Genomic DNA, 72,089 nt, shown 5'->3' with positions numbered 1-72,089 from the left:
GAAGCTCAAGGTAGAAATGGAATGCCTCAGAATGTGGTGAATGCTCAGTCCTCTAAGTGTTCAAAGAAACCATGGATAGCTTTTGCAAAAGAGATTCCTGAAAGAATTCAAGAAAGAGAAGCAAGATGATCTTGCAGCCTTAAAGTTCTGTAAGAACAAAGAGAGTGACTTTTTATGATTTTGTGTCACCAGGTGGTTCTTTTTTGCCATAGACGCTCTACACGTTTTTATCATAATTGCTGTTCTCTTTGAAACCAAGCTTTCCTTTTGACCTCTGCATCTTCCCAGTCACTTAAATCTGAAAATCTGAGTCTAAATAAATACAGATCAATCTCTCGCTCTTTCTCATACATATCCCTCCCTCATCCTCAGCCTGTTGGTTTTTTAAGTTAAAATAGTCTTTTATTCAGTCTTTATTTTTATTAAAGTTATACATGCACATGTAGCAGCAGAACCGGCCCTAAACTGGCCCTATTCTGTTTCTAACAAGATACTGAGTTGCTTTTCAGAGACAACAGAACAAAACTGCAAGTCAGGAAGCTGAAGCATGGGCAGAGGAGAAAATTTTGACTTCAAACAACACCCGGAACCAAAATTTCTACCCCCCACTCTCCCCCAAGAAGGAAACAAAGGACCAGGACATGATCAGAACCTGAACCCTGAAACCCTTTCAGAATTGAAGGTTCTGTTGTCCAGGAAGATCTGACATCCCCTTTACCATACCTTAGCATAAATGGTCAAGTTCCAAAGACCTCCAATAGAAACCTGCCCTGCCAGCATTTCCACATACCAACCCTCCTTTCTGAACTCATACAAGTTTGATGGAACCTCAAATTGAGGGAACAGATTTGAGCCATACCTCCTGTCTCTTTGTCTCTCCACCTTGCAATAAAGTTTTTCTTTCCTCAAAAGCCAGTGCCATAGTATTGGCTTATATGCATGTTGGGCAGCAGGCCCTTTTCTCAGTAATACACAGTTCAAGAGTTAAATTATTTTTTTTGGCTGTGCCATGAGGCTTGCGGGATCTTAGTTTCTGACCAGGGATTGAATCCTGGGCCCCTTGCTGTGGAAGTGCGGAGTCCTAACCACTGGACCACCAGGGAATTCCCTAAGAGGCAGATGATTTTAGACTTGTGAAAACAGCAAGAGAACCTACTCTTCATTTCCTCTGTTTAAACTCTTTTGGCTGTTTCATCTGGTGGGTATATATCATTATACTTCTACATAGCAAGTTCATATTTCTAGCTCTTAATTTTTCAGATTTAGGAGTGATATGTTGACTTCCCATGATAAGGATTTAGTTTTTTCATTACTTTCACCGTCTCTTCTCTCATCTTCTCCCTCATTATATTATAACTTAGGTTAAAAGCATTATTCTGTCTTATGTTATTATGACTATTTGAGTTGAAGCATACAGTACGCACTTTCCTTCCCAACTTTTTATTTTCCCACAGTTAATAATTATGTTTTTTGTGTGTATGTTTTCTTTATTTTCTTTGTACATACTCATCATTAATTCAACCCAAAGCTCTTCTATATTTTTCTCAGTCTCTTCCCAATTCTTTCTTTAGGTGTATCAGTTAATTTATCAATATCATTTTCTTGAAGAAATGCTCTCCTAGAATCTTTTGGTTGTTTTGACATGCTACAGTCTGGACTGGTTGCCTCTACAGCTGGTGCACAGATGACTTTCTGAGATTTCGTGTTCTCTAGTGATCCTTATCCTTCATGGAAAGAGCCCCCTTTTTGCTGTATCCCATGTTTTCATCCTTCTTGGTTGACTCCCTAATTTTGATGGAGTCATTCATTATCTTCCAGAGAAAGGGTGCTTGGAGGTGAAATTTTTTGAGACTTATTTGAAGACTTTGAGAAGAAAATGTTTTTATTCTACTCTCATACTTGATTGTAATGTTTGGCTGGGGGAATTCTGAAACAAATTTTTTCCCCAAAATACTTAATTGTAGGGTTTTCAAGGTTAATGTTAAGAAATTAAAAGCCATTCTGATTCCTGAGACTTTGTATGTGTTTTTCTCCCTCCCACTCTTTGGAAGCTTGTAAGATTTTCTTTTTTCTCTCAGTGTTATGAAATTTCACAATGATGTCTGTATTTGTTGTGCTGGCCTCTTGGATTGGCCTTTAAAATCTCAAAAATGATGACCTTTAGTCTTGGCTGTTTTCTTGAATTATTTCTTTAACAATTTCTTCCCTTCTGTTTTCTGTTTTTTCTTGTTGAAAACTCTACTATTTGGCTGGTGGATCTCCTGGACTATCTCTAATGTTCCTGTCTTCCCACTCATGGTTCTTGTCTGCTTGTCTTTTTGCTCTCCTCTCTGGGAGATTTCCCCATCTTCATTTTCTATACTATCTGCTGAGTTTTTCATCTCTACTATCACATTTTTAATGAGTTTTGCTTTGACTCTCCTTTTCTCTTTTTTTGTTTTAATAGCATTCTGTTTTTATTTCACGGATATATCTCTTTTTATTTCTCTAAGTTTATTAACATCAGTTTTCTTCCCTTTGATCCTTGAAGAGTTCATTTCTTCCAAGTTGTTTTTCTTAATTAATTAGCTAATTAATTAATTTTTGTTTTCTGTCATTCATGATAGGTACTTTTCTCATGTATCTAATAATCCTCATATGTAAGAATAGGAAATTAGACCTGATTAGAAAATCTCAGTGCATGGTTGGTGATTGTCATCTATGGGATGCACCACAGGATGTTCTGGCTGGACATTTTCATTGAAGGACTTCTCATGTCAATATCTGTAGCTTCATTTGGGCTGGTCAGATTCACCAGAAAAGAATCTTTTCGTCTCCTGTTTGGAGGATATTTGTTTGTTCTTACAATTCTGGAAGCCAAAATGGGAAAGAGAATTTGATATCTTAGCGTTGGATATGTAAAGATTAATTTTATACCTTCATGTTCAGTATCATACTCCTATTCTTATTTGTGTCAGAAGTCCTCCATTGTGAAGATCCTCTATTTTACCCCTTTCAGAGAATAAACCTCCTTTTGAAGGGAAGAAGGGCTTTTGGTGATCTGTTTTTCAAATAGACCGCCAACCAGTCCTTTTACTTTCAACTCCATTTCTAGAAGTACCTGGTGCTGCCAATTCCTGAGCCTTTGGGGGATTCCGTATTATAAATAAGCTTGCTTCAATCTACCATTTTACCCAGAAATCTCATTCCTGTTATTACTACCTCAGAAATCTCTCTTTTATCTATACTCTATTCAAGGTCACAGTCAGTATCTCTATTATGTTTTAAATGTATGATAGCAGTAGGTTTTAAAAATAACTTTGTTTTCTGTGGTAATATTAGCGTAGGCTTTTTATTGTCTTACCTTCTTAATCAGTGAGCAGCCTAAATTTCACTTTTACATGTCACCTCCTGCTCGTAAAATGGCAGTGTCTCACTATGTCATTAGGTACCGATTTTTATCCTCCCTTCCAGGCTTTCTGCAACAGAACCATATCTTTCTGGGCAAGTATTCCATTGCACCCTACACTTAACCCAGTAAGTTTGGATTCCTTATGGTCCCTTTCCTGCTTTATGACTGTCTAACTCTGTGTCATTGCTTCTTACTGTTCTTAGAACCTGTAAGTCCCTGCCTACCCTTTTCTGATGATCACAATCTTACTTTTCCCTCACCACTCATTTCCAGCGTTACCTCATTCATGTGATCTTTATCTTAATATTTATTCATTTAATCATACTTTTGTTGAATCAGTATATATTTATTGAGCTCCTACAATGTACCAGGCAAATGCTAGGCTATGAGGATAGAAAGGAAAGCAAAGAAGACATTGTCTTTGCCCTCATGGATCTTATAGTGCAGTGGGAACAGGATAGAAGTAGGAGTTAGATGTTACATAAATAATCGCACAATAAATATATAGTTATAAGTTGTGATGGATATTATGAAAGAAGAGTATGAAGTCTTATGAGAGGAACTAATTGTCTCTGGGAAGTCAGTGAAGGTTTCCATGACTAAGTGATAATTGAGCTGTGAGTGGAGGATGAGGTAGGAGCAGAGCATTCTTGGTAAAGGGAAGAACAAGTGGAAATGTCAGACGGTATGAAGACTAAGGAATGTTCAAGGACTTGAAGGAAGGCCAGAATAGCAGACAGCAAAGAGAGAGTGGGAAAGTGGTAGATGGTGGGTCAAGAGAATTAGGCAGCGGCGAGCTACAATAAAACAAGTCCTTGTAGTCTAAGAGCTACATCAAACAAGGCCTTGTAGTCCAACTTAAGGAATTCGGGCTTTACCGTAAGGGTAATGAAAAGTTTCTGGAGTGGTTTGAGTTGGAGAACTTACGATTAGATTTGTATTTTTACCAAGTCACTCTAATTGCTGCATGCAGAATATATTGGGTGGGTCCAAAATAGAAGCACGGAGACTATTCAGGAGGCAGTTATAATTCATACAAATGGGACATGATGGTAGGTTGAACTCAGTTGATGGCAATGGTGATGGAAAGAATGTTTGAGAGATATTTAGGAGGTAAAATTGACAGGACTTGTTGTTGGACCTTATCAGATGTGGCTGAGAAGGGAGGAGGAAGAATCAGGAAGGATTTTTGAGTTTCATGGCTTGTTCAACAGGGAAAATCTTGGTGCTGTTCACTGAGATGGGGAACAATTTTGTTTTCTTTTAAGACAGTAAAGAACAATGCCAGGCAGGGTGTGCTATCTTGCATGTGTTTCATCTTCCTGCACTAAAATATGAGCTTGCTGAGGAAGGGAATATGCATTAATTATCTCTGTTTTTGCTGCCCCTCCCAACTTGTCCCCAAAGTATTCAGCCCAGTGTTGATACCAGTGGAAGAGAGAAATAATGCTTGACCCTGGTTTGGGGAACTGAAATATGACTGAGAGTTTGCACTTTTTTTTTTTGTGGTACGTGGGCCTCTCACTGCTGTGGCCTCTGCCATTGCGGAGCACAGGCTCCAGATGCGCAGGCTCAGCAGCCATGGCTCACGGGCCCAGCCGCTCCGCAGCATGTGGGATCTTCCCGGACCGGGGCATGAACCCGTGTCCCCTGCATCGGCAGGCGGACTCTCAACCACTGCGCCAACAAGGAAGCCCTGACATATTTTTTAAATGTAATTTTGTTAATATAGAATGACAGAAATATTTTGGTTCATGTGTGATTTCCCCCCCAACATACACAGAAAGTCATCAGGGGAAGACTTTCTCACAATTAAAGAGAAAACTTAGGGAATTCCCTGGCGGAACAGTGGTTAGGACTCTGCGCTTTTACTGTGGGTGGCATGGTTCGATCCCTGGTCGGGAAACTAAGATCCTGCATGCTGCATGGTGCAGCCAAAAAAAAAAAAAAAAAAAAAAAAAAAAAGAGAAAACTTATAGGTATTTAGGTAATACATAAAAGACCCTAAGAAAAAAGTCTTAAATCTTATAAATATTTCTTCCCTGAGTGCAAATCGTAGTTAGTTTAGTCTTCAAGAACTACTACATTTTCTAAAACACAAAGCCCTTTGTTAAATCTGCGAGTGCAGATGAAGAAACTATAAGGACATCACCTTCTGTGTTAAAATTGATTGTTGAAAAGGCTATACACTGGATCAGATTTTTAATTTTGATGAAATTGGTCTCTTAATGATCCCAATCTGAAAGAGAAATACCTAAGATTTAAGGAATAACTATGATATTGAGTGAAATGCTGTTAAACCAGACTGTGAAGGGCCTAAGCTTTTACTCTACTTGCAATCTAATATGTTAACCTGCCACAGGATATATATACCTTATATGTGTGTGTGTATAGTATATGTGTATATATATATGGGTGTGTATAGAAGAACACAAGACCCTTGGGTCAGAGGTGCAGATGGTTTATTACTCACAGCAGAAATAGCCAGAGCAACATCTTGTATCACTTCCCCATCCCCCAGTTCCCCACAGGGAGATGCAAATGAAGGCCAGATACTGCCTGCACATACAGTGGGTTTTCATTACAGGAAACAAATCTTGAATTAGGAGACTGAGCTTTTATCAGAGTTGCTGATGACCTGTCCATCCTCTCCACTGGAGAGCTATTACTCATATCCCTGGAACATATTTAAATGTTCTCAGGGAAGAGAAGGGGGACTTCACTATTCTGGAATATCTCTGGGGAAGGAGGTGTTCTCTATCCTGGATTTGCTAACCAGTCATCCCTGAACAGAGCTTGTCAGTGCCCTTTGCTCAGAAAGCCTGGACTATGTAAGAAAGTAAGGAATCCATGGAGAATTATCTTGTAACAAATGCCAGTGGATATTTAACTGTGGTTAGTATTTGTATTGGATTGATAATTGGTTGTGTTATTGCTCTGCTTACAAAGTTGCACAGGTTTAGCGTGAACTCTTCCAAATGTAATTTTTTCCCATAAACTCTCTAATTTTTAGTGCATAATTTTACAGAAAATAAAGTTTAGCAGGAACACATCATCATAGCAACAGTGTCTATTACCTTCAAATCTGGAAAGAAGATGAAGAGTAGATTTATCTTTTCCCTCCTCTGACTGGAAGTATTGGAATGAGGAGAGAAGAGTAAATGGAAGAAATGTGAGGAAGGGAAGGGTCCAGGATTTCACATCAATTGGAGAGACACTCTAAGACCTAAGAATGTCCATTCACTTAGAGGTAGATTTACAGTGAAGGTAATAAAGTTTAAGCTTCAGATACTCCCATTGTTATAGGTCCTTTCCAATGCCAGAGGATGTGCCCTAGCACAATCATTTCACATTATTTTGTGTTTCTGTAAAATTTTCAAAAGGAACATATTTTAACTGCAATCAGTTAAGAGAGCTGCTTTTCCCGCTCTGGCTTCTCCTTGTGTTGGGTAGCAGTGGAGTGGCCAGTGATTTTTTCTTGTGTATGTGTGAATTAGTTAAGGGAAAATTGAACTGAGGATATAATGAGATTAGATTTAGTGGGATATATTTAAGCAGTTTGCGATATCTATAAATATTTATGTTATTGTTAGCTGGACCAGTGTAGAAATTGCCTTCAGGAATACTTCTACCTTCTGCTGTGTAAGCCCAACTGGAGTCATTTTAAGCAATTACAAAGCCAGAGGCCACATGATATGAGAGTGTCCTATGGTTTAACTGGTACTGGAAATATGGGGCTGCTGCAGGAGAAACAAGATTTGAAAAATTTGGGACCAAAAGCCAGAAGATGTAAAATGCTTCAAATATGGTAGCTTATATATGAAAGAACTTTGATAGAGAATCCCAAATTTGATAATATTCCCCCAAGTTTATATATTACCAAGAATGAGTTTTGAACATAAAAGAAATTCTCAATGATAAAGCTATCAATAATAAAAGAAAATTTTGATAAATATGCTAGCAGAGACTAAATTATTTTTCTAGTGTCTCCACAGAAAATGATTTAAAAAAATTGTCATCATATTAACAGGTGAAAGAAAGACTGTGGCCAAAAAATGTAGGGAAAAAATAGAAGTGTGTAGGCAGTTAATTATTAGCTGTTATAATTCTAAATATTATGATTTTGTGGTATTTTCTATCCTTTTAATACCTACAAAGTTTTGGTTTCTTTTTTCAGTCTAAATAAAAATTCATGTTCATAATTAATTTTGTACCATAACTTTGTATTCTTTTCCTTAAATTGTATAAATTGTATAAATTTTATGTTCCACAAAACCCAGATCTACCCTTGATCCTCTGTGATGTGCTGTCTCATGTCCTTCAATCTCCTTCTCCAAATAGATGGAGTGATCACTTTCAGAAAAGAGAGTGGAGCTCATGTATTCTTCAAGAGACTGTTCATAGCATCAGCTGAGCTCTTTCTTGTCTTTTACTCACCCCACTACCTGTGTGCTGTGACTCAGTCTATGATTAAGCATGAGATATCCAGCTTTGAAGTTACAGCTGAGGGGACAAAAAAAACAGTAACCCACACTATATCAGAGAAAATTTTTTGGGACAAAGCAGCTCAGATTGAATATGAATAGCATGAAAAGAAATGACAATGCAACTATGAAAACAGATTTCAGCAACAGTAAAAGCAAGCATGAACAAAAATAAAAAGGAACAAACAATAAATTCAGTCTGGGAGATACCATGACCCAGAACAAAAGAAAATTCCCCACAGTGCTCTGTGTTATTTAGCAGCTTAATAGAAATGACAGTCATGTACTATCTCAGGGAAGGGATGATAGATACCATAATGAGGATGCTGTGGAGCACATAAGACAAATTGAGGACCAAACCAACACATCACAGAGCCAATAAAGTGATTAGAAACATCAGGAAACAGACTAGCATAGGTGAAAATAAAAATGCTGATGTAGACAAAAGGCTTGAGATAACCATAATGAATGTAGATGAAAAATAATAAGATATTTAAGGAATTAAATGTGAACTAATAGACACAGAGCATAGGCAGAGACATTCAGTCCAGTGCAAGGATGATGGATGACCCTGAAATGCATAATTAAACAAATGGAACTGAAAATGTATTCAGAGACTGATATAATAGAAGAAAAGTTCCATGAAATAAAGAAAGAACTGAATGAATAAATTGGAGAAAGATACTGTGTTCTAGGAAAAAATAATAAAAAGCAATTGACATCTAGACGTAACCTGGTTAGGTTGAACTTCAGGGATAAAGAGAATTCTTAAGATATCAAAGTAGAAAAAGAATATCACATACAAAGAGAAAAATTACATGCTGTCTTCAAGGTTTTTTAGTATAGCAATGAGCACCATATTGAAAAAATAGTGGTCTAATATTACAATATTCAGACAGGTTGTTTTCAAGGGAAAGGAAACATACATTCTCACTAGTGTTTCAAATACTTCAGACAATAAAACACTCATGAACCCTTTCTAGAAACAACTGGATGAGGTTAAAGAAATAGAACAAAACCAAACCACCTGTGGTAGGCAGAATAATATCCCCCTCCCCACCAAGATGCCCACGTCCTTACCCTCAGAACCTGTGAATATATTACCTTATATGGCAAAAGGGACTTTGTAGATGCAAGTAAGTTAAGGATCTTGAGAGGAGGAGACTGCCTTGGATTATCCTGGTGGCCCCAAAGTAATCAGAAGTTTCCTCTTACATGAAAGAGGGAGATAGGAGTGTCAGAATCAGAGAGATACTTGAAGATACTATTCTATTGACTTTGAGGTTGGAGGACCGGGCCATGAGCCAAGGAATGAAGATAGCTTCTAGAAGGTGGAAAAGGCAAGGAGATGGATTCTCTCCTAGAGCCTTCAAAAGGAATGCAGGCCTGCAGACACCTTGATTTTAGCCTAGTGAAATCCATTTTGCACCTCTGATGTACAGAACTGTAAGATAACAAATTTGTGTTGCTTTAAGCTTTGTTCGGTAATTTGTTACAGTAGCAACAGAAAAATAATATACCACCAAGCCAACCAACCAACCAACCAAATAAAGACAAAGAAAGAAAGAAATCTCCCAGAATTTAGGATGGAGCCACCATGGTAAGAGGATATGGCAGTGAACATTATGACTACCTTTGAATATGGAACTAAGACACATTAACTCTAGAAATTATGGTTTCAGGATAGACAATAATTGTATGGTCTGTTGATGGATTAGTTGACATATTAGCTAGAATGTAGTTAGGATACTATAATGAGAAACCTAAAAGTGATTTGGCTTAAATAAAATAGAAATGTTATTTCATTCTCACAAAATTCTGGGTAGACAATTCAGGGCTGGTTTGGTGGCTGAGGGTATTGGGGTCCCAGGCTTCTGCTTTGTTATTCTGCCATCATCAGCTTGTGGCTTTCATCTCATATTCCCACATGGATGCTTCAGCAGCCACCGTCAGGTCTGCGTTCCAGCCTGTGGAAGGGTGGAAAAGGCATCTAGGCAAGGCCAGTTTCCTTCTCTGTCAAGGCTTGGCCCAGAAATTGCGTACATCACTTCTCCAACATTTTGTTACCCAGAATTTGATCGGTTGGCCACACCTACCTGCAAAGGGGACAGGGAAATGTAGTCTTTAGCAGGGATGTTTTATACTCAGCTCAAACTTATATTACAATTGAAAAAAGGGAAAATGGAGATTGGGGAAGAAGAAGCAGTTTTTGCCACACTTGATAATGTAAAAATAATGATATAATCTGAGCCAAAGAGTGAGGAGGGAAACAGGAGGTGTTATGATCTGCTTACCACCCTCACATTTTTATAGTAGGAAGTCAGTTCATTGGAAGCATCTAAAGTTGAAACACATATTGAAATTATTTCAACTTAAAGCTTTTCATAATCACTTTTTGACCTGAGAGAATTTTTTTTGAAATATTTCTTATAGTGGAGAAATATTTAATATTCAGGAATACTTCAATTTTACTTCATTTATTTATTTTTTTGTTAAATAAAATTTAAAATATTTTTTAAAGTTAAAATAGCATGCATATTATGATCTCATTTTAATAAAAGTCAATCAATCTTTCTGCATATAAGAATAGACAGACAACTAGAATAGTATTCTCATAGTGTTAATTATGGCTATTTATAGGTGGTGGGATTTTAGACAATATTTTCTTTCTGTTAGACTTTTCTGTACCACTTTAATTTTTATAATGAGCACACATCATTTTAAACAAAATGATGAAGTCTTTGTTCTTAACGAAGATACAGTCATTACTAATGTGAGGAGGAAGGGATTTTTAAAAATTTTATAAGGAGTATCATGAAATGTCTTTAATTAGTGCAATAAGACAAGCTTGAATTTCTGAAAATCTCTTTAACAACTCTTCTTAACATATTAATTATATTTGCTGTTTTACATATCTCCTTTCAGTTTTCCTGTCATGATTAGCAGTAAACCCCTCAAACTCAAAAGTGAACATTTTTAGATAGCAGTAAAGTGGAGATGTTTTTATTCTAGAAGTTCTTGCGGGACTTCCCTGGTGGTCCAGTGGTTAAGACTCCACTTCCACTTCAGGGAGCGAGGGTTCAATCCCTGGTCTGGGAACTAGGATCCCATATGCTGTGCGGTACAGCCAAAAAAAAAACGCAGAAATTCTTGCATAGGGAAGGAGCTCCAAGAAGCAGAGGGTGTGGTGATAGCTGTGAAAAGAAAAGGACTCAGACTGAATTCTGTGGATTGTAGAAAGAAAGGGACAAATCCATAGATCTACCCTGGAAATGGTAAGAGAAAGTCAACCCTGTTGCCCTCTAAGAGCCACACCCTTACCTCAGAGCTCCTGCTACTCTGAAAATGGTGTTTCCTACATATAACCTTATCTTGGGGTTATTGAGTCATAGCTTATTGGATCAGGAGTGGGCACTTAATCTAGGGCAGGCAGTACTTCAGCTGGCTGTTGACAACCTAGATGATTTGGCTTGAAGATACGATGTGTGCAATTTATGAATTATGCTCACTTCACTGATTGGTTTCACATGAAGCAGACTTAGAGGTGATCAAAGTAGAGGGAGGTCCTCCAGGAGCGATCTGGAGATGTACATCTGGGAAAGAGGAGGGAAAAGGAAGGGAGGAGAGGAAGGGGAAGGGAAGGAAGAGAAGTAAGGAAGCAGGAGTGGGCATAGGGAGCAGTTGAATGGTGATGCAGTCTCAGTGCAGGGCTCAGCAGATACTATAGGGAGTTCTGGACCTGGAGTGACTCTTCAGAGATGTCCTGAATCAGGACAAGAGGACTAGGCCTTTATCCTCTCTAAGTGCCAGCTGCTCAGGAAGGGGACAGTGCCTTGGATGAGGCAACTCTCTTTAGCTGAGGCAATCTGTGTATCTCTGGGGGGGGCTGACGGCTGGGGGCTGTCTGCCAGCAGCACTAGCTGCGGCTAGGGGAAAAATCCCTTTATTTTGGAAGGGGATCTGGGTGACACCTCCCAGTATTTGTCCACTACAGTGCTTTTCACCGTTTTGCTGGCAACCAGAATCTCTGTTTTGGGATTTAAAGTAGGTAATGTGTGCGTTATCATTGTCCATGGAAGAGAGTGAAAGTCATGCTGAAGAAGGGACCAGCAAGGCCATCAAGAGGTGTAGGGAAGTTAATGTCATAAAACAGAAGCTGTGAGGGACTTCCCTGACAGTCCAGTGGTTAAGAGTCCACGCTTCCAATGCAGGGGGTGCGGGTTCGATCCCTGGTCGGGAACTAAGATCCCACCTTCCATGTGGTGTGGCCAAAAGAACAAAAAACAGAAGCTGTGAGCACACAAGGAAGAGCTTGAAGCAAGGCCAGAGAGCACAGAATGGTGTCACCAGCTGGAGTTAGGATGTTTGAACTCCTGTGGCTGAGCCCTTAGAGACACCTCAGCTCCAATGTGGTTCCTGATTTTCTATAGATGAAGTTTTCCTTTAGATATATAGCCCCAAATCTGAAATTCCGTGGTGACCTAAGTATACATAATTCCTTGTAGCTTGATCTACATAAATGCAAGGAACTCAGAACCAGGATATATAGGCCATCCTGTCTTAGGGTTCATTTATCTTTTTCACCATTTCTTAATAATAGGGCCGCAAGTTGTGCAGGATGATGAAAGGTACAGGTTTACATTTAATGGTCTTTTATCACATTGATCTTGTGCCACTTCTGTGTTCCTGACCCATGTCATTTATTCCTACATTACATTGTGTTCTGGAACAAAATATTATCACATTAGGTATTTAGTTAATAAGTACCCTGGAAGTATTTAGTTAAAGAAATGAGATTGAGCATTATTTGTTATTGACCTTCATAATAATATCAATAATATAAACATTTATTGTGTACCTATTACACGTCAGTGACTATACAAAGGGCTTTACATACATTATTTCAATTAACACTCGAATATCATATAATAGGTAAGTTCCCCCTCACCCCCCACCCTTTTTGCAGATGAGGAAACTAATGGTTAGGGGATTAAACGTCTTGTCAGAGGTCACAAGGCTAGTAAGTGGTACAGCCAGGACTTAAATCAGGCAGCTTGCCTCTAGACTATGTACGTAATTATACACTGCTCTATACTATAGATCTAAAGGATTGTAATCCTTATACCCCCAGTACTGGGCTTTTGATGGAGTAATGGGTGGTGGTCTGCCAAGCTCTGTTCTCCTCACCCAGGGACTGCTCTTTCTGAAGTTCAACCCTTTGAGATTCCTTTTTCAGGCTTCTCTCACAGCTGGCCTCTTTTAAGGGGCAGAAATATCACAAGACACCAGACACATGAACTAATTCTCACCAAGATATTGGATTGTTGAAACAGTTTAATTCTGTAAAACCAACCTCAGATACTGGATGTCTGGGAGTCAAGGGTACACTGAAGACAGGAGACCAAGTTGAAGCCACCACAGGCAAATTTCTCTTAGAGGTATTTTCCCTCCCACTGACCCTGTGTAAAGAAAAGCTTGTGCGTAGTATAAACTTTAGAGTGCACAGAAAATAACACCCAGAGTCGTGCAGCAAATGGCAGCTGAATTTTAAAAGCTGAAATACAATCCAAACAAGGTTTATTGTACTTATTTTACTTATTTTGTAAACCAACATATTAAACTCAATAAAACATGGTCAAATACAGTTTGGGGAGAATGGCGGTGTTTCTGAGCTCTGTTTCAACTTCTTACTGTCAGTTTTCTTTCATTGCTTTAAGCGAGAACCTTTAGGTGGTAGCAGCACAGTAGTCTCTTTGTTACCTTGAATGCTAAAGCTTGTGCTGCGTGGTTGCCTAGCAACCCTTGTCTCTTTTGTGAAAAGGTATTTTTGTACTGTACAATGCAAAATTTTGTATTTGTATTTATTGGCGACTTAAAATGAGATTCTTATTTCTGTGTTAGAATACAGCAAATTCCATGTGGGTCCATCAAATCTCTGAGTAGTAATTATGAGACAGTGAAGCCGCATTTGGTGAAACGACAAGCAATAACAGCCCCACAATCATAAAGACATTTCAAAATCCTGCTGGAAAGCATAAAGGACTCAAAGAATGTTCAGTTCTAATGGAACTGCATGTTTCTTATGAAATGTTGCTTTTTTAATATATAAATTATTAGTGCTCTCATGGGCTAAAGGTACTTTTATTGAAGATATTATCCTAAAGTTGCTTATCACTTAAAGCTATAGCAATAAGATGCAAAACAATATAAAACATGTATAGAATATTTTTCATTGTTTTTTTCCAGAATTTATGAACATGATGATTTGCCTTTTTTTTTTTTTTCCTCTCACTGAGGAAACTCTTAGGCTTTCATGTGATTTACATTCTAATTTTCATCTTTGAACTTGTCTTTCCTTGCTCTCTCAAGGGTTCTGAAGGTTGATAACCATAAGGCTCGAGAACTGAACCTCTATAAAGTATTCATGGAAGAAGCCATGGTCTTTTTTTTTTTTTTTTGCGGTATGCGGGCCTCTCACTGTTGTGGAGCACAGGCTCCGGACGCGCAGGCTCAGCGGCCATGGCTCACGGGCCCAGCCGCTCTGCGGCATGTGGGATCCTCCCGGACCGGGGCACGAACCTGCGTCCCCTGCATCGGCAGGCGGACTCTCAACCACTGCGCCACCAGGGAAGCCCCATAGTCTTCTTAAAGTCAGGAGAAATTAGATTCTGATCTGCAGAGATAATCTTATGGCAAATATTTGGCTGCTACAAACATATAAGTTAAGTATGTGTAAATAGTGAAACCCAAATATACAGTTGAAGGGGAGTTTAAGGTCTTCATCCATGCAAAAGGTTCCTAATTAAGTAATGCCAGGATCAAATAGAAGAATATTTTTAGAAATTAATGTGATCCTTTTAGTAACATGGAGTTAGTATTAAACAGTGCTCAGAAGATTTTAAATACTCTTACGTTTGTAAAGACTTTGGTATATGATGGGTTATATAAATAATCAAGTTAAGCAGGTTCCCTAAATGGCCTACCCAAATGTTCTGTGGTGGAGGGGAGAAGCAATGGACCATTCATTTGTTAGTAGCTCCTTTGGAACGATTTCTCATCTGCAATGTGAGAATTTTATTTACTATACCTTCTAAAAGTAAGACAGGATTTGAATAAAGATGTAGAGGGAAATTCTGTTTCTGCAGTCCTGACCCAGAGTTTGCAATGAGCTGGGCTTGCCCTTTAGGGGCTGTCTTACTGGGGGCCAGCCGCAGAAAAGATTCAAGAGGGTACCAGGTAGCAAGAAGGTGGCTAAGTTAACTGATATATTAAAAAGACCTGAAGTTGTTGCTTATTTCATCATCATCTAATCTGGTGATCAACATACCCATGATTTAGGCAAACCGTGAGTGCATGTGTGTGTGTATATGTGACCTCTTGCTTTTCCTTCATTCCCTATTTTCAGGTTTTGAAATTTAAAATTTTTTCTCCCTTAATCCTGCTCTAGATGTTCATTTTGACTAACTCTTACAGGTATGGAAGTGTGTGTGTGTGTGTGTGTGTGTGTGTGTGTGTACGGGCATGGCTAGAGTGAGGCAAGGATGTGAGCTTACTGTGTAATTCGAAGCAGGGTCCATCTGTACTTCCTTTTGAATTGACTTATGGACACAGTATGTCTTTGCAAAATTATATCCGTAGGAAGTGTGGGTGAGGAAGGATCTTTTAAAATATATATTTATTTACTTATTTGGCTGTGCCAGGTCTTAGTTGCGGTGTGCGGGATCTTTTTTCTTTCTTTTTTTTTTTTTAGTTGAGGCATGCAGGATCTTTAGTTGTGGCATGCGAACTCTTAGTTGCGGCATATGGGATCTAGTTCCCCAACCAGAGATCAAACCCAGTCCCCCTGCATTGGGAGCGTGGAGTCTTAGCCACTGTACCACCGGGGAAGTCCCGAGGAAGAGTTTTGAATTTGAGAATTGCCTGATTTTTCTTCCTTCACACTTAAGTAGGGAGAGCCCTGTATGTGGCAAGTCCTATTCATGGAGTCAGTTGTTCTTTTGTATCTGCATCTGTCAGGGAGGAGGAACTGCTCCCTACTTGTTACTAGCAGCTGTGCCGCCTTTTCAGAGCCATGCATGAATAAGCATGGCATTGGAATCCAGTTCCTTTTCCTTTCTGTTCTTGGAGAACAGAAAAGAACTAAGAGTCAGTTGAAATTTCCTGGTCAAATGTGCCTCAATATTAGTTCCTGAATTTCATGAACTCATTGGCTCTTCCATAACTGACAGGTGGACCTCAGACTTTCAAGTCTTTCCACGTTTTATGTATGTCTTAGAGTTCTTAGGGGAGATCTTCCTTGTTCTGCCAAATTGACCCTTTTGTTCCTTTCTGCTACGAGACTAGTCTGTGTCATGCTGTTGCTGTCAAGATACCTGCAATGTGATGAGATGTTACTGCCCTGCCCTGGGACCCTGCCTGTCCAAACTGGTGGTCTCCTGCAGCCACCATGTTGCTTAATAATCCCTTCTGTTGGTTTTGATTCCCCCCCAAGAGTCCAGCTACAAAGTGTCTTGGTCCTAATACTGTTGCACCATCCTGGCAGCTTGCTCAGACCAAAGGAATTGTAGTAGACTGCTGTTTATGTTTATCCAGTTTCTTATACTCTTCATCCTACCATTTATTTCTTTGTGGACCTACCCCCCCCCCCTTCCATGTGGTCTAGTGGGAATGTTTATCACAGTGCTTTGCACACACATGGCCTACAGGTGTCTCCATGATGGAAGCTAGGATGAGCTGACTCAGTCTCCAGGAAATTTGCACCTTGCATAGAGGGACACATTGTTGGAAGGAAGTTGTTATTCCAGTGGTATTGCCTCAAAGAGACTATCTATGAGATTTTGACAGTGGTCCTGGAGCTACTCTGCTTTCTGTCCTTTCTGGCTTTAGGTGGATCAACTTTCCTTCTATGGCTAAGATATCCAGAGTCTGTTTTCATTGCTTAAAACCAATTAACTGTTCCTGATACCACAGGAGAATGTTACCTCTCTGATCACTTAGGGTTAGTTGCAACAGGTTAGTTGGCCTTTAAGGAGTTAGAAGATTTAATGAGATGCCTATTTAAGTTATGACTACAACTTCTGTCTTTCCAGAGGATATGCTGACTTCTTAGGTGAGTGCAGTGGGAGGCTCAGGTAACATCCAAGTGCTATAATCAAGACAACTGCTTCCATCTAACCCCAGGTCCTACTATTGAGACTCTCTTGAACAGTGGTTCTCCACTGAAGGCACAATGTCCAGTGGGTAGTCACCTGAAGATATGTGACTTGAGAAAGTATGTTCAATTCTAGGTCCATCCATGTCTCTACAAATGACCCAATTTCGTTCCTTTTTATGGCTAAGTAATATTCCATTGTATATATGTACCACATCTTCTTTATCCATTCATCTATCGATAGGCATTTAGGTTGCTTCCAAGTCCTGGCTATTGTAAGTAGTGCTGCAGTGAACATTTGGGTGTATGTGTCTTTTTGAATTATGGTTTTCTCTGGGTAATGCCCAGTAGTGGGATTGCTGGGTCATATGGTAGTTCTATTTTTAGTTTTTTAAGGACTCTCCATACTGTTCTCCATAGTGGCTGTATCAATTTACATTCCCACCAACAGTGCAGGAGGGTTCCCTTTTCTCCACATCATCTCCAGCATTTACTGTTTGTAGATATTTTGATGATGGCCATTCTGACTGGTGTGAGGTGATACCTCATTGTGGTTTTGATTTGCATTTCTCTAATGATTAGTGATGTTGCATTCTTTCATGTGCTTGTTGGCAATCTGTATATGTTCTTTGCAGAAATGTCAATTTAGTTCTGCCCATTTTTGGATTGGGTTGTTTGTTTTTTTGATATTGGGCTGCATGAGCTGCTTGTATATTTTGGAGATTAATCCTTTGTCTGTTGATTCGTTTGCAAATATTTTCTCGCACTCTGCGGGTTTTCTTTTTGTCTTGTTTATGGTTTCCTTTGCTGTGCAAAAGCTTTTAAGCTTCATTAGGTCCCATTTGTTTATTTTTGTTTTTATTTTCATTACTCTAGGAGGTGGGTCAAAAAAGGTCTTGCTGTGATTTATGTCATAGAGTGTTCTGCCTATGTTTTCCTCTAAAAGCTTTATAGTGTCTGGTCTTACATTTAGGCCTTTAATCCATTTTGAGTTTATTTTTGTTTATGGTATTAGGGATCGTTCTAATTTCATTCTTTTACATGTAGCTGTCCAGTTTTCCCAGCACCACTTATTGAAGAGACTGCCTTTTCTCCATTGTATATTTTTGCCTCCTTTGCAAGTTGCAGGATACAAAATTAATGCACAGAAATCTCTTGCATTCCTGTACACTAACAACAAAAGATCAGAAAGAGAAATTAAGGAAACAGTCCCATTCACCAATGCAACAAAAAGAATAAAATACCTAGGAATAAACCTACCTAAGGAGGTAAAAGACCTGTACTCAGAAAACTATGAGACACTGATGAAAGAAGTCAAAGATGACACAAACAGAGAGATATACCATGTTCTTGGATTGGAAGAATCAATACTGTGAAAATGACTGTACTACCCAGAACAATCTACAGATTCAGTACAATCCCTGTGAAATTACCAATGACATTTTTCACAGAACTAGAACAAAAAATCTTAAAGTTTGTATGCAGACTCAAAAAACCCCAAATAGCCAAAGCAATCTTGAGAAAGAAAAATAGAACTGGAGGAATCAGGCTCCCTGACATCAGACTGTACTACAAAACTACGTTAATCAAGACAGTATGGTACTGGCACAAAACAGAAATATTGGTCAGTGGAGCATGATAGAAAGCCCAGAGATAAACCCCACACCTATTGTCAACTAATCTATGACAAAGGAGGTGAGAATATCCCCTTAGGTTTTGGTAAGTGTCTGATGCTCTGTCACTCACTGCACTTTTGATTCATTCATTGACCCAAGAAATGTATGGAAGAATTTATCCTAAAAAGCTTTAGGTATCTGGGTTTTTAATTTCTACCTCTTTTACGGATTTCTAATTTTATTGCATTCTGGTCAGAAAATTTGTTTTATTAAAAGTTGTATTGAGGTTTCCTTTAGTACATAACTACATTCTCATTAAAAAAATATTCCCTGGGTCCCCTGAGGGATTACTTTTGTTTTTTTAAGGACTCGTGAAGAATTTATAAAGTTTGATTATAGTATAGACTAGAAAAGCTGAATGATACAATAAACAAGGATAATGACATATTGTTTTCCTCAATCTGTACATATTACTCTGTTGCCTTCTGGCATTTAATGTTGCTGAAAAGTATGAATTTATCCTGATTTTTTTTATTTTGCAGATTCTCTATTTCTGCCTGATTACTTATAGACTTTTTTAAAAAGTGCAATAGCTTCACTTTGTTTCTAATAATGTTACTCATAATTTTTACTTATATGTGTAAATCCTTTCAATCTGCAGATTCCTATCTTCTTTTATTTTAGAAAATGGTTTTCTATTACACTCAATATTTTTCCATTCAGCCTACTCTGCATTTTTCTTTAGGACTACAGTTCAGATGCTAGATGTCTGTTATCTTTATTTCATACCTATCATTTTATCTCTATTCACTTTTACGTGTTTTCCCTTTGCATTCTATCTTCTTCCTCAAGCCAGTCCTCCGCATCACTGACTGTTTTTACTAATAGTGATCTTACTTCCTACTGCCACTAAAGTGGTTTTCATTATGTGATGCTTTTTAAAATTAATCTTATTTTTCCTCTTTATTTTATTTTATTTTATTTTATTTTATTTTATTGTCTACCTCTTCATTGATCTCATGAGTCTCTTCCTTGATGTTCATTTTTGTAAAGTCCATGTCCTCTTTGATTTTCCAAGACCTTGAGAAAATCTTACCTAGAAAAGTTTCCTGTTCTATAAAGAAGTGTTACTTGGAATAACTGTTCTCCCAATGTCTGTTCTTCATCTTCCTTTTGCTTGTTGGAGCTTTTTCTTCTTTCTCTTCCTCTTTTTTTTCCTCCTGTTCTTGTTTTGGTGTAAACTCTGCACAGGTGCAATTGTTTGAAACTTCACATTATTCATTCCCTCTGAATGGGGCAGCTTTCTTTGACCTGTTATTTACTCAAATCATTCTTCTCCTACTTTATTTGGAAACTTAAAAATTATGCCACTGGACTCTGAGGTGGAGAGTTCAACTCTGTTTAATTCTTCATCTGCTTGAGGGACAGAGGGACAAATAAGGAGTCTTAATTCTGGTGTGTTGTTTTCACATTCTTTGCCATTGTATATGATGAATCCTCTGTCCTGGGGTCCAGCTCCCCTTGGTTTCTGTTCATTTTACACTTCAGGGTCAGTGGTTCACTCTGTAGGAGGCTGGGTGAATAGGGATCCGTGGGATTCATTGTTAAGACCTTTTGTTGGTGTAGAGTGACATTTAATTAAGCCAAGCAGAACTTTTGGCTTCTGTTTATTGTTCCTCCTCATCTGCAGATTTTTTCCTTCTTTTTAAATATTATTTTTAAATTTAATTTTTAGTTTATATTGGGGTATAGTTGATTTACAATGTTGTGTTTGTTTCAGGTGTACGGCAGAGTGATTCAGTTATACATATACCTATATCCTTTCTTTTTCAGATTCATTTCCCATATAGGTTATTACAGAATATTGAGTAGAGTTCCCTGTGCTATACAGTATGTCCTTGTTGATTATCTATTGATATTTTATATATAGTAGTGTGTATATGTTAATCCGAAACTCCTAATTTACCCCCCCCACCTTCCCCCTTTGGTAACCATAAGTTTGTTTTTGATGTCTGTGAGTCTGTTTCTGTTTTGTAAATAAGTTCATTTGTATCATCTTTTTAGATTCCACATATAAGTCATGTCATATGATATTTGTCTTTGTGTATCTGACTTACTTCACTTAGTATGATAATCTCTAGGTCCATCATGTTGCTGCAAATGGCATTATTTCATTCTTTTTTTATGGCTAAGTAATATTCCATTGTATATGTGTACCATATCTTCTTTATCCACTCCTCTGTCGATGGACATTTAGGTTGCTTCTGTGTCTCGGCTATTGTAAATAGTGCTGCAATGAAAATTGGGGTGCATGTATCTTTTTGAATTATGGTTTTCTCTGGATATATGCCCAGGAGTGGGGTTGCAGGATCATATGATAGTTCTATTTTTAGTTTTTTAAGGAACTTCCATAGAGTTCTCCATAGTGGTTGTACCAATTAACATTCCCACCAACAGTGTAGGAGAGTTCCCTTTTCTCCACATCATCTCCAGCATTTATTTTTTGTAGACTTTTGGATGATGGCTATTCTGACCGGTGTGAGGTGATACCTCATTGTAGTTTTGATTTGCATTTCTCTAATAATTAATGATGTTAAGCATCTTTTTATGTGTTTTTTGGCCATCTGTATGTCTTTCTTTGGAGAAATGTCTGTTTAGATCTTCTGCCCATTTTTTGATTGGGTCGTTTTTTTGTTTTTGTTTTTTGGTACTGAGCTGTATGAGATGTGTATATATTTTGGAGATTAATCCCTTGTCCACTGATTCATTTGCAAATACTTTCTCCCATTCTGAGGGTTGTCTTTTCATTTTGCTTATGGTTTCCTTTGCTGTGCAAAAACTTTTAAGTTTAATTCAGTCCCATTTGTTTATTTTTGCTTTTATTTTCATTACTCTAGGAGGTGGATCAAAAAAGATATTGCTGTGATTTATGTCAAAGAGTGTTCTGCCTATGTTTTCCTCTAAGAGTTTTATAGTATCTGGTCTAACATTTAGGTCTTTAATCCATTTTGAGTTTATTTTTGTGTATGGTGTTAGAGAATGTTCTAATTTCATTCTTTACTTGTAGCTGTCCAGTTTTGCCAGCACCACTTATTGAAGAGTCTGTCTTTTCTCCACTGTATAGTCTTGCCTCCTTTGTCATAGACTGATTGACCATAGGTTTGTGGGTTTATTTCTGGGCTTTTTATCCTGTTCCATTGATCTATATTTCTGTTTTTGTGCCAGTACCATACAGCTTTGATGACTGTAGCTTTGTAGTATAGTTTGAAGCCAGGTAGCCTGATTCTTCTAGCTCCATTTTTTTTTCCCCTCAGGGTTGCTTTGGCTTCCAGATTTTTTCTTGCATACATAGCTTGCTCAGAAAAAAAAAGTATAAAACAGCCCCACTTCTCTGGCATATAGATATTGCTCAATAAATATTTGTTGAAATAATGTATGCAGTTTCTCCTAATGATTGCTCACAACTCCTGTCCCCATTTTTACAAGTACAGGATTTTGGGTAGAACATGTTAGGACTCTCTTAGTTTTTTAAGGGTAATCTGCATTTTTCTTAATAGGTGTGGATCAAGGATACTTGGTTGGTTTCTATACATACTTCTTTGACTTAGTTTGAGTTTTCTTGCACAGACATTCATTATGGTCTCTGTTATGATGTTTTCACCATTTCCTAGTTTCATCATGGGTGACATTTTTCTGGCTCTATTTTTGGTGGTTGTTATCATTCATTTCAGTGAGTTTCTGAGAAAGGAACTAAATAAATATGCATTCATTCTATCATCTTTTAGCAAAAATTATCAAGTTGTTATTTTAAAACAAAGCATAAATAATGAAAAAACTGTTCCCCTGGGACATGTTTAAAAAACTGTTTGAGATAGATGTCACATTTCTAAGTTTCCTTGTTGCTAATAGTCTGCTGTTCTGATTTCTGCCATTCCAGAATTCATGAGGTCCTCAAAGCATGACTATTCAGCAGGATTTTGACTCATTTTTAAATTTTGACTTTTGGGACCTGTGTTTCTGTGACATGTAACTGTTCTTTCAGCTTTTTGACTGAAGCCTCTTAATGCCTTGGGTTTAGCTAGTTTTCAAGTTGTTACCTTTTTTGCATCCTCACTCCCAGTTTCCTGGATTGTATCCCCAAGTCTACCATTTCTCATGATCTGGGTGCAGAGCTTACTTGGAAGGATGACCTACTACTCCATATTTACTTATTCTGTTTTTTTTTAAATTTTCATTTTATTTTTTTGCATTTCTTTTTTTATTAATTTTTTTCCAGTTGATTAAAGCTACCATTTTCCTCAAATGGATGATACATTGTTTCCTCACATGGTTTGATACAGCCATATTCACATAATAATATTTGTTAAGAATTGATTTATGATTTCAGTGTCTGAAATTGTCCACCTAATATTTTTTTTTGCATTTACTTTCATGTCATTGGGAACAGGAATGGTAAGGCCAGAGCAGTGTTGGAAGCAAAGTGGAAGGGTCAGATCCTTGACTCCAAGGCCATGCTTTGGGACCTGAGGGTGGTGGAGGCTCCTGGAGCAATCTCTGCCCAGGCTCTGTGGGGCTCTCTCTGCCTGTTGTGGATTAGGGCCCCCAGTTCCAGCCTCGGCTCTCTCTCCTCTGCAGTTTTTGTCATCCCTAGCTGGGTTCTCCTGCCCTCTGCCCTCCATCTTGTCTTTCCACACCACCTCATCATGGTGTCCTTTGCACTTAGCTCATTCTAAGGACCTAGACGCACAGTTTTGTGTCTGCCTTCACCAGCTTCCCACAGGTATGAACAGACAGGCTGGCCTTGTCCTCAGGCAGTCTGTCCTTTGGTAGGGACCCTGGTGGGGGGGGTGTCCAAAGGAAGGGGGAGGTGGTTCAACTCTGTGATATCAAGAGAGAGATTAAGGCACCTCTCTTTTATTTCCTTCTCTGGGAAGTAACCCACCCCTCAACCACTCTCTCAGAGTTTATGATCCCTCTTCTTTGGGGCTTCTCAGCCTTCTATATTTTCAGCTAGCACAGCCCTTACTACAATGGCTTGGGGTCATTTGTCTGGGGGTCATTTTACCACGATCTCTATCCCAGTGACCATCAAAGAATCTGGCATAGAATTATAATATAATTGAAATATTATAAATGAAATATAAATGTTTCCTGGATGAATGAATGGCAGAGACCATCTCCATCCTTTGGAATCTTTTGCCTTTAGGAGGCTGACTGAGGCACTTAAATGGAGGAGGAGGAAGAGGTAGAATATTTACGGTGGGAAAATCAGGTTGTATTTCATCCAAAGTGTCACATCCAGAGGTCTCAGCCTGAAGTCAGCCGAAGGCATAGACATAAGGGATACCCAGGAAAGGGATTTCTGATTATGGGGTTCTGAGAAGGTGAAGCACATGGGCTTTGAGGTGAGTTAGGAAGGAGGGGGTGAGATGCATGTGGGGTTGGGGTTATTGGCTCTGAGAGGGCAAGGAATGGTGACAGGAGAAAGGAGCCTCCAAGCAGGAGCTACACAAGTTGCAGGCCAGTAGCTCTGTCTGATTAAGTCACCTCACCTCTGATTAAGTCTTCTCACATAATTACCATTTCTTTTTTGTAGTAAGAACATTTAAGATTTATTCTCTTAGCAACTTTCAAGTATATAATACAGTATTGTTAATTGTAATCACCATGCTGTACATTAGATTCCTCAGAACTTATTCATCATACAAATGGAAGTTTGTGCCTTTTAACAGTATCTCCCCATTTCACCCATCCCCTCATCCCTGGCAACCAGCCTTCTACTCTGTTTCTGTGAGTTCAGCTTTTTTATATTCCACAAGTAAGTGATATCATAGAGTGTTTGTCTTTCTCTGTCTGACTTGCTTCACTTAGCATAAGGTTCTCAAGTTCCACTCATGTCCTTGCAAATAGCAGGATTTCATTTTTTCTTATGGCTAAATAATGTTCCTATATACATATATCACATCTTCTTTATAAATTCATCCATAGATAGACACTAAGGTTGTTTCCATATCTTGTGAATAATGATGTAATGAACGTAGGAGGGCCAATATTATTTTTGAGATCCTGTTTTCATTTCCTTTGGATATATACCCAGAAGTGGAATTGCTGGATCCTTTGGTAGTTCTATTTTTAATTTTTTAAGGAACCTCCATACAGTTTTCCACTGTAGCTGCACTAATTTTACATTCCTGCTAACAGTGCAGAAGAATTCCCCTTTTTTTTAATCATTGTGTTCTGAATTCACAGCTTTTTAAAAAATTTATTTATTTTATTTTATTTTATTTATTTTTGGCTGTGTTGAGTTTTTGTTGCTGCGTGCGGGCTTTCTCTAATTGTGGTGAGCAGGAGCTGCTCTTCGCTGCGGTGTGCGAGCTTCTCATTGAGGTGGCGTCTCTTGTTGTGGAGCATGAGCTCTAGGTTGTGGGCTTCAGTAGTTGTGGCATGTGGGCTCAGTAGTCATGGCTCCTGGGCTCTAGAGTGCAGGTTCAGTAGTTGTGTCACACGGGCTTAGTTGCTCCGCGGCATGTGGGATCTTCCCAGACCAGGGCTCCAACACGTGTCCCCCACATTGGTAGGCGGATTCTTAACCATGGTGCCACCAGGGAAGTCCCCAGAATTCCCTTTTATTCACAACCTTGTCAACATTTTTTTATTTCTTGTCTTTTTGATGATAGTCATTCTAATAGGTGTGAGGTAGTATCTCATTGTGGTTTTGATTTGCATTTTCCTGATGATTCAGTGATGCTGAACACCTTTAAACGTACCTGTTGGAAAGATGTCTGTTCAGCTCCTCTGTCTATTTTTTAATTACATTTTTTGGGGGTATCGAATTGTGTTCTTTATATATTTTGGATATTAACTTATTATCAGGTACATGATTTGCAAAAATTTTCTCTTATTCCATAGGTTCCCTTTTCATTTTTTTGATGGGTTTCCTTTGCCTGTGCAAAACTTTTTAGTTTGATATAGTTCCACTTATAATTATTATTGTTGTTTTATGATTATTGTTATTTTTGCTTTCATCGCCTTTGCTTTTGGTGTCAAAACCAAAAAATCATGGCCAAGACTGACATTAAGCAGTTTACCCTCAGTGATTGTTTTCTGGTTTCAAGTCTTACATTTAAGTCTTTAACCATTTTGAATTGATTTTTGTGAATGGTATAATATATGGATCTAGTTCTAATTTTTTTGCAAGTGGAAATTTTTTTTCCAGTTTTTGCTGCATCATTTATTGAAGAGACTATCATTTTTCCATTGAATATTCTTGGCTTCTTTGTCATAAATTAATTGAAAATACATGTGTGGATTATTTCTGGGTTTCCTATTCTGTACCATTGATTTATATGTCTATTTTTATGCCAGTACCATAATGTTTTAATTACTATAGCTTTGTAATGTAGTTTGAAATAAAGAAGTGTGATGCCTCCAGTTTTGTTCTTTCTCAAGATTTCTTTGGCTATTTGGGGCTTTTTGTGGTTCCATACGTATTTTAGGATTGTTTCTTCTATTTCTGTGAAAAATGCCATTGAAGTTTTGATAGGATTGCAATGAATCTGCAGATGGCTCTGGGTAGTATGGACATTTTAATAATATGATCTATGAATAGGAAATATTTTTTCCTTTATTTGTGTCATCTTCAATTTCCTTCATCTTATAGTTTTCAATGTACAGATCTTTCATCTCCTTGTTTAAATTTATTCCTAAGTATTTTATTGTCTGATGATTTGTAAATTTCTTATTCTTATAGTTAATTAGTGTATATAAACACAACTGATTGTTGTATATTGATTTTGTATTTTTCAACTTTTCTGAATTTGTTTATTAGATCTAACAGTGTTTTTGGTGGAATCTTTAGGGTTTTCTATATATAATGTCATCTATAAAGAGAGAAAATTTTACTTCTTCCTATTGGATTTGGGTGCCTCTTATTTCTTTTTCTTGTCTAATTGCTTTGGCTAGGACTTTCCATGTACTATGTTGATTAAGAGTGGTGGGAGTTGGCATCCTTGTCTTGTTCTTGATCTTAGAGGAAAAGCTTCTAGCTTTTCACCATTGAGTAAGATGTTAGCTATGGGTTTGTCATATATGGCTTTATTTTTTTAAATTGTTTTTTATTTTTTAATTTTTGGCTGCACCACGCAGCATGCAGGACCTTCCCCAAGCAGGGATCAAACCTGTGTCCCCTGCATTGGGAGCACAGAGGCTTAACCACTGGACCGCCAGGGAAGTCCATATATGGCTTTATTGTGTTGAAGTACGTTCCTTTTATACCCAGTTTGAGAGTTTTTTTTTTTACCATGAAAGTATGTTGAATTTTGTGAAATGCTTTTTCTGCATCTACTGAGATGAATATATAATTTTTGTCCTTCATTTTGTTAATGTGGTGTATCACATTGATTGATTTGCAGATGTTGAACCATCCTGCATCCCTGGAATAAATCCCACTTGATCATGAAGTATGATCCTTTTAATATACCGTTGAATTTGGTTTGCTAACATTTTTCTGAGGATTTTTGTGTCTGTGTTCATCAGGGATACTGGCCTGTAATTTTCTTTCTTTGTGGTTTCCTTGTTTGGTTTTAGTATCAGGGTAATGCTGGCCTTGTAAAATGAGTTTGTAAGTCTTCCCCCCCTTCAGTTTTTTGTAAGAGAGTGAGAAGGATTGATAATTTTTCTTTCTTTCGTTCTTTTTTTTTTTGTGGTACGCGGGCTTCTCACTGTTGTGGCCTCTCCCATTGTGGAGCACAGGCTCTGGACGCGCAGGCCCAGTGGCCATGGCTCACGGGCCCAGCTGCTCCACGGCATGTGGGATCTTCCCGGACCGGGGCACGAACCTGTGTCCCCTGCATCAGCAGGCGGACTCTCAATCACTGCACCACCAGGGAAGCCCTTTTCTTTGTTTTTTTCTTTTTTTGATAATTTTTCTTTTAAAGTTTGGTAGAATTCACCAGTGAATCCATCTAGCCCTGAGCTTTTGTTCTGTTGGAAGATTTTTGACTACTAATTCAATCTCCTTACTTATAAGAAATACATTTCATAAGGCTATAGCTGCCTTAGATAGTGATTTCTGTGGTGGATCTGGGCAAAGTCAAAGTCAATTGAAAACCTCTGGAAAGGATTCACCCTTCTCGATGCCATGAAGAACACTCATGATTCATGGCAAGAGGTCAAAATATCAATATGAACAGGAGTTTGGAAGAAATTGATTTCAACCCTCATTTGTCCCATGATGCTAGGAAGCCTCATTCCTAGGTCAGGTGAGGATTTTGTTGATAGGCCATTTATGTGCTATATTTGGATTAGGCCCTGTTAATAACCTAAATATTCTCTGGATCATGTCTTACTAGTCTATTATGATTCAGGAAATGTTTTCCCTTGTTGCTTCTTTCTATATCTAGAGTTGAACTATTACAATTAACTTTATATAAAGCTATATATTTGATCAATTGCCTCAAGATGTTTAGCCATCATTAGTTTTGTTGGAGACCTAGTTACACATTGCATAATCAAGAAACAACAATCTTTTAAGATAGATTGGATATAAATAATATAGCTAATAACATTAATAAGGTCCTAAGTAGGGATTTAAGCCATGAGCTTCCAGAACCAAACCAGATCCTTAAAAGATCACCAAGACTAGGAAGTGGATCTCTTAAGGCAGAAATTTGATTTTTCATGTGGATCTTTAAATATGTTACATTAGAGGATTAGATGGTGTGAAAATGCAACACTCAGTTTGAATTATGGTACCGGTGCCTCCTTGAGATGCTGTAAGGATATGGAGGGCCATGTGATTTTGTAATACTGCTTTTCTCATCATAGAGACCGCAGAATTCAGGTCTGAATTGGCCTGATTACTGCCATTTAAGGCCAGTTGGGTGAATTTTGTTAAGGCTTTGATGGGGCAAATACATCTTCCAGTCCTACTGAAGGCAGAAAAATAGCTGCTAAATGATCATAGCAATGAAATACAGAACTTTTGATCCATCAGGCTTGTGTTAATGGTAAATTTACCAGTCATTTCTAAATTGGCATGCGTGTGGTCTTGAGCCCACGGGAATTCTAGGGTACATCTTCCTATCCATCGTGGTGGAAGCCAGGGTCGCAAATTGGTGCTGTAAAGCTGTTGAATTCCATTCGATACAACCCAGTATATTTCTGTTTGCCTGACCCAGGCTGTTCCATAGCATTCGTTACCTTTAAAAGAAATGATATGTTGGCATATTTCATAAGGGACCCAGCCTAATTTTCTAGTGTTTTTAGGCTGATTACCTTTAGTATGATTTAATTGTTCCCACCATGGAGGGGGAGGGGATTTAAAATTAAATGACCGTAGCCTGGTGTTAGCCATCTAAATCTATCCTAAAACCAAGGGAGAGTCTCTCTTAATAATTGAGAAGTTATATTCTTTGACTGAAATTTAGCTCATTGCACTGATTGAGCTTGAGTAACTTTATTTATTTTTATTTTTTACTTATCTTTTTACTTTTTTGCGGTACACGGGCCTCTCACTGTTGTGGCCTCTCCCGTTGCCGAGCACAGGCTCCAGACGCGCAGGCTCAGCGGCCTGGCTCACGGGCCCAGCCGCTCCGCAGCATGTGGGATCTTCCTGGACCGGGGCACGAACCCGTGTCCCCTGCATTGGCAGGTGGACTCTCAACCACTGCGCCACCAGGGAAGCCCGAGCTTGAGTAACTTAAAAAGAAAATGCATATTTATGGTCAGTGTCAGAGTGAGTATGATTGATTGGCCAAGTGAGGGGATCCCGTGTAGTAACATCAGTAGTGGCCCAAACAGAACTACTTCTTCTGAAATAAATTTTCTAAGGGCCATCCCATCAGAGCCTTGGAGAGGAGAAATCCACAAATGTATACCAGGAATACTGGACATAGGTAATTGACCACAGACTCAACAATTGGATTGATTTCTAAAATTTGCAAAGGGTTGTGCGCATAATAGAAAAACATTGATTCATATGCAAAAGTCCAAGAAATAAAGAAAACACTATAAATAGTCATTCAGGTCAGGTCTGGCATCTTGAGATACCTGTCTGCTTCTGATGCTGTCTTCTTCTTGTCCTGTTTTGTGTGTCATTTCTACTCTGTTTGACTATTGTTTTAAGGTGAGTTTGAGGTCAACAGTTCTCTCTATAGATCATTCTGGTGCAGTGGCCCTTTTTTAAGTGGGAAATATAAATCTAAGAATTAATTCCTTTTAGTTTCTCTGCCCATGAGCTAGTTAAGAGTACCTGATAGGGGTCCTTCCATCTAGGATGGAGAGAGTCCTTTAAATGATGCCTTCCAGTAGACATAATCTGTTGGTTGCAGTTCGTGGAGCATTTTATCTTCATCCAAAAATAGGTTACTAGGATAAGCTTCAGAAACAAATTTAGAATGTCCTTTTAGTAATTCAATTAAACCATACAGTAATGCAACATAGTAACAAGGAGCCATCTAGGAAGTGAGTCTTAGGCAGTAAATTCAAAACCTCAAAGACAGTTAACAACATTAAAATTCAATACCCACTGAAATGTAATTTTTTTCTCCCTAAAATTACCCTAATTTCTATCAAACACAGCCAAATAAAGGCTAGTTTATTTACAAAATAAGTCTGGTGTCAATAAACTTGGCCTGGTTATTTATATGTGTAATTGATCATATAGGTTCTTTTAATATTAGCTTTGTTGGAATGTTTCGTGAGGAATCTCTGATTGAACTTTAAAAGGCCGTTTAAGGCCAGAAAATCCATGCCAAAGACTTTCCATCAGATTCCACTTGCAAAATCTACAGATTTGGATGGGTTCCTCTCTTCTAGAGGTACCCCAAATATCTTACAATTCCCGCACCTGCCAGGAAGTGGCTTTCCTTATTCATCCGTTAAGGCTGCTGGGAACCCTGTAAGCAAAGTACTAGGTTGTTTGTCCAAGGGGCTTTATGGCTCCATAAAGTCTGCCTTAGTTCTTTAAATCTGCCTGGTCGCATCTAATTTTTGTGTATTCTCCAGCCAAAGCCATGGTAATATAACCAATTTCTCCAATTATGTCCTGTTATAAGGAGAACAGATTCAATTGAACTTATGCAAATAATTATTGCCATGAAAATAAGAATACTCACTAAATAAGTGTTTCAAAATTCTGGAGGGATAAAGTAGAGAGAAAAGATAAACGTTTCAGTTCAGCCTATGAAGGTCTGTAAGTCATATTTAGCTTAAGGGGAAAGGTTTCCTTATATCTAGAAAACAAAGATTAAAGCCAGTAATATTTCAGACAAAGTCATAAAAATTATCAGTCAGCTCTATGTAACTAATTCTTGTTGATTTTTATCTTAACAGTTTTATGAAGCCATCAGGTTTTCCATTAGAATGCTTTAATTTTCTTACCCAGTTCAGTGGTATGATCTGAAAGTTACCAGAAACCTGTATTTTTCTTCTTTCTATGAATCTTCTTGAAGATGAAGCATTTTTGTAAAAACATCAGAGTAAAACAGTAACTGTATATAAATGACAAAAGACAAAAAAAAAAGCACAATTAAAGACCTGATTACAATGCAGTTGTCAAATTGGTTATTTTTGTGATGTACGATATTAATATAACTAGAATTGTGACTAATAACATTATACCAGGACATATTCAAATTTCAGAAATTTCATGTATTTCCTAGAACATTTATATTCATGGCATTTACTCATACAATATAACCTAAAAAGGTTTATTGCCACTCCTTTCACAATGTCTCCATGTAATTTAGCATACCAAATAAGCCTAATTAGTTTAATATCTCTCAATGAGATGTATCAGGTGCCCTCTAAAGCATCCCAAGTTTAGCCTAGAGGTCAAAAGAACTTCATTTAGAATTTGATTTGAGGAAGTTTGTCAAAGATATCAATAAGTTTTAAAAACACTTGGTTAAACAGGATCAGAGGTCACTGTGAAACAAAACTGTGACTGCAGTGGCTAATGATTTGATGCTTCTTGATCTGGATGGTGGGCAGCATTCCGTGTTTTACAAAGACTTCAGTGGAGGAAGTAACTGCAGATGTGGTAGAAATAGCAAGAAAACTAGAATTGGAAGCGGAGCCTGAAGATGTGACAGTTATTGCAATCTCATGGTAAAACTTGAACAGATGAGGAGTTTCTTCTCCTGAATGAGCAAAGAAAGTGGTTTCTTAAGATGGCATCTACTCCTGGTGAAGGTGCTGTGAAGATTTTTGAAAGGACAACAAAGGATTTAGAATATTACATAAACTAAGTTGTTCAAACAGCAGTAAGGTTTGAGAGAATCACCTCCAGTTTCGAAAGAAGTTCTACTGTGGGTAAAATGCTATCAAACAGCATTGCATGCTACAGAGAAATTGTTCGTGAAAGCAAGAGTCCATTGATGCAGCAAATGGCATTGTTGTCTTATTTTAAGAAGTTGCCATAGCCACTCCAGCCTTAAGCAACCATGAGTGTTGTTAGATAATGGTTAGACTTTTTTAGCAATAAAGTATTTTTAAATTAAGGTACGTTTTTTAGACAGTGCTATTGCACCTAATAGACTACATTATAATGTAAACCTTCCTTTTATATGCACTGGGAAACCAAAAAATTCATGTGACTTGCTTATTGCAATATTCACTTTATTCCAGTGGTCTGGAACCAAACCCTCAATATCCTGAGATATGCTTGTATTTTCTTTCTCTTTGTTTTAATTCTCACTTGTTTCATGCATTGTTCTCCTGACCTTGGTGAGCCTGTTTATTACCATTATTTTGAACTATCAGGTAAATCACTTATCTTCATTTCATAAGATCTGTTTCTGGAGTTTTGTCTTGTTCATTTGTTTGGAATATATATTTTTATTTCTTCATCTTCTTTGAGTCTCTTTGTTGTTTTTTGTGCATTAGCCCCCTCTCCCAGTCTTGACAGAGTGGTTTTATGTAGAATATGAACCTCATCAATCAGCTGAGCCTGAGTTTTTACTGTCTCTCAAACCTTTGTGATTGTCCAAGCTATCTTCTTTGTTCTTGGAGCCTTGCAGTAGCGGAGAGTGTGCCATGACCTGATAGTGTCCAAAAGGGGAGGATTGCAGTCAGCACCTAGTTTCAGGTTGATTGGAAGCCAGACCCTCAGATAGCAGCTGGGAAAATATGTAGTTAGACCCCTTCTAGGGAAACACTGGGAGGTGGGTGTTTTTACACTTGCCTGGATATATAGCCAGTCATGGGGGAATGTCCTGTGCTCATTAAGAAGTGCCTCTTTGATACAGTCCTGTGGGACTTCTGAATGCAAACCCTTTTGACTATCAGAGCCAGGAATTCTAGGGGCCTGTCTCTTGGGCAGCAGCCACAAAAACTGGAACATCAGATGCATTTACAAGCTCCTTCTAGTGAGATACAGATGACTTGCAGCAGGGTATAGGGAAAAGGCAAGGGAGGTGTTCATGTGCTTTCCCAGCCTCCAGGGAGAGTGGCAGTCAGCACCTAGATGTGTGCTAAATTAGAAGCCTGACCCTCAGGCAGCTGCTTTTAATATATACAAATAGTCCCTTTTCAGGGAAACACTGGGAGGTGGATATGTTTTATCTGCTCCCTCTGCACTGAGCCTGAGGGTATAGGCACACTGAATCCTTGGAGCCAGTTAAGAACTGTTTCTTTGTTTTCTGTAAACTTGTGGGTCTTGTGGATAAAAATTGCATTGGATTTCAGAGCTAGGTGTTTTGGGACCCCATCCCTTAGGTGAGAATCTTAAAAGTTGGGATGCTAGATGTTGAGTCCAAACCTTTTGCTCCTCAGGGAGAAGCTGGGAGTTGGGAGTTCCCTCCCAATTTTATGGTGTTGTGCTGGGGGTTGGGGTTGATGACAAGTTTGTCTCAGTCTTTCCTACCTGTTTTGATGTGGGTATTTTCTTGTTTGCTCCATGTGTAGGAGTTGCTCAGCTAGCTTTTGGATTTCTTTCAGAGGGAATTGCTCCGTGTGTAGCTGTACATTCAGTGTGTCTGTGGGAAGAAGGGAGTTCAGGAGCCTCCTGTGTTGCCATCTTGGACTGGAACTAGTCATGGGCTTTTCTGGAAGTGTCCCAGACAGCTGGGGAATCTGGGTGCTCACTTACATGCCCTTACTTTCCACTGGGGGAGAAATCGTGGTCTGAGAAGGTGTTACTTGGCACTGAGTGGTACCACATTGGGGGAGGTGTAACATGGGTACTGTTCCTCTTACCCCCTCCAGTGTGTCCAAACTTGTATTTTTTTGTTCCAACAGTAAGCTGAAACTTTTCCACTGGAAATCTGGACTTCCACAAAGATTCTTTAATTCGTGGATGATTATCTAAGACAGTGTCTTCCTGGGGCTCCCAGACCACAACCTAGAGGATCAGGAGCCAGTTCACAGGCCACTGCAGGGTCTGCGGCTGGGGTCCAGCTCTCTGTATGCATATTATCCCATATATGGGTGGGTGAGACTCCTCCCAGTTTCCTTGGAGTTCAGTGCTGGGTTCCACAGCTCCTACAAAGGCACTTTTGTTCAAGAATGGATGCCAAATTGTTGAGCGAGGAAACACTGAGGGACGTCTTATTCAGCCTTGTTGCTGAATTTACTCCCCTGCATTTACTTAAGTTCCCTTGAAGTTGACCCAATCCTGTTTTTTTATAGCTACAGGAAAAAATGACTTTTGTAGAAGGAAGTTGCAAAGGACAGATGTAACTGAGATACAGAGACCTTGTGGAATTTTGTTTAAACTGATTTTCTTACCAAAATTCCTTGAATGTGAAAAGCACAACACAGACCTCATTCTTTATAATCCTCATTATCCAATTAAAATAAAGTCTTATTAATATTGAAAGGAGGAGTACATTGGGGTTTCCTTAATTCAATCTCATTTGTATTTAGAGTCTGTAGGCATGTAGAGTGATATATAGAGTTGTGACCCAGTGCCTAGGTTTTCTTGAAGAATTTGTCAATGCTTTTATCAGTGATTTTAAGTTAACCATTTTACTTGTCTATTCAGTGCCTCTGATTGCCTGTTTATGGAATTGGAAACTTTAAATACCATGATTTTTGTAACCTAATAGAGGTTGTGATGATTGATGAGATACTATAAATTCACCAGATGTCCTCATCCATGAAGAAAGCCCAGCATTCTGCATACTTGACTAGAATTTCTGATTGTTTCAGTTTAGTAGTGAACCAGAATTTCTGTATCCTGTTGGTAGTCAGTCCAAGAGGAAGTTACAGATTTTCCAGAAAAAATGAAGACTGACAAAATGGTGGGAAATTGGACATTAAAAAATTTAAGTTATGGTATCCTTTTCAAGATAACATATTTTGGCCAGATTAAGTTACTTAGCCAAGTAACCTAAAAGATTCTTTATACTTTTTTTTGGTTTGTTTTAAAACTCTTGTTTCAGATTTTTTTTTTCCAGTTTAAGTTTTCATGTCACTCAGTGATGAGAGTATTATTCTGGACTTCCAATTAAAGTCTGAATTCATAGTAATCAGAAATTGAAGAAACCTATGCATTTCTGTATGTGTGTTTTGTTTTTCAGTTATGTTTTTTGTTTTCATTTTATAGGAATTACAATGTTGTACTAGATATTCTCTCTGCCTGGAATGCTTTTATTCCATGATCATACCTGGTTGGCTCCCTATTATCATTTAGACTTTAGAGAAACCCTCCTTGACAATCCATTTAAAATAGTTATCAATCACTGATCACTCTCACTTTTTCTATTTCAGATCTCTGCATAACACTATGGCCATTGGGTATTTCCCTTCCCTTCCCTCTTCTTCATTTTCTTTCTTACATCCTACCTTTCTTGAACTCTCTAGTTTTAGATGTCTTTCCTTGTTTAGATGTCTCCCAGCATCATTTAATGTTTGAATGAGTATCTGAATGAATGAACTACTACATCTTTAGGAAAGATGTTTCTCTTTATACAGTCCCTTATGAAAGTTTTTAATAAGTTCCTTCTCACTGAGATTGTTTGCTTTTTCCAAATTCATGGCTTTTCTCTTGATTCCATTCTTGAGTCCATCCTGAGCTCAATTTCTATCCTCCTTTTTGTTATTTTAACTGGGCACATCTAAAATATTATTATTTCAAAAGAGTGGATGTAATTCTTCTCACATAACAGAAGGGAGTAACTCAAAACATGACTAGTGAATTATTTTTTGAGTTTTGGATTATATTCTTTTAGCAGTTCACGTATTCAGGTGATAAAGTCATGCTTAGTATATGCTGGGCACTGAGGATATAAAGATGAGAAATGCAAAGTACTTACCTTGAAGAGCTCACGTATTGTTGGGGAAGGTAGACTTATAAACACATAATTTCATGAGTTCTAAAAGATGTCATAGGACATATGCATTATTCTTAATTTTGCATGGGTGTTTTCCAGGAAGGTGAGAACAAGGAGAACATTCTCAAGCACATGCCCAGTGGTTTCTTAGGCACCAGATTCTACCCAACTCCAGATCATTCTCCACACTGATCCTTACCCTGTGCAGGTACTTTTAAGCAATGAGGATGCTGCTTAGCAGTGTCTGGCATATGGTACACACTCAAAAAATATTCAGTGAATAGATGAATAACTTTCCCCTTTGGGTAACAAGGATCCATCAGAATTTTCCTAGTGGGGGGTATATACATGAGTAATGTTTTTTTTGAAAGAATCTCACATTGACATGTGGGTGGGGAAAAAAAAAAAAAAAGCTCTGGGGAGAGCTTGGTGCCAGTGGGGCCTGCTATGATAATCCAGGAAGGAGTCAATGATTCTGGCTCTCCTTGGAACATCTGAGCAAAGTGCATTGGCAGCACATATGCAAAGTAGGGATGGGGTGTTGGAACAGTTAGCCACATGCTAAAGGGAATGTCCAAGGCCACTGAGTGAGGGCTGAGGGGCAAGGCCAGGACTTTAACCCAAGTCGTTTCCTTCCAAATTCCATCCTTTATCCACTTAACTTTTTTCACTTCCCTTTATCTGTAATTAAGTCTTGTTAAATTAATTAAGCAAGGAGGCCGTTAGACTGATGTACCTTTAATGCCATGGAGGTCTAGGTAAGAAAACTAAAATCTAAGCCTGTAAATATCTCGAGGTTATGAAATCAAAACCCAAGGACAACCAGTCACAAACAGCCAACTGGGCTTTAAGCTGTAGCCAATCAATGCTTTCCTGCTGCCTTTTCTGTATGAAGGTCTTTCCCCAGGCTCCTCTTGGTGGAGTGCTCCTGACCACTTCCTGTTTGGTGCTGCCTGATTTGGGTCAGTCTTTGCTCACAGGCTCTTAACGTTTTTAATATGCCTTAGTTTATCTTTTAACAGTCTCAGCACTTGCCTTGCCAGTCAATCTCTCTTAGATTCGTATAGGTCCTGCAGGAACTGCTGTTTCACTGTGACTCAGCTTTTCTTACAAATCAGAGGTACAGGATTACATGGCATCTTCCCAGCTCTGTTCATAGAGCTGCCGATAACAGCTCAAAGGGAAAGGATGCAGACCTGGAGAAAGGAAGGAAAGAGTTAGAATCCAGGTTGTATCCAAACCCGAATCACTGTCCATGTGCATCAAGAAAACCAGCCCGTATTTTCCCTCCTCCTCCAAGATAAATTCAGAAATAATCTAAAGCTGATTTTCAGAAAGGACTCTGAAGATGGGCATGTGAGAGGTCAGTGCAGAGAACGAACTTGAATGGACTCTCTCTTTGACATCTCATTTTAAAGTCTCACTTCCCATTCTTTTAATTGAACAGGACTCTTTTGATCAGCATTTCAATCTCTCTTCTTTCCCCTCCTGCAGCTATGTATTGTGTACAGCAAACATTTATAGTTGTTAGCCATTAGTTGGCTTTTACTACTGATTATTCTTCCTTTGTTACTTTTTTTTCCTTTGAAAGCTTCATTCATTACTCTGGCATTAAAAAAGCTCGGCATGAGTAAAAACCACATAATTCTCCCCTTTTCTAACTCTGTGAGAAGCCAACACCAGAACAAGTTGGGTCCATCTTCTGTGGCTAAAATGACTTTTGAAACTTGTGGCTGTGCTTAGGGTACTGAAGCAGGATGTGCAGAACATTGGAAGAGGGCCATTAGTCAGTGAGAAAACTTCCCTGGGCAGGTAGGCAGCGAGGATCTGGAAGGCTGAATTTTTGTCTTTGTTTTTTTCCTGTTCGATGCCAACTACAAGTTACAAATTGGGTACAAATTCCTTAACCTTTGGCCAGCAGCACTCAATTTCACATCTAATTTATATGTAAACAAAGTTGCAAATTTGACTTAATTATATCTCCCTCAAGTTTTTCCACCTTATTTTGGGAGGGATGGTTTTGTTTGTGATTTATTTCACTCTGGTTAACTCTTGACATTCTGGAACATTCTGCAGCATTTCCCAGGAAATTACAACCTGTAACAACAACCACCCAGTCTGCCTGATCTGAGCACCAAATTATAGCCTCACAGAGTGTTGCTTAGAGCTGAAAACAAGACCTTGAAGACCCTGAATCAAAAATTATGTCTCCATTTGAAAAATAGTAATTAGTAGCACAGTCTTCATCAAAAAATTTAAGGTAAGAGAAATGAGAAAGAATTAAGTGAAGGCAAATATGGCTCTGAGAGGTATCTAGAAGCCTCTCCCAATAGAAAGAGACCGAGAAATAAAATATTGCCTGCCGTATCAGTAAACAAAGGTTCTAGCCACCACATTACAGTTCCCTCGAAGGGGAGCCCTAAGGGAGCTCAGGAAGGAAGCAAAGAATGCCTGCCATCTAGCAGTCATCAGCCTGCAGCCACCCCGATGGTGCAGCCTGAGGAAACTCAGGATGAGAAAACACAGGATACTGGCCCCAGATAGCTGAGGTGCATATCAAGGAAATGATTTCAGTGAGCCCAAACTCTCACATCTTCCCATACATAGAAAAGTGCTAAATTCCTTAACTTGAGACACTGTAATCTAGTTTTCTTTTATTAACAGTAATCTTTTGTTCTGACTACCTGGTGTTGTTGTGAAAACTCCTGTATATCCTGGCTGCCCCCCTTGCCTCCTCAGAAGGAACAGTTTTCTCGGCGTTTTCTGAGAGGCTGTCTCCCCAGCTTGAAGTCCTAAAAATGTCTGCCAAATAAAACAACTCTCAACTTTTAGGTTGTGCATTTTCTTTTCAGTCGACAGAATCTGTATTATTTTCCCATTCTGAGGAGAAGACAACTACTTGCTTCTGATGTGGATTTAGTCTGTAGTTTGTTTTTCAAACTCCATTCTCAAGGAAGAATCCTCCCAAAGTCAGCCTGAGTTCTTGGAATCTTCTGTGTTCGTTGCTGTATTAGTTTCCTAGGGCTGCCATAACAAATTACCACAAACTGGATGGCTTAAAACAACAGGAATTTATTATCTCACAGTTCTGTAGGCCAAAAGTCTGAAATCAAGGTGTTGGCAGGGTCATGCTCCCTCCACAGGCTCCAGAGAAAAATATTTCCTTGCCTCTTTCCTAGCTGCTGGTGAATACCAGCAATCTTTGGCCGTCCTTGGCTTATAGATATAGACATTCCTATCTCTGCCTCTGTTTTCACATGGCATTCTCCTCTGAATCTCTGTGTGTTTTTTCCTCTTTTTGTAAAGACACCTGTCATTGGATTTAAGGCCCAACCTAATCCAGTTTGCCTTTATCTTAACCAGTTATATCTGCAAAGACCTTATTTCCAAATAAGATTACATTCTGGGGTTCTGGGTAGACATGAATTTTGGGGGGACACTATTCAACCCACAACAGTTGTTCACTGATTTAAGCTAAGTATACATGATGCCAAATGTGAGAATTTTGATCACATGCCTGGAAGTTTTGTTTATTCAATCATCTAGTTTTGACATTTTGAGGATGGAGACCCCTAATTTTTAGGGATACTGTCAAGTATGGTAGATAAAACGCATCCTTTGATTCACATGTGGACAGTGTCCATGCCTTTTCCATGTGTCTAGCACAAGCAAATAACATATTGGAGCAGTCAAGGCAGAAAGGACTAAATCCAGAATGCAGGAGGATAGGTTTGAATCCTCCCTGCTAAGGGTAGTGCAAAAAAGCACCCTGCTAAGCCCCAAAGAGGGATTTAGGCTAAGACCTATATCATTATTTTCTGAAAGTCCTTCTTACCTAAGTTTTGGCTTGTAATTGAGTTTTTAGAATTGATATTTAACATATGAATTACACTTTCAAGATCCAGTGGAAAGCCTATGTATAGTTGAAGTGGAATAATAGCCTCTTGCATTTCACACTAGGAAAGAAGACCTATCTGGGTGTTGCTAAAATATTTTAGTGATATACTAATACAGAGCTATTAAAATTGATTCATTAAAAGAATCCAACCTTGAGCGAGTGACCTGTTAGTGCTAATGCTATTCCTTTCTATTTGACCCTGTTCAGCAACAACTGATACATTCTGGGAAAGTAGGAGAAAAGAACAAAGGCATTGAGCTACTTTCTTTCCAGATTTCTTAACTTAATTTCTGGTCTTTAATTAGCCTCTCACCCTCTCTTCCGCACATGCAGACATCTAGTTAATAGGGTTAAGCTGATGATAACAAGGGAAAGTTTTCACAAGTAATGAAGTTCTTGAAGGTGTTGCTGAGGTATATGGGTTATGGGAGGTCCTGAACCTTAGGGAATATGGAAGGCTGGCCTCAATGAGAAAATGTTGGGAGTCAGAAAAGTGACTTCCTGGGAAATAGCAGATGGATCAAGGCACAGTGGACATCAAGAAGATTAAAGCCCAGAAACCTGATGAATCCCAAGATGGACATACTGAGATAGTTACATTTAACCTATGTCTTGAAGGCATTCAATGAGTGTTCAATCTGCAGTCTTCCCTAATAGCAACTCTTTCTCCACATCTGATAAGTTTATGCAGCTATGCATGGGTTATCCACAGGGAAGTGGGATAAATGATAAAGGTAAATAATTATAACAGCAGTTTGCTTTATTATATTGTAATAAGGAGACATCATTAGTAAGAGTTTGTTGATTCCTGGATTATCAGTTGCTCAAGCTGACTGTGATTATTCTAGGGTTTTGAAATGAATTATAAATTCTTTTCTTTCTGAGAACTGACAGGATATGGATATTCTTAAACTGTCTTTTCTCACTATCCCAATTTTCCTTAGTAGAATAAGGGAGGAAGGAGGAGTTGAAAGGCTACAGTGGTAGTCCCAAACTGCCTTTCCAAACCTGAAATAGCACCATTTCTAGAGTGTGGTCTGTCTTCATTAAAGTCCCTTAGAAGAAAACAGGATATGGATTTTGCAAAGAAATTATATTTTTATTTTTCCTCCCATGCCAATCACTTTCAAGTTCACCATATTTCTGGATTGTATTTATTAGTCATTCTGTAAACTACATTAGCTAATTTAGTAAATTTAGTAGATTAGTTAAGAAAAAACGTAAATTAATCAGTGCAGTTTCAGTCATCATAATGTTGGCAGTTTCAAGCATCATAATATTTGTACAGTATGAAAAAGATATCAGATGACTGCTAGGATTATCTGCTTTGAAGAGATTTATTAAATTTACAGTTATTTTGCTTACAACATCAAAATTAATTTATTCCAGATTCTTGGAAATTGACATATTTGTAAATATATCATTTTTGTTTCTAGGCATTTATTATAGATATTCACCCCACAAAAGGAAAAGCACTTCAGGCAAATAATTAGTTCAAGCCATAATATAATATTTCAACCTAATTTTCATTTATTTGTTAACTCAATGTTTTTTTTTTTGAGAATGTACTATATGTCGCTGACTGTTCTAGACACCAATGATACAGGGGATAAAGCAAACCCTACCCTAGTACTAGGGCTCATATTCCAGTAAGGTGTAGTCAGGGAGACAGACAGTAAGCAAAAACAACAACAAATATATAACATCTTAGGTGCTGTCAAACTATGTAGTACCATGAAAAAATGGGAAGCAGGGTAGGAGAATGGTGAGTGAAATGGGATGGTGGCTTTTCTTCAGAGACTTGAAGGAGTGAGAGAGTGAGCACAGAGAAGAGGCGGACTTATTGTGAAGCAAATGAAGCTTAAGCTTCAGGAACTTTCACTTGCCAGAATCTCTGGGAGTGATGGAAAGTGCTGGGAACTGTAGATTGTTCTTACAGGGAGGGGAAACTGGGTTGCCATCAGGAAGCTTGTGTATGTAAGCATTTCTGTTAGAATGCTGAAGATACCTCCAAAGAGATTGAATGATTACTCCAAAGTAATCTCTGGAGCTCCAACGATTTCCTGTAATTTCTGTTCTCGTTCTAAATAACTATTAACCTAATTTTGTATTTGTGGTTTTCTTTCTTTTTCTAAGAGAGCATTCCCTGACATAATTATATAAGCTTCAGGTCCCAACCAAACTTTATCCACTCCAGACATGGGATTCACAGGGCAAGAGGGTGGCAGACAGAGGAGCAACAGGGAGGCCTGTGCGTGTGTCTGGAGCTCAGCCTGCAGGAGGTGATAGGGATGAGGTCAGGGAAGTAAGGTGGGCGTGGTGGTGGGGGTGTAGGAATGACAAGCCTCTTTAAGTACTTTCGGCTTTATTCTAATTAAGTTGTAAAGCTAATTAAAATTTAGATAAGAGGAATTACTGGATCTGGTTTATATTTTAATCAGATCCTTTTAAAAGAATTACTTCTGCTGCTCTGTGGAGTTCAAGTAAAAAGAGGCAAGAGTAGAAGCAAGGAGATCTGGCAGGAGGACACCAGAAATCTAGCCAAGATGTGACAGTGGTTGGGGTTATGTTGGTAGTAGCAGAGGTGGTAAACAACGCCAGGATTTGGGATATAGTTTTAAAGCAGAGCTGAGAACACTTGCAAATGGATTGGATATAGTTAATAAGGAAAAGAGAGGAGTCAGGTAACATGCCAATGTTTTTGGTTTGAAAAAAGAATGGATAGAGGTGGTATTTGCTGAGCTGGGGACTTGAATCAAGAGTTCAGCTTTGGAGATAGTAAGTTCAAGACTAGACATCCAAATGGAGATGTAAAGTCGATGATTGGGTATATGTGTCTATCACAGTAATCATGTCATTTAATCCTCAATGTAACCCTGTTATGTAGGTATCATTATTCCTGCCTAAAATTTTTTTAAAAAGGTGGTTTAGATGTTATCCAATATCATCTAACAATGTATGGCAATTCTAAGACTTGAACTCAGATCTTGGTATCTGATCTCTTGTTCTTCCCATTGTATTATCTTTTTTCACCTATTCAGAGCTCCTTTTTTTTCTCCCTCTCTCTCTTCTTTTTTTATTTATTCATTCATTCAGTATATACTTATTGAACCACTCTCCAGTGCTAGGTATTGGGATTACAAACATGAGCAAGACATGGTCCCAGCCTTCAGCTCACCTTATGATCTTAATAACTTCTTGGATATATTAAAGTGTAAAGGAAACAGAACCCAGTTAAGCTGGTAACTTGACATTTCCTTGAGTCTAAGTAAGCGTAAGTTTTAAAAAATAGAATTCAGGGGCTTCCCTGGTGGCGCAGTGGTTGAGAGTCCGCCTGCCATTGCAGGGGACACAGGTTCGTGCCCCGGTCTGGGAAGATCCCACATGCTGCGGAGCAGCTGGGCCCGTGAGCCGTGGCCGCTGAGCCCGCGCGTCCGGAGCCTGTGCTCCGCAACGGGAGAGGCCAGAACAGTGAGAGGCCCACGTGCCGCAAAAAAAAAAAAAAAATAGAATTCATAGTAACTTTCTGGGGAAAAAGCAAACTCTACTAAAATTAACATAAATTTCAATTTTAAGACACTGACTTTAGATAGAGCATATAAAAATATATCTTAGAATTCTGAAAATATAGTGCATATAGTTAACATTTATTGGGCCCCTATATTCTAAGTCCTGGTGTGCTTTATTTCATTTAATCATCACAACAAACCTTTGAGAAAGCTGCCATTATTATTAATATTAATATTTTACAAAAGAGGAAACTAGGTGTAAAGAGGCTAAGTGTTCATTGGCAAAGCTAGAAACCAAACCCAAAGTATCTGATTAAAAGCGGTCATTTAATCATTTTGCTAAACTGACTTTAAGAGTCAATCAAGACTTAGGTTCTAGCCCAGATTTGGTTTCTAAATTTGGGATTTCTGAAGTCCTCAAAACTTAGCATCCTTATTGGTAAAGTTAGATTTGAAAACCTCTGGGTATCTTATATATGGTACTAAGATTGTAACTATAGTAACTACATTTTATTATGAGATAAACTCATTTAGAAAATGACTAGACGGTAAATAAAGTATCATTTATTCAGTACCTACTATGTGCCAGGTTATTAGGTGCTTTATATAGTTTATATACTTCAGTAATCACAATAGCCCTGCAAGGCCAGATGTGTTATATGTGTTATAGGTGAAGAACGAATAATTTGCTGAAGGTGAAACAGCTGGTCAGCTTTGGAACTTGACCTAACCCAGTTCTGAATCCAAATTCCATAGACTTTACACCATTTTAGTTTCTCTCCAGAAAAGTAGGGATCATCTTAAATGCAAAAACTCTAAAAAATGTCAACTCTCAGAAAAAAACAGGACATTTTTGGAAGTGTTGGGTGTAGTTAGCAGAAGAGCTTGTTAAAATGTGGACTTTTTTGCCACAACTACAGCCTAGTTGAGAGAATCTCAAGTAACTTAATGTCTTTGTCTGGCAAGCTTTTAGTAGAAAAGAACCTGCCAAGATTCATTCATTAGTAGAATCTAAAAATCTGTAAATTTGCCTTTTCCAGACATTTTGTATAAATAGAATTATACAATGTGAACTTCCATAGGAAGTTCAGCTATCATTAATATCATATTGTGTAAATTATCTTGCAGGCATCAAAATGTTTAGGATAACAGTCCCACTCTGAGCCTTCTTGGAAGTCTATATAACAACTTTAATTGCTTAAAGGGCCACTTATGAGCATGAAGTATACTGATAATTATGTATATCAGTATTCCTAATTTAAAACATAAACAAAAGAGGAAAGGATAGTATAATGATCCTCATCACTCAATACCTAGCTTCAACAGTTATCAGTGTATTGCCGATCTTGGTTCATATATAATTCCCTATAGCCTGCTACTTGCTGTTTTTGTTTTTCAAAGCAAATTTACATTCCATAAATTAATCCATTGTAAATTTATAATTCAATGATTTTCAGTAATTTATAAACTTGTACAACCATCCCCATAATCCTGTTTTAGAACACTTCTGTTACTTCAAAAAATTCCCTCATGTCCATTTGCTTTCAATCCACCTCTTATGTATAGCCCCAGGAAACCACTTATCTTTCTGTATCTAGAAATTTGCCCTTCCTGCGTATTTCTTTCTTTTTTTAATAAATTTATTTATTTGTTTATTTATTTTTGGCTGTGTTGGGTCTTCGTTTCTGCGTGCGGGCTTTCTCTAGTTGTAGCAAGCGGGGGGCTACTCTTTGTTGTGGTGCTTGGGCTTCTCATTGCAGTGGCTTCTCTTGTTGTGGAGCATGGGCTCTAGGCACTCGGGCTTCAGTGGTTGTGGCACATGGGCTCAGTAGTTGTGGCTTGTGAGCTCTAGAGCACAGACTCAGTAGTTGTGGCACACTGGCTTAATTGCACCGTGGCATGTGAGAACTTCCCGGACCAGGGTTCAAACCCATGTCCCCTGCACTGGCAGGTGGAATCTTAACCACTGAGCTACCAGGGAAGTCCCGTGCATATTTCATATAAATAGAATCATACAGTGTTTGTTCTTTTGCATCTAGTTTCTTTCACTTAGAAAAATGCCATTAAGGTTCCATTTATATTTTAACATGTTTGTTGAGTTTTATTGCCAAATAGCATTGCATTATATGGATACCATATTTTGTTTATCAATTCACAACTTGATGAACTTTTGAATTGTTTTCGGTTTTGGGCTATAATGCTTCTAAGAACATTTGCATACAAGTCTTTACATGGACATAAGTTATTTCTCTTTGGTACATACCTAGGCATGGAATTGTCAGGTTGTATAGTAAGTTTATGTTCAACTTTTTAATATAACTGCCAAACTCTTTTCAAAATGGCTGCACCATTTTACACCAGTTAACCAGCAGTTTATTATAATAGTTCCTTTACATTTCCATACAAATTTTAGGATCAGCTTGTCTATATCTACAAAATTTGCTACATGGATGGCATTAAATCAGCAGGTCATTTTGTGGACAATTGACATCATAACTATTTTGAGTCTTCCAATTCATGAAACAAATATGTTTCTTCACTTATTTAGATAAAGTTTGATTTATTTCAAAAGTGTTTTGCAGTTTTCAGCATATAGATCCAATTCATGTCTTATTATATTTATACCTAATTATTTCATTTTTGAGGAGAGCTGTTGAAAATATTTATAATTTAAATGTTTTTAAAATTTAGAGTTTCAGTTGTTCATTGCTAACATATAGAAAGAGGATTGAGTTTTGTGTTCTGACTTTGTATCTTACAAGTGTTGGGACTTTTTTTGTAGAATTCTTGGGATTTTCTACATAGACTTTTATGTCATCCCATAATAGGAACAGTTCTTCCTTTCTAGTTTTTTATGTCTTGTATTTATTTTATTGTTTTATCACATTGGCTAGAACTGCCAGTATGATGTTGAATAGGAATGAATAGAGGGGACATCTTTGCCTTGCTCCTGATCTCAGGGCAAAACAAAAACTGATTCTTTCTTTTTTGCTTCCTTCCTTCCTTCTTCCCTTCCCTTCCCTTCCCTTCCCTTCCCTTCCCTTCCCTTCCCTTCCCTTCCCTTCCCTTCCCTTCCCTTCTTCCTTCCTTCCTTCTTTTTTTTTTTGCCTCACTCTTTTTTTTTTTTTTTTTGCGGTACGCAGGCCTCTCACTGTTGTAGCCTCTCCTGTTGCGGAGCACAGGCTCCGGATGCGCAGGCTCAGTGGCCATGGCTCACGGGCCCAGCCGCTCCGCGGCATGTGGGATCCTCACGGACCGGGGCATGAACCCGTGTCCCCTGCATCAGCAGGCGGACTCTCAACCACTGTGCCACCAGGGAAGCCCTTTGCCTCACTCTTGTAATGAACAGAGCAGGACAGTGTGGTCGGTGGACATAGGCTGAGACACACCAGGCACTGGCTGACCTGTGTGTACCAGTGCTGACCACACAGAATGGGCACTGAATTCCCTATGTTGTTTGTTGTGTTGTTGGTTTTTGTAGATGCCCTTTTATTAGACTGAGTAAATTCCCTTCTCTTTTCTTTTCTTTTTTTAACATCTTTATTGGAGTATAATTGCTTTACAATGGTGTGTTAGTTTCTGCTGTATCAAAAAGTGAATCAGCTATACATATACATATGTTCCCATATCTCTTCCCTCTTGCATCTCCCTCCCTCCCAGCCTCCCTATCCCACCCCTCTAGGTGGTCACAAAGCACTGAGCTGATCTCCCTGTGCTATGCGGCTGCTTCCCACTAGCTATCTGTTTCACATTTGGTAGTATACATAAGTCCATGCCACTCTCTCAATTCATCCCAGCTTACCCTTCCCCCTCCCCGTGTCCTCAAGTCCATTCTCTAGTAGGTCTGCGTCTTTTTTCTGTCCTACCCCTAGGTTCTTCAGAACCTTTTTTTGTTTATTTTAGATTCCATATATATGTGTTAGCATAAGGTATTTGTTTTTCTCTTTCTGACTGACTTCACTCTGTATGACAGATTCTAGGTCCATCCACCTCACTACATAAAACTCAATTTCGTTTCTTTTTATGGCTGTGTAATATTCCATTGTATATATGTGTCACATCTTCTTTATCCATTCATCTGTCGATGAACACTTAGGTTGCTTCCATGTCCTGGCTATTGTAAATAGAACTGCAGTGAACATTGTGGTACATGACTCTTTTTGAATTATGGTTTTCTCAGGGTATATGCCCAGTAGTGGGATTGCTGGGTGGTATGGTAGTTCTATTTTTATTTTTTTAAGAAACCTCCATACTGTTCTCCATAGTGGCTTTATCAATTTACATTCCCACCAACAGTGCAAGAGGGTTCCCTTTTCCCCACAACCTCTCCAGCATTTATTGTTTGTAGATTTTTTGGTGATGGCCATTCTGACTGGTGTGAGGTGGTACCTCATTTTAGTTTTGATTTACATTTCTCTAATAATTTAACAGCTTTTCATATGCCTCTTGGCCATCTGTATGTTTTCTTTGGAGAAATGTCTATTTAGGTTTTCTGCCCATTTTTAAATTGGGTTGTTTGTTTTTTTAATATTGAACTTCATGAGCTGTTTATATATTTTGAAGATTAATCCTTTGTCCGTTGGTTTGTTTGCAAATATTTTCTTCCATTCTGAGGGTTGTCTTTTCGTCTTGTTTATAGTTTCTTTTGCTGTGCAAAAGCTTTTAAGTTTCATTAGGTCCCGTTTGTTTATTTTTGTTTTTATTTCCATAGCTCTAGGAGGTGGGTCAAAAAGGATCTTGCTGTGATTTATGTCAAGGAGTGTTCTTCCTATGGTTTCCTCTAAGAGTTTTATAGTGTCCAGTATTACATTTAGGTCTTTAAACCATTTTGCGTTTCTGTGTATGGTGTTAGGGAATGTTGTAATTTGATTCTTTTACATGTAGCTGTCCAGTTTTCCCAGCACCACTTATTGAAGAGGCTGTCTTTTCTCCATTGTATATTCTTGCTTCCTTTATCAAAGATAAGGGAACCGGGCTTCCCTGGTGGCGCAGTGGTTGAGAGTCCGCCTGCCGATGCAGGGGACGCGGGTTCGTGCCCCGGTCCGGGAGGATCCTACATGCTGTGGAATGGCTGGGCCTGTGAGCCATGGCCGCTGAGCCTGTGCGTCCGGAGCCTGTGCTCCGCAATGGGAGAGGCCACAACAGTGAGAGGCCCACATACCACAAAAAAAAAAAAAAACAAAGATAAGGGGACCATATATGAGTGGGTTTATCTCTGGGCTTTCTATCCTGTTCCATTGATCTATATTTCTGTCTGTGTGCCAGTACCATACCGTCTTAATTACTGTAGCTTTGTAGTATAGTCTGAACTCAGGGAGCCTCATCTCTTCAGCTCCGTTTTTGTTTCTCAAGATTGCTTTGGCTCTACGAGGTCTTTTGTGTTTCCATACAAATTGTGAAATTTTTTGTTCTAGTTCTGTGAAAAATGCCAGTGGTAGTTTGATAAGGATTGCACTGAATCTGTAGATTGCTTTGGGTAGTATAGTCGTTTTCACAATGTTGATTCTTCCAATCCAAGGACACTGTATATCTCTTCATCTGTTTGTATCATCTTTAATTTCTTTCATTAGTGTTGTATAGTTTTCTGCATATAGGTCTTTTGCCTCCTTTCGTAGGTTTATTCCTAGATATTTTTTTCTTTTTGTTGCAGTGGTAAATGGGAGTGTTTCCTTAATTTCTCTTTCAGATTTTTCATTATTAGTGTACAGGAATGCAAGAGATTTCTGTGCATTAATTTTGTATTCTGCTACTTTACCAAATTCATTGATTAGCTCTAGTAGTTTTCTGGTAGCATCTTCAGGATTCTCTATGTATAGTATCATGTCATCTGCAAACAGTGACAGTTTTACTTTTTTTTTTCAGATTTGGACTCCTTTTATTTCTTTTCCTTCTCTCATTGCTGTGGCTAAAACTTCCAAAACTATGTTGAATAATAGTGGTGAGAGTGGGCAGCCTTGTCTTGTTCCTGATCTTAGTGGAAATGGTTTCAGTTTTTCACCATTGAGGATGATGTTGGCTGTGGGTTTGTCATATATGGCCTTTATTATGTGGAAGTAAGTTCCCTCTGTGCCTACTTTCTGGAGGGTTTTTTTTCTTTTTCTTTTTTGCGGTATGTGGGCCTCTCACTGTTATGGCATCTCCCTTTGCGGAGCACAGGCTCCGGACGCGCAGGCTCAGCAGCCATGGCTCACGGGCCCAGCTGCTCTGCGGCATGTGGGATCCTCCTGGACTGGGTCATGAACCCGTGTCGCCTGCATTGGCAGGCAGACTCTCAACCACTGCGCCACCAGGGAAGCCCATCTGGAGGGTTTTTACATAAATGGATGTTGAATTTTGTCAAAAGCTTTTTCTGCATTTATTGAAATGATCATATGGGATGATCATATGGTTTTTCTACTTTAATTTGTTAATATGGTTAATCACATTGATTGATTTACATATATCGAAGAATCCTTGCGTTTCTGGGGTAAACCCCACTTGATCATAGTGTATGATACTTTTAATGTGCTGTTGCATTCTGTTTGCTAGTATTTTGTTGAGGATTTTTACATCTACATTCATCAGTGATACTGGCCTGTAGTTTTCCTTTTTTGGTATATCTTTGTCTGGTTTTAGTATCAGGGTGATGGTGGCCTCATAGAATGAGTTTGGGAGTGTTCCTCCCTCTGCTATATTTTGGAAGAGTTTGAGAAGGATAGGTATTAGCTCTTCTCTAAATGTTTGATTGAATTCGCCTGTGGAGCCATCTGGTCCTGGGCTTTTGTTTGTTGGAATATTTTTAATCACAGTTTCAATTTCAGTTCTTTTGATTGGTCTGTTTGTATTTTCTATTTCTTCCTGGTTCAGTCTCTGAAAGTTGTGCTTTTCTAAGAATTTGTCCATTTCTTCCAGGTTGTCCATTTTTCGGTATATAGTTGCTTGTAGTAATCTCTCATGATCCTTTGTATTTCTGCAGTGTCAGTTGTTACTTCTGCTTTTTCATTTCTAATTGTACTGATTTGAGTCTTCTCCGTTTTTGTCTTGATGAGTCTGGCTAATGGTTTATCAATTTTGTTTACCTTCTCAAAGAACCAGGTTTTAGCTTTATTGATCATGGCTACTGTTTCCTTCATTTCTTTTTCATTTATTTCTGGATCTGATCTTTATGATTTCTTTCCTTCTGCTAACTTTGGGTATTTTGTGTTCTTCTTTCTCTAATTGCTTTAGGTGTAAGGTTAGGTTGTTTGTTTAAGATGTTTCTTGTTTCTTGAGGTAGGATGGAATTGCTATAAACTTCCCTCTTAGAACTACTTTTGCTGCATCCCATAGGTTTTGGGTCATTGTGTTTTCATTGTCATTTGTTTCCAGGTACTTTTTCATTTCCTTTTTGATTTATTCAGTGATCTCTTGGTTATTAAGTAGTGTACTGCTTATCCTCCATGTGTTTGTATTTTTTACAGATTTTTTCCTGAAATTGATATCTAGTCTCACAGTGGTGTGGTCAGAAAAGATACTTGATACGATTTCAATTTTCTTAAATTTATGAAGACTTGATTTGTGACCCAAGATATGATCTATCCTGGAGAATGTTCTATGAGCATTTGAGAAGAAAGTGTGTTCTGTTGTTTCTGGATGGAATGTGTTATAAATATCAATTAAGTCCATCTTGTGTAATGTATCATTTAAAGGATGTGTTTCCTTATTTATTTTCATTTTGGATGATCTGACCGTTGGTGAAATTGGGGTGTTAAAGTCCCCTGCTATTATTTTGTTACTGTTGATTGCCCCTTTTATGGCTGTTAGCATTTGCCTTATGTATTGATGTGCTCCTATGTTGGATGCATAAATATTTACAATTGGTATATCTTCTTGGATTGATCCTTTGATCGTTATGTAGTGTCCTTCTTTGTCTCTGGTAATAGTCTTTATTTTAAAATCTATTTTGTCTGATATGAGAATTGCTACTCCAGCTTTCTTTTGATTTCCATTTGCATGGAATATCTTTTTCCATCCCCTCACTTTCAGTCTGTATGTGTCCCAAGGTCTGAAATGGCTCTCCTGTAGATAGCATATATATGGGTCTTGTTTTTGTATCCATTCAGCCAGTCTGTGTCTTTTGGTTGGAGCATTTAATCCATTTACATTTAAGGTAATTATTGATATGTATGTTCCTATTACCATTTTCTTAATTGTTTTTGATTTGTGTTTGTAGTTCTTTTCCTTCTCTTCTTTTTCCTGCCTAGAGAAGTTCCTTTAACATTTGTTGTAAAGCTTGTTTGGTGGTGGTGAATTCTCTTCCCTTTTCCTTGTCTGTAAAGGTTTTAATTTATCCGTTGAATGTGAATGAGATCCTTGCTGGGTAGAGTAATCTTGCTTGTAGGTTTCTTCCTTTCGTCACTTTAAATATGTTCTGCCACTCCCTTCTGGCTTGCAGAGCTTTTGCTGAAAGATCAGCTGTTAACCTTATGGGGATTCCCTTGTATGTTATTTTTTGTTTTTCCCTTGCTGCTTTTAATATTTTTTCTTTGTATTTACTTTTTGATAGTTTGATTAATATGTGTCTTGGTATGTTTCTACTTGGGTTTATCCTGTATGGGACTCTCTGTGCTTCCTGGACTTGATTAAGTATTTCCTTTTCCGTATTGGGGAAATTTTCAACTATAATCTCTGCAAATTTTTTCTCAGTCCCTTTCTTTTTCTGTTCTTCTTCTGTGACCCCTATAATTTGAATGTTGGTGCATTTAATGTTGTCCCAGAGTTCTCTGAGCTTGTCCTGAATTCTTTTCATTCTTTTTTCTTTATTGTGCTCTGCAGTAGTTATTTCCACTATTTTATCTTCCTGTTCACTTATCTGTTGTTTGTCAGTTGTTCTGCTATTGATTCCTTCTAGAGAATTTTTAATTTCATTTTTTGTGTTGTTCATCATTGTTTGTTTGCTGTTTAATTCTTTTAGGTCCTTGTTAAACATTTCTTGTATTTTCTCCATTCTATTTCCAAGATTTTGGATAATCTTTACTATCATTACTTTGATTTAGTTTTCAGGTAGACTGCCTATTTCCTCTTCATTTGTTTGGTCTGGTGGGTTTTTTTTTTTTTTTTTTTTTGCGGTACGCGGGCCTCTCACTGCTGTGGCCTCTCCCGTTGCGGAGCACAGGCTCCGGACGCGCAGGCTCAGCGGCCATGGCCCACGGGCCCAGCCGCTCCGCGGCATGTGGGATCCTCCCGGACTGGGGCACGAACCCGTGTCCCCTGCATCAGCAGGCAGACTCCCAACCACTGCGCCACCAGGGAAGCCCGGTCTGGTGGGTTTTTATCTTGCTCCTTCATCTGCTGTGTGTTTCTCTGTCTTCTCATTTTGCTTAACTTACTGTTTTGGGGGTCTCCTTTTCTCAGGCTGCAGGTTGGTAGTTCCTGTTGTTTTTGTGTCTGCCCCCAGTGGCTGAGGTTGATTCAGTGGGTTGTGTAGGCTTCCTGTTGGAGGGGACTAGTGCCTGTGTTCTGGTGGATGAGGCTGGATCTTTTCTTTCTGGTGGGCAGTTCTGCATCCAGTGGTGTGTTTTGGGGTGTTTGTGACCCTATTATGATTTTAGACAGTTTTTCTGCTAATGGATGGGATTGTTTTCCTGTCTTGCTAGTTGTTTGGCATAGGGTGTCCAGCACTGTAGCTTGCTGGTCGTTGAGTGGAGCTGGGTCTTGGCGTTGAGATGGAGATCTCTGGGAGATTTTCGCCATTTGATATGTGGAGCTGGGAGGTCTCTGGTGGACCAATGTCCTGAACTCAGCTCTCCTACCTCAGAGGCACAGGCCTGACACCTGGCCAGAGCACCAAGCCCAGTCATCCACATGGCTCAGGATAAAAGGGAGGGAGGGAGGGAGGGAGAGAGAGAGAGGAAGAGAGAGAGAGAGAGAGAGAGAGAGAGAGAGAGAAGAAAATAAAATAAGATAAAGTTATTAAAATAAAAAATAATTATTAAAAATAAAAAAGTACTAGAAAAAAAAGAGAGAGCAACCAAACCAAAACACAAATCCAGCAATGATAACAAGCATTAAAAACTATACTAAAAAAAAACCAAAAAAAAATGGACAGACAGTACCCTAGGACATATCAAATGGTAAAAGCAAAGCTATACAGACAAAATCACACACAGAAGCATACACATACACACTCCGAAAAAGAGAAAAAGGAAAAAAAAAATATCATTGCTCCCAACGTTCACTGCCTCAATTTTGGGATGATTAGTTGTGTGTTCAGGTACTCCAGAGATGCAGGGTACATCAAGTTGATTGTGGAGATTTAATCCGCTGCTCCTGAGGCTGCTGGGAGAAATTTCCCTTTCTCTTCTTTGTTCGCACAGCTCCTGATGTTCAGCTTTGGATTTGGACCCGCCTCCGTGTGTATGTTGCCTGAGGGCGTCGGTTCTTTGCTCAGACAGGATAGGGTTAAAGTAGCAGCTGATACGGGTCTCTGGCTCACTCAGGCCAGTGGGAGGGAGGGTACGGAATGAGGGGTGAACCTCTGCGGCAGAGGCCAGAGTGAGGTTGCAACAGCCTGAGGCGCGCTGTGTGTTCTCCCAGGGAAGTTGTCCATGGATCACGGGACCCTGGGAGTGGCAGGCTGCACAGGCTCCGGGCAGGGGAAGTGTGGATAGTGACCTGTGCTTGCACACAGGTTTCTTAGCGTCTCATGCCCGTCTCTGGGGTCCATGATAGTCATGGCTCAAGGCCGTCTTTGGAGCTCGTTTAGGCGGTGCTCTAAAACCCCTCGCCTCGCGCACCCCTGTTGCTGCGCTCTTCTCCGTTGGTCCGAAACTTCCTCCCCTCCACCCGCAGTCTCCGCTAGTGAAGGGGCTTCCTAGTGTGTGGAAACTTTTCCTTTTTCACAGGTCCCTCCCCAAGGTGCAGCTGCCGTCCCTATTCTTTTGTCTCTGTCTTTTCTTTTTTCTTTTGCCCTACCCAGGTACGTGGGGAGTTTCTTGCCTTTATGGGAAGTCTGAGATCTTCTGCTAGCGTTCAGTAGGTGTTCTGTAGGAGTTCTTCCACATGAAGATGTATTTCTGACGTATTTGTGGGGAGGAAGGTGATCTCCACGTCTTACTCCTCCACCATCTTGAAGGTCTCCCTCCCTTCTATTTCTAATTTGCTAAGAGTGTTTATCATGGATGGTTGTTTAATTCTGTCAAATGCTATCTTTGTTTCGGTTGATATTGTCCCATAGTTTACTTTTGTACACTGTTTATATGGTGGATAATGCTGATTTATTTTCACATTTTAAACCAGTCTTGCATTCCTGGGATATCCTCTGTTTGGTTGTGGTACTTTTTTTTTTTTTTTTTTTTAAACGTAGCTTGATTCTATTTGCTCATATTTTACTGAGGATTTTTTGTGTCATGTTGGCATTGGTGGCTGTTGATATTTTTCTTTTTCCCTTGCTGATTGGATTTTTCTGGTTTTTCATATGTAGAGAAATTTTGGATTGTATCCTATGCATTTGAACATTATGGTATGATACTGTCTTGTTTAAATCCCATTGAGAATGTTGAAATTTTTGTTTTAGCATGCAGTCAACCCAGTTCAGTACAGGCTGCAAGTTCCAAATAGTTGTGGTTTCAATATCGCTATTTTTTTTTTTTGTTTTTGGCCACTCTGCACAGCTTGCAGGATCTTAGTTCCCCAACTAGGTATTGAACCTGAGCCCTGGCAGTGAAAGTGCCGAGTCCTAACCACAGAACTGCCTGGGAATTCCTGCAGTTCTATTTTCAAAGCTTTTCTGTATATGCACTACTGAGTGGTCAGTGTGGGATTTGGGCAGTGGGTGTGGCCTGTAGTTTAGGTCTCAGTTTTTTTATGCTAATTAGGGTCTGACCCTTGCATGCAAAACGTGGGATTGAGTCCAGAAGTCACGAACAACTTCAGGGGGTTGCTTTTTGGAGCTCTTACCTCTCCGTGATCTCCCTGGTACTTACTGGCTTCCTGGGTTTCGCTTCTCAGTCTTCAGGCCAGTTATCTGTGGCTGCAGTTACCCTACTCTTCTGCAGACATCCTGGTACCACACCTGCCTGCATCTTAAGCTAAGCAGAAGGAGGACAGAGAGAGCAGAGTCTGGCTTCTCACTCTCACCCTTAAGCAAGAGGATTCCATCTTTGGGGGACCATGTCTCCTCCCATTGGAGAAGAAGTTTTCTCTCCCTCATTGTTTTAGGAGCTTGTAAACCCCTGCTACCTTGACTAGGGCTGTGATGGGGTTGCATTGGAGCTGGTGGAGCAGAGCCAGGGCCCACACAAGTTTGGTGTGTGTATCATGGTGCTGGTGAGTGACATGTGCTTCCTGCTTGTGCTGTGAAATGTGCGGGTGCTGAGGTGCACACAGCCAAGTGTACCTATGCCATGGTCCTCTACCATGATCCTCTCTTCTGTGGTTTTGATTTGCATTTCCCTAGTGACTAATGATATTGAACATCTTTTTATGGGCTTATTGGCTATTTATAGTCTTCTTTGGAGAAATCTCCACTTAAATCCTTTCCCCATTTTAAAATCGATTGTCATTTTGTTATTGAGGTATATGGGTTCTTTATTTTTCTGGATACAACTTCCTCATTAGATATCTGATTTGCAAATATTTTCTGCCATTTCATAGGTTTTTTACATTCTTTTTTTTGGGTTTTTTACTTTCTTTCTTTTTTTTTTTTTTTTTGTGGTACGTGGGCCTCTCACTGTTGTGGCCTCTTCCGTTGTGGAGCACAGGCTCCGGACGCACAGGCTCAGTGGCCATGGCTCACAGGCCCAGCCGCTCCGCGGCATGTGGGATCTTCCCGGACCAGGGCACGAACCTGTGTCCCCTGCATTGGCAGGTGGACTCTCAACCACTGCGCCATCAGGGAAGCCCGGTTTTTTACTTTCTTGATTGTATTTTTTTATGGTATATTTTAATCACAATTTTTTTTTTTTTTTGATGAAGTCCAGTTTATTTTTTTTCCTTTTGTTGTTTGAACTTTTGGTGTCATATCTAAGAAACTAATGCCTAATCTAAGGTCATGAAGATTTGCCTGTGTGTTTTTTTAATAAGAGTTTTATAGTTTTAGGTGTTACAATTTAGTTGAAGAACAATTACTAGTGTTTTTCATACGATGTAAGGTAAGTGTTCAGCTTCCTTTTTTTGCATGTGAATATCCAGTTGTCCTTGCATCATTTGTTGACAAAAACTATTCTTTCTACTATTGAATTGTCTTGGCACCTTTGTAAGAAATCAGTTCACCATAAATGTGAGGGTTTATTTCTGGGCTCTCAATTCTATTCCATTCATCTACATGTCTATTATTATGCCAGTACTACACTGTCTTGATTACTGTAGTTTTGCAGTAAGTTTTGAAATTGAGAAATGTGAGTTCTTCAACTTTGTTTTTCTTTTTCAAAATTGCTTTGGTGGGAATGTGTTTTTACCCTAGGATAATATATATTTAAGACTTGAAGTTTAAAGAAATGACAGGCTTGGATATTTGTGATTCTTATTCAGGCTGTACATTTTTTTCCATCCTGTGCTTTCCAACTAAACAATTATACCCAAATGCTATTTATACTGTTAAAAATGTGCTTTGCCAGCCCCATGTGCCATAGCAATTTTGGGCCCACTGACTTTACTCTTCCTGCTAATCTCCATTCTTAAATCTGCCTAACACATTACCTTTGGATTCATCTCCTATTCTGGTCAGCCCCAGATGAATTTTTGAGCTTTAGATGTGATTTTCTATGTATGTATTTTCAAACTGAGCTTGTCAACATACTCAGACTCTACGTCCTTCTGTGTGCTCTGTGTACACTCCTGCTGGAATAGGGTCATGCCCCACCTCGATACCATGCCCTGGCATCATAGGGACCCTCTGGACAGAGTTCTAAGCTACGTATTGGTATTCTTTCTTGTGGTTTTGTGCCTAAGTCCATTCCTAGTACTAACTGGATGTTTAACTCTTTCCAACCAGTGGGGAACAATTTTGGTGTTGAAGCCACACAACCTTGTATGTGTGTGTCTATGTAGAGATGCTATATTTAGTGCTCCTTTTTGGGTTAAATGGATAGGCTAATTGAATAGGTTTATGCTAAGCAGTTAAGCCCTTTACATGAAGCAGTTAATTGTCTTTTATAGTCTCTGAATCTTTATTTTGACTTTGATTTTTAAACCAACAATACACAATTAGGTTTCAAACCATTTTCAATGAAATGCTAAAAAATGATGGAAAACACATATGTCAATTCACTTGGAAGCTTGTGTGTAGCTTTAACCTAAGTGATGGCTCCCTAACCTGAAAACAAAAAGGCAATTGGTCTCACTTAACGATGTAACATATTCACAGGAGGCAATCCAACCACTGGATTACTGTTTACTGCTTACTGCTTTGTAGATAAGAACCTGTGGGACTTGGAGAGATTTATCAACATTCGGACTATATAAACATACTCTATGCCAATTCTAGGTTATATTTATATTTTAGGTTGATTTCCCAAGAAGCAAGAGGTTCAGCACTTGTACCAGGATGTTTCCATGTTTCTTTTTAAACCTGGAATCCCAGTTGCTTATTGTTTGCAGAGGTCAATTGCATTGTTTTTCGAAATGGGAATGGAAAATTCTTCCGAATTCCTACGAGGTCAGGTCAGGTTCTCCCTGAAGGTTGTTTAAGAGCCCGAGTTTCAGTCAATTGCATGAATAACTTTTTTGATTGTGCCAGGGTCAGGATGTTTTTATCTGGCTCAGTGCTCTTTCGTGGGCTCGTCTGGACAAATATAACTAATCTTTTTTTTTTTTGCGGTACGCGGGCTCTCACTGTTGTGGCCTCTCCCGTTGCGGAGCAACAGGCTCCGGACGTGCAGACTCAGCAGCCATGGCTCACGGGCACAGCCGCTCCGTGGCATGTGGGATCTTCCCGGACGGGGGCACGAACCCCTGTCCCCTGCATCGGCAGGCGGACTCTCAACCACTGTGCCACCAGGGAAGCCCTAACTAATCTTTTTAAGTGAACTTACCTACTTGTCCTTGAATTCTGAAGATGGAACTGAAAAATGGCCCAGGCTGTGACCGAGTAACCCTGTTTCTAATATTAATGGAGAGAGAAGTGTTACATGCCTTAGCAAGGCTGCCTTTAGAGATGAACATGTCTGGTTCTTTTTTCTTAATTTAGACTAAGTCATATAGCTCTTTGAAAGCTTTCTGGAGAGAGCCTCTGCCTAGGCTGTACTAGCCATTCTTTGCCTTCTCCTGCCTTCATTATTCTTGTTCTTTAAAAAGAAAAAAATCAGGTTTTATCCTTTAAAAAGAAAAACCCACAAAGTCTCTGGAACTCCATATCTTTAATTTGCACTCTGATTCTGATTTGACAAGTGGCAATCTGGTTTTTACTCCTTTGTATCCTTTCTTGCCATTTTAGAAATACTGAAGTGATCACAAACACAGAGGAAGCCTCCTTAGGAGAACTGACTCAGCAACCCTCTGCAGAGAGAAAAGGCTATTTTCTTCCTCTTCTTCATTGTGACCAGGGCAACTCAAATTATTTGTCCACAGGAAAGGCCCTGGCTTCCTGGGAGCTCTAATGGGCATGCCAATCAATATTGCTTATACTAATACATCACACTCTTGGTAAGGAATTTCAACAGATTTTCTTTCTCTAAGGATTCAGTTAATAACATTTATACAACACCCACAGCATGCAAAGCATGGTACTGGATATGGGAAAAGAAGGCAGAGAATCCCAAGGAATTGTTCTTGCTCTTTAGGAGCTTAGTTGAGAGAGAGATAAGTATGTTAGTTAAGGTTCTCTAGAGAAACAGAACCAATCGGAGATCTATATCTTTGTCTGTCTATCTATATATCTCTATCTATCTATCTTTCTATCTATCTATAGTTGACTCTTGAACAACATGGGAATTAGTGTTACCGACCCTCTGCAGAACCTGTGGTTCTGCATCTTCATGTTCAACCAACTGTGGATCCAACTACAGTAGTACTGTAGTATTTACTATTGAAAAAAATCCACCTATAAGTGGATGCACACAGTTCAAACCCATATTCGAGGGTCAACACTGTGTGTGTGTGTGTGTGTGTGTGTGTGTGTGTGTGTATGGAGAGAGAGAGAGAGAAAGAATGAGAGAGAGATTTATTTTAAGGAATTGATTGGCTCACATGATTATGGAGACTGTGAAGTCCCAAGCTAGAGACCTAAGAGAGCCAATGGTATAAGCTGCAGTCCAAGTCTGAAGGCCTGAGAACCAGGAGAGCCAATGACGTAAGTTTCAGTCCAAGGGTAGAAGACTGATGTCACAGATCAAGCAATCAGGCCAGATAAGTTTCCTCTTACTCAGCCTTTTTGTTCTATTCAGGCCTTCAACTGATTGGATGATGACCACTCACATTAGGGAGGGCAATCTGCTTTACTCAGCCTACCCATTCAAATATTAATGGCATCCCAAAACACCCAGAATAATGTTTGCCCAAATATATGGGCATTCCATGGCCCAGTCAATTTGACACATGAAGTTAAATGTAGACAAGGATGTGAAAAACACCAAATAATTTATGGATTTGATAAGCACTGTTTGAGGTCATGCTCAAGTGCTGAGTGATGTTAATCAGAGGCTGTTTGCCACCTTCTCAAGAATATGATGGAGGTCACGAAAGATAGGACAAGGTAGTAACTAGAGTCCCTTTGAAATGGGTCATGCTGGCATGGCAAGGATAGTCAGTGAGTTCGCCCTGGAGCAGGAATCCGAGGAAGACCAGAGGCTAGGGACTAAGCTGATTTAGAGAACAAAGGTGGCAACAATGTGGTCAACTCACACCTCTGAAGTTAGGAGAGTCAGACGGAAGAGTCCAGGCTGCAACCACACTGGGACTCTCAGTAACAGGACTGCATCAATGGGCACTTGCTGCCAGCCAAAGACTTTTTTTTTTCCTTTTTTAACCAATCTGTCCAGGTCTATCAAGGGGTGTCTGTTTATTGAGATCAAGTGCCTACTTTCTTTTAGGAACCCTCTGATACTTTACTCAAAGAGTTAATTATGAGGCACAAGGAAAACTCAGTGAGAACCAGATGCAAATTGGCTCCACTGAAAACTTGGAGGTCTTTTGACCTATAATTCTGTACTTGACTCAGCATGAGATGTAGTGTAGTTTGGATTCAAACAGTTTACATAGGACTGTAGATTGGGCCTTCAGGTGACAGAGACATAAGTGGCAGGGCAGAGTGGGGTGTCACAAAGCAGCTACCAGGAGAAAGTGGTGTATTAGAGTATATAGTATGAAGAGGCAGGAGCTGAGGGAAACTTGCAGAAGTCAGAAATCTGTGGAGGCTCAGCATGGTATAGAAACATGCAGTTTTTAGAGTCTGCGGTAAGGAAATCAAAACTCCAGAGAGTCAGGATGTATTCAGAGAAGTCAAAATGAGTTAAGTATCAATAAAAAAGGTCCAGGCAAACCAGTAAGAGGAGACATAGTATATAATTAGTTTTTTTATGCTGTATAACAAATGACCACAAACTTAGCAGCTTAAAACAACACACATTTATTATCTCACAATTTCTGTGGATCAAGAGTGTGGGCATAGCTTATGTCCTCATTTCAGGGTCTCACAGACTGCAGTCAGGGTGCTCCCAGAGATGCAATTTCATTAGAGGTTTGAGGTCCTCTTCCTAGCTCACTGGTTGTTGGCAGAATTTAGTTCCTTGTGGTTGTAGGACTGAGGACCTCACCTCCTAGAAGCTGCCCACCATTCTTTGCCATGTTGCCCTCTCTATAACATGGAAGTTTGCTTCTTCAGGATCAGCAGAAGAACATCTGCTGCTGCTACTTGTCTCTTACCTCTAGGTCTTTTTCTAAAGCGCCATGATTAAGTCAGGTCCACCTAGGATAATCTCCATTTTGATGAACTCAGAGTTAACTTATTAGACACCTTAATCCTTAATTATATTTGCAGAATTCCTCCACGTTTGCAGTATAATGTAATCTAATCATGAGAGTGACATTGATCATATTCACAGCTCCCACCAGCACTCAAGGGGAGGGGATTATACAAGGTGTCTACACTAGGGGCTAGGAATCTTGGGGGCCATCTTAGAATTCTGCCTACCACAATGTGTTATTAGTAAATCCAGTGTGATCCTCTGACCTTGAGTTTAAGAAACAATTTGGCTTCTCCAAGGGCCTGTTTATGTATTTTCTGTGAGGGTAATAGTGATTGTAGCCATGGAGTCTGAGAGAAATAAGTAACCGATTATACCTCCTATAGGGCCAGAACGTGTTTAGATGATGGGAATACAATTTATAGGTTTTTGCTGGGATTTTAAAAAATGTGATAAAAGTTGATCTGTTGAAGAATATTCCATCTTCTCTAAGAGCTCTTTAAAAGGGAAACCTAGGGGTCTGACATATTCTTTAGAAGTTTTTTAAATAATCCAGCTCTGAGGAGAATCATGGCTGAACTTGAAAGCTCTGGGAAGAAAAAGGTAAGGTTAAACATAAAAGACACATTTTAAATTAAATCTATATACATTGGGGATGGGTTGGATTTTGAGAGAGTGCAGGAAAGTGAAAAGAAATAGGAAATGTCTTTAGGGGTATAAAACAAAGGAACTAGGATGGAGATACTGATTTTTTTGTTCATTTAATGAATCTTCGGAGGACTCCTATGTGCAAAATAACGTGGGAGAGGGGTATAAGGATATGATTTTTCTCTTCATGAGCTTAGAGTATTATAGATGAAGAGGGAGTAGATGAGGAGTTCCTGGTATCAAATGCAGCTGGAGATGAGGATGGAGAAGAGATGTAGGTCATGAACATTGGCATTCTCAGTGATGTGGCCAGAAGTACAGAAGACACATCTCAAAAGGTAGTGGAAATAACTAGAGGATACCCATTTGAGAAGCAAAACTGGAAAATCAGTAGAGAAGAAACAAGTATTGTATAGAAGACAGTAAAAGCAAAAAATTTCCTTTGGACTTTAGAAACAAGGCATATTTAAATGACACTGTTGTTGTTATTATTATTAATAATGATAAAGGCTCTAAAGTAATTTGAGCTTGGATTTAAACAGGTGTCCATGGTAGTGGGTCTCCTATCATTCTATAAAGAGTGCAGCTGTTCATCCATATTCCAAATGGCTGACTGAGAAGGAGCCTTAGATGTTTCCTAGGCCAGTCTATCACTATGTAGGACTCCATTTTAAGCATCTGGGTGGTCAAATGCCTCTAGAGGAAGGAAGCTCACAGTTTTCAATTTAGACCATTTTGTTGTTCTATTAAGTCTTCATTCCTGACTTAAGAAGCTTACTTTTACAATAGAACATTTCCTTATTGAGTATACCTGCATTAAACTAGGAAGAAGAATTCTAGGGGCCCATCTTTGGGAAAAATACTCATTAGAGCACCGTTTCTGGGGGTGGGGTTGGGGAACAAAACTGAAGAGCCTATCGATTTAAGGATAGCAGCTCTTCCAATCCAAGGATCTCTGCTCCTTTTCATAGGCTTTAATCAAACAAGAATCTTCTTTAGGATATTGACCCCTTCCCTTTTATCCTCAGCTTATGAAACTTGTTGGACTCCATCTCTTAATGACAACCACTGGTCTCATTTCCTATATGTGGTAATGACTATAGGAATCCTATAGTCTATATCTTATCTAATTGTCTAATTTTAAATTCCCAATTCTGCATTCTCTCTCTCTTCATATGACCCATGTGTAATACTTAGTGCTATCTTAAAGAACATGTATTTTTATGTTATATATCATTTTATATGTCTGTGAAATGCAATCTTGTTTTGGGAAATGAAATGCTATTATCATATCTAAAATCTACCACACTCAAAGTGTAGAATTATTAATAGAAAACTGCTCTAAAAATACAAATGCACCACTTTATTTTGCAGATTTTTTCAGAGTTGCTGAGTACTTTAATTAATGTCAGTTAATGAATCTAAAATTGGGTAAAAATATCGAGTGAAAAATGACAAGGAATTAGAATATGATTCTGAAGTATTATTTATTGTCACTGTTACGTAGTGATATTTTGCTAAAGTTTGTATGGAATAAAATGTGACTCTTGTACAGTATATATCAGAACGCTAGTGCAATTTTGGAATTTCCATAGAGAATGATGACTTGAAAAATGTATTTTAGCAAGTACCAATGTACTTTATGACAAACTGATTAGTACTAAGTAGTAATGATTATATTCCACAACTCTAGAGCCTACTAAATTATAATCTCCTAAAGGCAGGGATCATGTCATATTTAACTTTGTTTCTTCCACGGGACCCAGACAGTGTGATTCCAGGAATTAGTAAAAAATCATTTGTTGCATTGTGTATTCGTCTTAAAAGCCAAGTTTTCACTTCCCTAAGAGGATATCATGAGGTAAAAGATTAGGCTTGAGGAAAACATAATGCCTTCCCTCAAATCGAAGACATGGCCTAGTGGGGTCTGGCCAACCAAAGCATTGTAAGAACCTTCTTGTTTGAGCCAGGAGGAATTCTAACTTCTGTATTATTTCCTAAGGGGCAATAAAATTGTGCTGCCGAGCTTCCAAATCTCAAAGAGGAGGGAGCTGAGTGGGACATAATGAGATGCTTTCCTGTGCCCCCAAAGGCTCCAATATCAGCTTCTGTTTGGCTCACCAATCCCATCCCATGCTTTCCTCCCACTGACTCACTCTGCCACTGTCCCTTCTGCCTCAAATACTGTTACCCTAAATTTTTGCCTGGCCAGACCCTTATCATCATCCTTGCCTCAACTCAAATGTGACTTTCTTGGAAAGGCATTTTCTGAAAATCCTAATAAAGTAGGACTGCCCACCTCTACCTTTTCTCTACCCATTCCAACTCTTTTCTGGTCCAATTCAGAAAGGAAGCTGCCTCCGACTCCATATCTGAAGAATCATTACCTAAAGAGCCTGATTTTGACTCTTACTTCAGGGAGCTCAGTGAATTCCAAAGGACCTCTCCAGTGTCAACAACTCACCTTATCTGACAAGGATGGAAAAGAGCATGGATGTTATAGGCAATCCATCATCACCCTGGATAAAACTGGTCACCTTCTATTCCTTTTTATTCTTTTATTGTGTTTATGACACTATTCCTATAGGAAATTCATAATTATTTATTTGCTTGCTGCTTTAATGTTGATCTGCCCTTGACAGATAACCAGGTGAGCAGAGATCTTGTCTATTGTAGTGACTGTTGAATTTTCAGTCTAAAATAGTGCCCAGCACATGTAAATACTCAAATATTTGTGCTATATAGTTGAATGATAAAGTGGCCCCATTATGAAATGATTACATATGTGAGGACTAATTTAGATGACATGTATATACTCAGGCTAGCACCTGATACAGAATGGGCAAGCTATAAATGTACGATGTCTCTCCAGCCTTCCTTATGAAGGAGGGTCAACGATCTCTTTGCAAGTGCTACTTGAGCAGCACTTAAATTCAGGTATCACAAAGTTGGTTATGCTTTTCTTACCTGTTTATTTAAACACCAGATAATCTACAACAAAGACCCTGCTCTTTCTCCACTCTTGACAAGTACCTATTTTTGTAATGATTCTTTGACTATATTTTGTAACTCAGAGATTTCACAAAGTTTGAGTATCCTTCCTCTTAATCAGCAATTGTTAATGAGAATATTATTAAACTATAAAATTAGGTTGACAAGAATGAGTTTTATCTTAATCAGATAGTCTTTATGCTCATTGTATTTCATACACTTTATATTCTTAGATAAAAATTGGTGTACAGATATTTGTATATGTCACAAAATTAGATTATGACTTATCTGCTATATCAAAATAACTACATATCAGTGCTTATTGGCTATATCTGCAAAAATTGGGCCAGCCTGATGTTTTTCTAACAATGAGGTCTGTTAATTAGCTCAGCTGCATACAGATTGGTTAAGCTTGCACATAGTGAATTTATGCCCATTGATTCCTTCTAGTTCTAATTCAGAAAGGGAGATGCCTCAGACTCCAGATCCAGAAAATGATCATTGAAAAGGTCTGATTTTGACTTTCAATCCAGGGAGTTTGATGAATTCCAAAGATTTTTGCTAATACTGTCAATTCACTTTAACTAGCCAGGACGAAAAAGAGTGTGGATGATGTAAGCAACATCACCACCCTGGAAAAAACCTGAAGAGTCATTCAACTTATTTGGAGAAAGCTAGAGTTCCCCTGCCTGTGCACAAAGAGCAGGAAACATCATTGATACCCTAGACCCCTCTCTTTCTCTCTTTTTTATCTTATAGAGCCCTTTGAAAGGTTTCTGTGCAGGCTTCTACCTCCCACATGTGCTCTAGCCATTGCTAGCAGTTGGAGCTTTTTTCTCCCTACTGTTTGGGGACTAGCTTCTCTCTGCTTCCATGAGGAAGAGGCTCAGGGTTTCTTTTTTTTAGCAACTGCATTCCTGGAGCTTAGACTCCAGCCCAGGCTCACTGACCTATGTGAGGGAGTAAATCTACTACCTCAGTCCTATAGGGCTATAGCATCAGTGCAAAGGACCTAACGTGATGTCAGGTTGAAGGGCAAAATCTATAATTCGTTATTGTGTAGAGTGGTAGATCATCTGAAACCCACATATATGGATTACTTATAATAGCTTCAGTTTTCATAATGCAAATTGGCTGTAACAGGATTGAATAATCAAGGGGGCACAATTTGCATTCCAAGGACCAGTGTAGGTTATAACTTGAACCTGCTTGGAAATTAACATTGTTCCTGAAGGAGGGGGTATGGTGGAGCTGTTGAGCTCTTTGAGTGGGTTTGTGCTTTTTTTTTCCCACAATACTGAATGATGAGAAAGTGGAAGAAGCTTGTGCTAATCAGTGGGTTGGAGATGGGAAAGGAGGGACACCAATATGGGCCACAGATATGTGCTCAAAGGCAGCAGCATTTGTTCAGGGGTGTTTTGATTCCATAGCTATGAATAAACACTCCGGTTAGAGAAGTAAGGCTTATCAATAGTTTGAAACCCCCTACTCCCTAGTCCCTTTCTGACATTTATTTAAAAACAGAATGCATTAAGTCCCTGTGTGCCCAGCCTCAGGGACATACTGGCAAACTGAAAGTTAATTATATTCAAACATAATTTTTGGTAGTCCATGTTATTTTAAGAGTCCAAGTTTATTTAGAAACAGGAGGTTGTTTTAGAGCCACAATTCTCTCATTATAGCAGAACAGACCATGTTTCTAATTCTGAAGCTCCCCAAATGCGTTCCGGTTTCCTGTGTTTTCTTTATTTTCTTTCTTTCCTTCACTTTTAGTGTATGTTCTTGACAAGCATCAGGTGGGCGCTCACCATGATCTAGAACTCTAAAAATGTCTGGAGAGAAGGAGATAAGGAAGGTCCAGTTCTTTTCTTTATGGAGCTGACAGTGAATTAAAACTATAAGTGATAAATAATGAGTTATACCATGATGTGATAAATGCAGGTATGGACATCTGCCTAAAGCCCTTCAGAGGGTAAGCTACATGCTACAGAGCTAGGAAAGCTGCGAAGGAATCTCACCAACACAAATGAGATAATAATATTTAAATTATAGGTTTGTTTTGGGAATTGAGTGAGATATTCTATCTAGAACACTCAGCACATGGTAATCCTTCACACCTGTTAGTTATTATGATGATTATGATGACATAACTTTGCTTCCAACTAACTCTTGAGGTAAATTTTATTTACAACTGTCTTAACACCCCTAGAATGTTGAACAACTGCCTACTTTCTTTTTCTTCACTCTCTCCTTTAAGAAAATGCTTCCGTGTCTATTTTTCTTCTTTTCCCACCCTAGAATACTTGTCTATCAACTTGACTAAATTAAAACAAAAGATCTAAGACAAGAATGTGGTGGGAAACGGAATTGGGAAAATGAAGGCAAATAGAAATTAGAAGATTGCAATTCTATATGCATCTTTGCCTAACCACAGAGGTCGGAAAACACATACAGAAATTGCCTATAGAAAGCGAATGTTTCTCTTCTGCTGTATCTGAGAATAATAAGATCTGTCAGTGGGGACTGGCTTGGATTTTCCAGCCCATGAATTGAAAGCATGGGACAAACATCGTTCTCAGCATGTCTGTTGTTCTTGAGTAGGAAGACAAGTGGGTTTAAGATAGTAGAGTTTATTTGTACTTACAGGCATTTTTGGGAAAGGTACTTAATATAATATGCAAATGCAACATATAAAATATATTTTTCTAGGGTCAAAAAATGTAGCGATAGCAATGTGCATGGTAGATATAAGTAGATACCATCTTTGAAAATAGGGCAATAAGAAACTGAAGATGAGCAAATACAGGTGCAGTCTTACTATATTTTTATGACATTTAGTATTCCATTTTTCTAAAGAGTTGAAGATGGTTAAGGGACAGTATTGTATAGAGGTTAAGGATACAGGCAAAGTCTATCATTAACTATGGGACCTTCAAGTATCAGCTTCTTCATCTCTAAAATGAGAGCAAAATCAGTTATTATATCACAGGGTTTTATGAGGATTAAATTGGAAAATGCTCTTAATATGTTATTGGCATACAGTAAGCACTCAGTAGATTTTTTGCTATCACAAAATGAGCAGGTAGCATCTATAATTATTGAATAACATCAGAACCTGATGTGGAGCACCCATTTCTAAAGACACAGTACCTTATTGTAATATTGTTCTGTTTCACTTTTCAGCCTTTTTGAGGATAAGGAATATAACTATGATAATGTTTCTGCATAGCTTTTTACCTTAGGAATCTCTTTGTTTTTTGGCTGCTTGGTTGTGTTCCGTGACTTGGGGGGCCCATGACTTTTCTCATTACTTCTAACACGGAAGTGTCACCTGGCACTCAGCCTGCTTTAAATGTGCTAGGCGGGTCTGGACCCTGTAGCTCATTTGGGTCTGTTATAAAAATCAACACTCCCTCTGCAAGCTGCTTGGAGGAGACCAATCCAACAGAAACACATGCTGCCTGCCAATATGGGGTTCGACCTGGCATCTGCACAGAAGGAAATTTCTCTGTTTGCACCAGGTTTTAGTGGCAGTATGTCATTGGGTCATGTTATGCAAAGTTACTTGGAATCTGAGCTGAAAGCCTGTGCCACACCTGCCTGCCTCTTCAGGTAGTTGGAGGTGTTTATCAGGAGAGCTAGTCTCATTCCTTATATGTGAGTTGGCATTATACAGGAGAGAAGCTTCTAGAAGTGGCACTTCTGGAAGTAAGTGGCCAGAAGTCTGGAAGGAAAGAATGAGTCCTAGATGATATACTGAAAACTGTTGACCTCTGACAAGTTTTTGGTTGTTTCAGATTGATCTGGCTAAGTTTGCAGAATGCCCTAAAACTTCCAATTCATCTTTCACCTGTCAGTTAGCTGTTGCCTGAACACATTTATTATGAGCAGTGCCACTGTCCTGTTTTACAAGGACTTGGAGTGACTAGTGTCATTAGCTCTAAGTGCTCACAGGGGTGGAGCTTTAGCCTGGGCTAATATGATGAGCTGGGGTGGCTGCTGAGATGATGGGGCATGTTTAAGCACCATGTTTTCAGCACAGGCCCTATGACATTTTAATTTGTCCAGGTACAGATTCTGAATTAGTAATTTTAACTGAACTGACTTGCCAAGTCATTCAAAAAATTAGGTCCTGATACTTTTTTTGTATTTATTTTCTTGGTTCTCTGAATCAGCCAAATCAATTTACTGTGTTACTCAAAAAAAAAAAAAAAAAAAAAAAGCACAGTGGCAGTTGCTTATGACAGCCAAGTGGAAAACGAAAAGAGCAGAGGAGTCCAAGCCTCATTTTCTCAGTTAGGAAAATACAGGTTTTAATACCAGCTTCATAAGTTTTAATAAGGTAACTTGGGTAAGGAAATATTTGACAAAATATGTAAAAGTGCTTCTTGCCAAGTCAGCACATTTCCAAAATGGAACTCATGTTGGTGAGAAGAGTTGGATTGGCGTTGGATTTGGAATCATCTGGCTAGAAAGTAGGGTTGAAGCTATGGGAGTGAAGGAGGTCCTGGAGGAGACAGAGGGTTGTGTATGAGTGTGGAGATGGAAAGAGAGAGAGAGAGACAGACAGAGAGAGAGAGGAGAGAAAGAAGGAGAGAGGGAGGGAAGGGAATGGAGAAAGTGGATAAATGAGAGGAGAGATGTACAGTTTAGAAAAGGTGAATGAGAAGATCCTTTTTATCTCATGGGATGGGACTCAGCTGCTGGTTACCCTGATCTTAGAACCTCAGTTCCCATCACCATCTCCATCCCTATCTCCAAAGGGAAGCTTTGCCTCTCTGCAGTTGCTATTTTTTGGAGCTTTCTTATTCCCCCTCCCCATGAATGTGATTTAAAAAAAACTGAGTAATTATATAAACTGTAGTAACAAAAGGAAGTCCAGAAATGTAAGAATACTGAACCAAGACTACTAACATGTTTATTTTCTTATGATAATTTTGCTGCATGTTCAGGGTTGATAGCAATAGATATATGCAGTAAGGGTGCAAAGCTTGTTTTCAGCTGGCATTCATTCTTATTGGTTGGTGCCAATAGTACAGATTGTTAAAATGTTATAAAAGTCATTTCTGTCTGTATTTAGCCCAATGACCTCCCATTCCTCCTCCATCCAAATATAAACAAACCATCTTCTTAGTTTTTCCCAGGCCTCTTTCTAATAATACCAGGAGCCATCGCCTAGGGTGATGTATGTATGTCAAAGACATCTTCATGCTCTAAAATAAATTCTTAAAATTTCAACTTATTGTTTCATTGAAAGAATGTAAATCCTGCCAACTTCCATAGGAAAATACACTGTTTTCCCCCTTTTCAAAAATAAACCATTAAGTTGGAAGATAATCAAAACCTTACGTATGAATTAATGTTGGAAGTATGTAAGACAACACCTATTTTGCAATTAGTATCTCTAGAACTTGTAAGAATTAGAAAGGATTATAACAGACGACTTAGTTAGTTTGTAAAACAAAGGTGGCAAGCACTTACCAACATTTCTTTTTTTTTTTTTTTTTTGCGGTACGCAGGCCTCTCACTGTTGTGGCCTCTCCCGTTGCGGAGCACAGGCTCCTGACGCGCAGGCTCAGTGGCCATGGCTCACGGGCCTAGCCGCTCCGTGGCATGTGGGATCTTCCCGGACCGGGGCATGAATCTGTGTCCCCTGCATCGGCAGGCGGACTCTCAACCACTGCGCTACCAGGGAAGCCCCAACATTTCTTGTGTATGCATGATGTCTAACTGGAAAGCTTTGAGTAAAATTTGCCTTAGAGTCCTTTGGTATCCTTAGTAGCTAATGGGAAGCTCTTTATCAAGCTTTTTTTTTTTTTTTTGCCCCGGACGCGCAGGCTCAGCGGCCATGGCTCACGGGCCCAGCCGCTCCGCAGCATGTGGGATCTTCCCGGACCGGGGCACGAACCCGAGTCCCCTGCATCGGCAGGCGGACTCTCAACCACTGCGCCACCAGGGAAGCCCCTTTATCAAGCTTTATAATAATTTCAGTCCTGTGTGTGAATGCCAGATCCATGGATGTATATTGCTGTCAATTTACTTTCTCTGCTTTGTCCATACTTCAAAAGGGTACCTTGGGAGGCTGAATAATGGCCTCCAAAGATATCCAGGTACTAATTTCTGGAACCTGTGAACGATTACTTACATGGCAAGAGGGACTTTGCAGATATGATTAAGGATGTTGAGATGGGGAAATTATCCTGGATTATTCAGGTGGGTTCTAAACGTAATAACACATGTCCTTATAGTAGAGGGGGAGGAGAGATAGAGATAGATAGAGAGATAGGGAGAGATTGAGATTTGACTACAGAAGAGAAGTTGCTGATGTGATGATGGAAGCAAGAGGTTGGGGTGATAAGGAAGGGACATGAGCCAAGGAAAGTAGGAGACTTCCAGAAGCTAGAAAAGGCAAGAAAACAAATTTTCCCCAAGAGTCTGCAGAAGGAAACAGCCCTGCCTGATTTTAGACTTCTGACCTCCAGAACTGTTATAAAGCTGTGTTATTTTATGCCAGCAAGTTTGTGGTAATTTGTTACAGCAATCGTGAGAAACTAATACCAGCACCTTTCCCTTTCCCCTTAAAACGAGCATCACTGCCAGGGACCAAGAGATTTGTGTAGGGAAGTTAAAGACACACAGAAGTAGGGCCATTTCCCTGTAGCATGGAGCTTCTCTAGGGACAGGTTTGGTGTATGTCATTAATTTTGGAAAGTTCTTCATCATTATTACTTCAAATATTTCTTCTGTCCTATTCGCTGTTCTTCTGCTCTTCTAATTATATGTGTGTTATTCCTTTTGATATTGTAACACAGTTCTTAGATGTTCTGTTCTTTTTTTATCCTCTATTATTTCTTTTCTATTTCAGTTTGAGAAGTTTCTATTGACCTGTCTTGAAGTTCACTGATTCTTTCTTCAGCTGTGCTGCGTCTAGTGAAAAGTTCATCAAAGTCATTCTCCAGTTCTGTTACTGTGTTTTTGATTTCTAGCATTTCCTTTTGGTTCTTTCTTAGAGTTTCCATGTCTCTACTGACATTACCAGTCTGGTCTATTGTCTACCTTTTCTGTTAGAGCCTTTAACATATTAATCATAGTTATTTTGATGTCCTTGTTTGATAATTCCAACATCTGTGTCATATTTGAGCCTGGTTCTGATGAGTGCTTGTCTCTTCAAAGTGCTTTTTTCCTCATCTTTGGCACAGTCTGTAACTTTTTGCTGGAAGCTGGATATGTTGTATGAGTAATAGGTACTGAGGTAAAAAGGTCTTTA

Source organism: Monodon monoceros, unplaced genomic scaffold (assembly GCF_005190385.1).
Source record: "Monodon monoceros isolate NGI ecotype Baffin Bay Population unplaced genomic scaffold, NGI_Narwhal_1 Super_Scaffold_19, whole genome shotgun sequence".
NCBI lineage: Eukaryota > Metazoa > Chordata > Mammalia > Artiodactyla > Monodontidae > Monodon > Monodon monoceros.
The sequence above is the reverse complement of the archived record's forward strand: the minus strand, read 5'-3'. Positions refer to the sequence as shown.